Genomic DNA, 72089 nt, shown 5'->3' with positions numbered 1-72089 from the left:
GTAAGAAATACTTATGCATACATCTGGCAAAATATAAAATCTTTAATGTCAAAACTGCAAATCATAGTTGAGAGATCTAACTCAGTGCTTAGGTATACTATATCCCTGTTGGAAATTTGATATCCTTTGTAGGTAACACTTTCCAAAGTGATTTTGACATTCAGCACAATAATTAATCAGCAAAATTTTTTGTATTTAAAAGTCAATATTCTAATTTTTTATTTAAAAATACATAGAGTAATCAAACTAACGTGAAAAAAAAATTAGGACACTATCAATACTATCAATACCCAATTTCTTTCTTCCTTTTTTATTTTAAATAGAGTAAGATTAAACATAACAAAGCAGAACAAAACAGATCATAAGTAAACAATTTTAAGAAACACGGTTTTCAAAGCAAGTCCACTGGAGATCTTCACTGTCTATCATGTTTTCTCTAGTTTTCTTCCAAATAGTTGTCCCATCTTCACACACAGTGAATATATACTGAACATTTTAGTACTAATCTAATCAGAACAGGATGTTGAAGGCATTTTAGGTGTTCAAGACCTGACATAGTGAAGTCAACAATGACTACCATAATGTCTCTCATTCTCTTCTAAGTAATTGTCCATATCTTTACATATGGCAAAATTAAACATAAGAGACTAGACGAATAACACTTTGAACAGTAAATAATAGTATTGCTAGATTTTATATCATAATGCTGCAGAATTAGCACTGGGTATCTTAGCGTACTCTTCTTCTTCAGAGTATCCATTCATGGTATCATGGGTTATATAATATGTTTGATCTGTCCCACGGATCAGTCCATGGGCCTCGCCTGGAGAAGGGACAGGGATGAAGGGCTGGGCAAGAGAAAAGAGAGATGGAGACAAGGAGGGATTCCATTCAAGTCTCATTTATTCTTAAAATGGCTACAACTTATATAGGGTGGAGGTGGGAAAATGGGGCAGGAAGGGGACACGGAGTGTTATCTGATAGGTCATCATCACATCCTGATATATGACATAAGCAGGAGAGGATTATGGAAGATGGTAGGCTGAAGCGGGAAGTTGCTCACATCATGTGTACACTAGGCAAGGGAAGGATCATGGGAAATGTAGGCTGACACACAAAATGCCCTCAAGTGGGTAGGGCAGGGCAGCAGCAGCCATTCTGAGCCTCTCCCTACATATGTTCCCGTAAACTGTTTAGAAATTCTCCATATGTGTGAATCTCTACATGTATACCTATCCTTTCTATATTATAGGGAAAAACAGATCAAAACAACACAATGAAACAAATCAAAATCCTAGAAAAGCATAAAACAAAAAAGGCATATAAAACCACATTATTAGGTGATCTACAGTAGTTACTCTGTTTTTTCTTGTTATTTTCAATAGAATTGTCCACATCATCAGACATAGTATAACTGAACGTAGCAATTCATAGCAATTATAATAAAAATACAACATTGGAGACATTGTAGGACTTCAAAAGCATTTAATAATCAAACCAGAATGAGTATTTTATTACATCTTGTCATCTTCAGAGTAGTTGCCTCTACTCTTATACTTGATACTATCAAACATACCAAATTCAAATAAAATCCGTCAAGACAAAACAGCAGTCTAACAAACCAGCTTCAAATAAGACCAGTCATAGTAAAACAATGTAAGAAATACACGGCTTCAGATTAAGTTAATATGGAATTAAGGATATTTACCATGGTATAAGCTGCTATTTTTGGGATAGCTGTCTGTGCCCTCAAATCTAGTATGAGTAGACAGACCAGAACAAAATAAAATCAAACTAAACAGAGGAAAAAGACTAACGTGGCTTTAAATCCTGATACACTATTTTTTAAAATTTTTATTTAAAAGGAAAAAGAGAAAAAACAAAACAAAACAAAGAGGTGTAAGGGTACAAGTAATATAGAACTACAAAAAAAAAAAAAAACAGTAAGAAATCACCAGTTAATAGATTACATATTATCATCTTAGGGATAGTTGCTCAAATCACAGTACCAAAGCATACAAAGTGGACATTCAAACAGTGAGACTGTAAACAGTTGTGTTCAATGATACAACCAAAAACATTAATATGGTCATCTATTTAACACCTCTGAACACACTTGCTGTTGTATCCTTTAGAGCTCTTTTTTTTTTTCCTCCCTCTCTTTTTTACAACAAAATTTACACATTTTGGGCTTTATTACTCCTTAGTTCTTATTACTTTTTTTGTGGGGGAGAGAATAAAGTCAAATATGGCAAACTAAAGCTGTCAATCAAAACCAAGGATAGACACCGCACATGATGTAAAACAGAGTACAAGGTTATCAACAATGATTATCAACAATGTCTCTTGTTTCCTTAAAAAGAATTGTCTATCTCATTAGATATTATAAAGTTGAACAAAACAGTAGAGAACAAGACCAATAAAACTTTAGCATTGTAAACATTACAGGACTTCCAAAGGAGACAATAGTCAAACCAGAATGGGCATCTTAGTGAATCTTATTGCCTTCAAAGTAGTTGCCTATACCCTCAAACTTGATACTATCATACAGAATGGAACAGAGGCTAATCAGTCAAAACAAGATAGTGGGAGTATTACAGGACTTCAAAACAAGTTAATAGGAAATTAAAAAAAATACTATTATATATCCTGCTGTTTTTAAAAATTTTTCCTCTTAATTAAAAAACATAAGAAATAACTAAATAATTTTTTTAATGAATAAGGGAGAGATTGAGACAAAACAGGACATAACAATATAACAATACAGGTCAAAGTATGACTGTTTCAGCAACCTAGTGCTTCACCACCAAATAACCTGACTTAATAGTAGTTACCATAGTGTCTGTCTTTTTCCTTGAAATATTTGAATAAAACTTCATATACTATAGCTTCAAATATTTCCATATCAAGAAGCCCAGAATAAAGCCTTTCCAATTAATAAGTGAAAACTTTATAAGGCTTCAATGCCACATAATGGGGAATCATGATTACCACATATTTTTATATATTTGAATCATTACTTGCATTAGGGAAACTATTCGGTATTCACACATGCGAGATTGATTTATTTCACTTATGAGTATGGTGTCAAGCTGCGCCCATTTATTGATAAATATCTCAATGTGATCCTTTTTATAGCTGAATAATACTCCATTGTATAGAAATACCACAACTTTTTTAATCTATTCCGAAGTTGATGGACACTTGGGTTGTTTCCAAGATCTGGCGATTACAAATTGTGCTGCTATAAACATAGGTGCGCATATATCACTGTGGTATGATGCTTTCAGTTCTTCTGGGAATATGCTTAGAAGTGGAATAGCTGGAATAAATGGGACTTCCAATCCAAGCTTTCTGAGAAATCTCCAGAGTGACCTCCACAAAGGCTGCACCAGTCTACACTCCCACCAACAGTGTAGGAGAGTTCCTTTTTCCCCACAGCATCTCCAGCATTTATTGTTGTTGGTTTTCTTGATCCTGGCCAGTCTTTCAGGAGGGAGATGGTATCTCAGTGTGGTTTTAATTTGCATTTTTCTAATGGCCAATGATGATGAACATTTTTTCATGTATTTATTTGCCATTTGCATTTCTTCATCTGAGAAGTGCGTATTCATCTCAGATGCCCATTTTTGGATTGGATCTTTGAATTTTGGTGGTCTGAGTTTTTTTTAATTCTTTATATTTTTTGGACAAGAGTCCCTTGTCTGAGAGAGAGTTCACTAAAATCTTTTCCCATTTTGTGGGTTTTCTTTTCACTATGCTGGAGATTTCTTTTGACATGCAGAAACTTTTTAATAAGAAGTGGTCCGAGTTACTGATTCTGGGAAGTATTTCCTGTGTGGTTTGAGTCCTGTTCATGAATGCTCTACCTACTCCTATGTCTTCAAGGTTTCTACCCAATTTGTCTTCCAATAGATTTAGTGTTTCTGTTTTAATATTCAGATCTTTGACCCATTTAGATTTTAATTTAGTACATGGTGATAGACATAGTCTAGCTTTAGTTTTTGTCAAATGGAGAGCCAGTTTTTTCAGCACCATTTATTAAAGAGACTGTCGTTCTTCCTGTGAAACTGCTTGGCTCCTTAATCAAAGATAAGGTGGTTGAGTGTATTTGTAGTTTGGTTCTATTTTCTAATCTATTCCATTGATCTTTGGCTCTGTGTTGATTCCAATACCATGTTGATTTTACTACTGTTGATTTGTAGTATAACTTCAAGTCAGGGATTGTGATGCCTCCTGCTTTGTCTTTGCTGCTTAGAATTGCCTTTGCTATCTAGGTCTCTTCTGGTTCCAGATGAAATTTAGGAGTGATTTCTCTAGATCTATGTTGATGGTATTTTTATTGAGATTGCACTGAATCTGTATAACAGTTTTGGGAGAATGGCCATTTTCACAATGTTTGCTCTTCCTATCCATGAGCAAGGGATGCTTTTCATTTTCTGAGATCATCTTCAATTTCTTTTTTCAGTGTGTTATAATTTTCACTGTATAAGTCTTTCACTTCTTTCATAAGAGTAATTCCTAAATATTTCATTTTTTTGTTTGCTAATGTGAAGGGTGTAGTTTCTCTTATTTCCCTCTCTGTGATTTTGTTGTTTGGGTATAGGAATGCTATTGATTTCTGAGTATTGATTTTGTATCCAGCCACATTACTGAATTTATTTATTGTTTCTAAGAGTCTTTCAATGGAGTTTAGGGGTCTTCTATGTAGAGTATCATGTCATCTGCAAACAATGATAATTTAACTTCTTCTTTTCCTATCTTTACCCCTTTTATTTCTCTTTCTTGCCTAATTGCTCTGGCTAGTACTTCCAGTACTATAAGAAATAGGAGTTGTGATAAAGGACATCCTTGTCTTGTGCCTGATTTTAAAGTAAAGGCTTTCAGTTTTTGGCCATTTAGTATGATGCTGGCTGTTGGTTTGTCATAAATGGCCTTTATTATATTGAGGTAAAGACCATCTATTCCAATTTTCTGTAAAGTTCTTATCATGAATAAATGTTGGACCTTATTGAAGCCTTTCTCTGCATCTATAGAAATGATCATGTGATTCTTACTTTTGGCTTTATTGATATGTTGGATTACATTTATTGATTTACGTATGTTGAACCATCCTTGCATTCCTGGGATGAATCCCACTTGGTCATGGTGTATAATCTTCTTGATGATTTGCCGCATCCTATTTCCCAATATTTTATTGAGGATTTTTGCATCTGTGTTCATTAGGGAGATCGGTCTATAGTTCTCTTTTTTAGTTGGGTCTTTCTCAGGTTCTGGTACTAGAGTAATATTTGCTTCCAGGAATGACTGAGGAAGGATTGATTCCCTTTCAATTTCATTGAATAGTTTGAGGAGTGTTGGCATTAGGTCTTCTTTGTATTTCTTGTAGAATTCTGCAGTGAATCCATCTGGGCCTGGGCTCTTCTTTGTAGGTGAAGACTTAATTACATTTTCAATTTCATTAACATAGATTGGGTTATTCAACAGTTTTATATCCTCTTGATCTAGCTTTTGTATTTCATATGTTTCTAAGAATCTGTCTATTTCTTCTGTGTTATCAAACTTTTAAGAGTAGAGGTTTTCGAAATAGGTGTTGATGATCTTCTGTATTTCTATTGGGTCTGTAGTTATTTCACCTTTTTCATTTCTTATTGCATGAATTTGAGCTTTTTCTTCCCTCAAATAAGGTTGGCTAGGGGCTTATCGATTTTATTTATTGTTTCGAAGAAGCAACTCTTTGATTCATTGATTCTTTGGATTGTTTTCTTAGTCTCTATTGCATTGATTTCTGCTCTGATTTTTATAATTTCCTCTCTTCTTTTGGCTTTGGGCTTGACTTGCTCTTCTTTTTCTAGCTGATTGAGGTGTAGCATCAAGTTATTTATTAGTATTCATTCTGTTTTCCTGATGTGGGAACTCAGTGCAATAAATATTCTTCTGAGGACAGCTTTCATTGCATCCCACAAATTCCAGTAAGTTGTGTTTGCATTTTCATTTTCTTTTAGGTATTGTTTAATTTCTACTTTAATTTCTTCTGTGACCCACTGATTACTCAAGAGTGTGTTATTCATTTTCCATGTGTTTGTGGGATTTTTGCAGTATCTTATATCATTAATTTCTAATTTCAGAATGCTATGATCCGATAACATGCAAGGGATGATTTCAACTGTTTCACATTTGTTGAAATATGTTCTTTTTAAAAAATTTTATTTAAGGAGAAAAAGAAAAGAAAAAAAAGCAGAGAAAGGGTACAAGTTATACAGATTTACAGAAAAAAATAAACAGTAGGAAATCACTAGTTAATGGATTACATTTTGTCATCTCAGAAACAATTGTTCAAGTTACAAAATTAAAGCTTATAAAGTGGACATTCCAACATTAAGACTGCAAACAGTTCTGTTCAATGATCCAACAAAACTCAGTAATATCATTATCTATCTTATACACTTAAATATACATGCAGTTATATCGTTTAGAGCACTTTCTTTTCCTCTCTTTTGTACAATGACAATTACACATTTTGGGTTTTGTTGCTCCCACAGTTCTTATTACTTTTTTGGAAGACAGTAGAACCAAATGTGACATAACAGAAAAGTCAGTCAAATCAAAAGGGTGGACATAATAGATAATGTAAAAGCATAATACTAGGTGATTAACAATGGTTACCATAATGCCTCCCGCTATGTCTAATAGAATTGCCTATATCATTAGTTATAATAAAATTGAACAAAACAGTAAAGAACAAAACCAACAAAACCAAAACTTTGGAGACATAGGTCTTCAAAAGTAGTTAATAGTCAACCAGAATGGGTGTCATAATGAATCCTACTATCTTCACAGCTGTTGCCTTAACTTTCGAACCTGGTACTATCAAGCAAAACAGAATAGAGGAACATCAGTCAAAACAAGATGGTGAGAGCAATACAGGGCTTTCAATCAAGATAATGGAAAGTCAAAGTGAGTTAATATAATATATCCTGCTATTTTTAAATTTATTTTTCCCTTAATTAAAAGGACAAAAAATAAAAAAATAGAATGGAGATTGAGATAAAAGAGGGCACAACAGCAAATCAGCACAGATCAAAACATAACCATTTAAGCAAAATAGTGTTTCACCACAAGATTATCCCGACATAAAAGTAATTACCATATTGTCTCTTTCCTTGAAATTTTTGAGCATAACTTCGTATACTGTAGCATCAAATATATCAAAACAATGTAAAACCATTCAAGAGAATGACAGTATTACAGGGTATTTAGAATCAACTAACAGAAAATAAACAATGGTTTCTGTATAATCTCCTTGTCTATAAAAGGTTTTGCTTATAGTATCATATATAATAAAATCCAATAAGATACCACCTGTTTAGACTAATGGAGACAGAAGAACAAAAGCTTGATGAGACTTCAAAACAAGATGATACTAAATCAGTATTACCTCTTAAGACATCATTTTCTCCAAAATAGCTGTTCCTATCATCCAATCTTCTCTGCCTCATTTCTGTTGAGTTCTTTTTCTGTCATAGTTGTCAGTTTGTCTTCTTCATTTTGTTTTCTGCTCCATTCATTGTGGCCTCTCTGCCACTACTTCTGAATTCTTCATTTTTTCTTTTTTAGAATATCTTGCAGTATTCTCTGTAGAGTTGAATTGGTGGTTGCATATTCCCCTAGTTCCTCTTTATCCTGGAAGCACCTTGTTTTTCCATCAATTTCCAGGGATAGTTGTGCAGGATATAACAATCTTGGCTGGAGATTATTATCTTTCAAAGCTTGAATTATTTCCCCCCGCGCTCTTCGTGATTTGATGGTTTTTGCCGAGAAGTCTGCTGTAATTCTGATGGGTGTTCCCTTGTAAGTGATCTGTTTCTTTTCTCTGACGGCTTTTAGTATTCCGTTCTTATATTGGATTTCTGGAATTTTAATTATTATATGCCTGGGTGTTGCTCTGTTTGGGTTGTAGGTAGCTGTATGCTTCATACAACTGAGTATCTTTACCTTTTGCTAAATTAGGAAAATTCTCCTGGATTATTTCTGTGAGTAGCTTTTGTAGTTCATTTGTTTGTGTCCCTACTTCTTCTTTTATGTTCTTAATTCTTAAGTTATAGACCCTCTTATCATCTTCTAGTCTTTGTATTATTGCTGTTTGTTTCTTTGTTATTTTTAAGAAGTTTTTCATTTCATGCTCCCATATTACCAACTCTGCCCTCCAGTTCAGATAATCTGTCCTTAGTTTCTTTCAAGCTGTTATGCCAGTTTTCAATAGACTTTTTAGTTTCCTGGTATTCTCTTTGAACCTGCTTCACGTATTCTATGCTTTCTCTATTTTCTCCATTAAACAATTCTCCCCTATTTTTCTGTTCTTGCATTCCACCATCTGGTTTTTCTTGGGTGGTGCTTAGCATTTCTCTAACTATTCTGCTTATGTCTAGCTTCAGGTCATTAATAACTTCATTCCTCAACTTGTCTATGAGGCTCTCAAGATAGCGCTTTATGTCTATTCTTGCTGTGTCTGCGGTCGCCTCTTTCTCAGGATTAGGGGCCAAGGACCCCTTCTTGTTGCTGCCTCTTCCCATATTCTTTGTTCCTTATATATGCAAGCGTATATAGGAGGCCCAACTTCCTTCCCTGTCAGCCACAGTCTGATTGGATTGTGCTGGCTAGGTGTTCCCTCCCACCGCAGCGCACCAGGGAGTTACAGACCAGACAGCCTATGTGGGCCCACCCCTGCAGGTCACCTTCAGGAGCTGGGAACTGGGCTGTGCTAGCCTAATGGGTCTCAGCCAGCAGCATCACGTGGGCTAGGCACTGCTCACCAATCCCACTTGAGAGGAAGATTAGTGACTGAAGTCACTGCAGCGCCCTGTTCCCACAAGTCTGCCTGGTCCCAGAATGTCCTCTGTTGGAGTCTCCTAGACCGTGGGGAAGAGACCCAGTTTTCCCTCCCACACTGGAGGTGGATGCACGGCTCCCCATCTGTCCCGCTCTCAACTCCGTTCACCGATTCCCCTTCTCAGAGCTTCCACGAGTCTCTCTCCCTGACTAGCAGATGCAGACACAACCGCCATGCGGCGGGAAACCCAAATCGTGGCTTCCAATGGCACGGGCTCCAGCTTCCATGCGAAGGCTTTATCTGTTCCTGTTATAGCACCAGGATTGCATTCCCAGTTGGTTTCTCTCAGCCCAGTTTATTCTTGGATCACCGGGGCATATCTCCTCTTGCTTATGATTCCTTACTCAGCACCATTCCTGAATTCTAAGCTGGGTGTTTCAGAGAGCCTCCGTAGCTGCTGCTATCTGTCTGCCATGTTCTCCTGGAAGTCTTTGTTCAAATATGTTCTGTGAGCTAATGTACGGTCTATTTTAGAGAATGATCCATGTACTGCTGAGAAGAATGTGTATTCTGATGTTGTTGGGTGGAACATTCTGTATATGTCTATCAAATCCATTTGTTCGCAGGTGTGATTCAGTTCTTTATTTCATTGCTCATTTTCTGTCTGGTTGATCTGTCCCTTGGTATCAATGGCATATTAAGGTCTCCTGTTACAATTGTGTTACTGATAATTTGAGTTTTCATTTCTGTTAATAGTTGTTTTATATAACCGGGTGCTCTGGAGTTTGGTGCATATATATTTAAGATACTTATCTCTTCCTCTTGGAGTTTTCCTCTTACGAGTATGTAGTGACCTTCTTTGTCCTTTATGGTCATTGTTGGTTTAAAGTTCACGTTGTCTGCAAACAGAATGGCTACTCCTGCCTTTTTTTTTGATTCCTGCTGCATGAAGTATTGTTTTCCATCCATTGACTTTCAGTCTGTGAGTATCCTTCTGGGTTAGATGGGTTTCCTGTAAATAGCATATGGTTGGATTTTGTTTCTTGATCCATTCTGCTAGTCTGTTTCTTTTGATTGGTGCATTGAGACCATTTACATTAATGGTTATTACTGTTAAATGTTGGTTTATTGTTGACATGTTATCTCTCTGCTGTTGCATCTTTATCTTTCTGTTTTCTGTTTAATTATCTGCTTTGCTTAGTGTTTTTTTCCTTTGTGTATCTAAACTGTCTTTCACTATTTTTGCAGGGTTGGTTTGGTGTTCATGAAGTTCTTCAGCTGTTCTTTGTCATGGACGTATGGTATTTCACCATCAATTTTGAATGACAATTTTGCAGGATACATCAGTCTAGGTTGGAAATCATTTTGCTTTAGGATCTGGAATACTTCACTCCATACTCTTCTTGACTTTATTGTTTGTGCTGAGAAGTCTGCTGTGATTCTGATAGGTTTTCCATTATAAGTGATCTGTCTTTTCTCTCTGACAGCTTTTAGTAATCTATTCTTGTGTTGGATTTCTGGGATGGTGATTATTATATGTCTGGGTGCAGTTTTATTTTGGTTATGACTATTTGGAGTTCTATATGCTTCACTGATCCTGATGTCGGTTTCTGATCTCATGCTTGGGAAATTTTCAGCTATTACTTCTCTATACATCCTCTTGACATCCTTTATGTTGTCTCCTTCTTTTTCATTAATCCCTATCATTCTTATGTTATTTTTCTTTGCATTGTCTTGCAGTTGTTCAATTGTTGTTTCCTGATTCCTTGTTATTTATAAAAGATCTTTCCTTTCCTGTTCACTAGCTGCAATCTTGTCTTCAAGGTCTGAAATTCTATCTTCACTTTCATTAAGGCGGTTTTTACAACTTTCAGTGGAGTTTTTTATTTGCTGTATATCTCTGTGCATCTGCATTATATATTCTATTTGTTTCTTATATTGCTCGTCTAGGGATTCTATCTTTTTGCGTAGTTCCTCCAATTTTTAATCTGTGTTTTCTTTAGATATATTCAGAATCTCTTTCATTTCTTTTATCATTTCTTCTTTTACCTGGGAGATTATTTCGAGTTTGAATTTCTTTAAAGCTTCCTGGAGTTGTTTGTTAATTTCTGTAGCTATTGTGTCCGATATTTGAGGTGAATGGCATATATTTTCTTCTATATACATTGCTCCTAGGGTTTCTGGAGATGGGCTGGATGTTTGAGGTTGTAATTTGGTCTTTTGTTTTGTCATTTTCCTATATTTCTGTGTTTCAAGTGTTATTTGAAAGCTTCCTCAGGGTCTGTTTTAAATCCCCTTCTATGTTTGCAGCTCCTGAGACTCTGGCACCCCGTTACCCCAAGCCACTGGGCCTGAAGAACCAATGGCCCTCCTCTGCCTGTTCAGAACTCTGCAGTTCCAGATAAGCTGGGCCTCAGGGACACTGTGCACCCACCTGCCCCTTGGAAGCTCCACAGCTCTCCAAGCACAGCCGGGATGAGGAGGTGGATGTAGACACCTCAAGCCTACCTCTCCACTTCACTGCACCCGTAAGCCTGGAGGGTCCTGAACAGTCTGGGCTTTGGGCAGAGTGCGCTGAGCACTCACCACAGGCCACGGTGCCTCTGGAACCTGCGATCCTCCCCTGCTTGCTGAGATATCCACAGTCCTCCAGACACACGGGGAGGCTGATCCTGATACACTATTAACAATGTCCTCTGCCTTCCTTTTTTAGGCATTTCCTCCCCTTTCCCTCTCTCAGGGTGCTTTGTATATTTTGGGTCCCACCAACTCCTTTAGTTTTTAGATTAGGGGGGCAACCCATTATCTAAGTAGCGCTGAACCTTTTTACCCCTGAGCTTGATCCTGAGCTGTATTCCTTTACTTACTAAAACCACAAGATTTTCTTTCCTTATAGCTGAGTAGTTCTCCACTGCACAAAACTGTCATGAATTTCCAACCTTTCTGCAGCTGCTGGACTAGTTGTCCCTATTTCTCTCTATTTTCTGTCACATAGAACATCATTTTCTCTTCTTTGACTTTCATTTTATTAACCCTCTTTCAGGTTGAGTATATTTCTTATTCAGAGCAACTTAATGTATTCTGTCTCCTGATCTATTCTGCCTGTGTTTCTTGTTGTTAGTGTGCCAAGGCTATCTATATTAGAGATTGTAGCCCACCTTCTCTGCCCCATCTTTGCTACTCTATTTTTGTGCTATTATTTGTCCAATTTTCTCCTTCACTCCACTGTCTGTCCCATTCGTTGAGGCCTCTCTGCCACTGTTGCTGGAATCCTGATTTTTTTTCTATTTCCCTCTCGATTGTCCTTCAGTACTTTTTGTAGGGTTGGATTGATGACCATGAACTCCCACCCAATCTCTTCCTCTCTTTTCTTCTTTCCTTTTTCTTTCTTTCTTTCTTTTTCATTCTTCTTACTTTATCTTTCTTTCTTCTTCTTTTTTGTCTTTTTGAGACAGGTCTCACTATGTAGTTCTGGCTGGCTCTGAGCTCACCTGGTAGTACAGGCTGGTCTTGAATTTGCAAAGATTCTCCTGCCTCAGGCTCCCTTTTATGCTCCCTTTTACAAGTCCCACACTACTATGCAAGTTCCAATTTCTAGCTATTATAAAATCGTTGAATCAAGATAGTATCATATTGATGCCAAGACTGAAAAAAATTACAAATGTAATTTAAGACAATACAGAAATACATCCATTTATTTTTGGACAAATTATTTTTTATAAAAGTCGAAGGCAAATCAGTGGGAAAAGTCTTTTCAATAAAATTTAGAGGTAAGTAGACCAAATAAAGCAAAAAATTTTTCCCTAGATACACAATTTGCATGGCATATCATAAGATATCATAAACATAAATACAGAACATGTACCTGTGGAATTTCAAGGATGAGAGTTTTAACATATTTTGGTGACTGGTTTAGACAAAGATGATATAAACTAAAAGCATAATCCATGACAGAAAATGTATTGATACATTATATTTCATTAAAATCCGGAGCTTTTTCCTCTCAAAAGAATGAAAATAATCCACATTTAGAGCTAAAACATTCAAAATTAGTTATCAACTTCTTGATATCCAAAATTTATAAAGATCTTTCAAAGCAGCAGTAAGAAAGAAAAATCTTCAAAAAGAAGCAGAATATGTCAAGAAAAACTGCATGTGTTTTATTTTGTGCCCCTTCATGTGCTTTTGTTATGAAAGTTGTAGAACATTTTTGTCATCAGGGAAAGGAAAACTAAATCACAGCAAAAAATACCACTATATACACATTAGGAGAGATAAATGCGGTAAAAAGAAAGTCACCACAAATGGTGCTGAAGCAACGGAGGAGCTGACATTCTTGAGAACTGTTCAAGAGAACAGAAAATGTGGAGGCATGTTACAAGTCAAGATTTCAGTTTCTAAATAAGTATTCACCCGAAGTACGGCTAGACTTTCCATTCTCATGTGTTTGTCCAAGAGAAATAAAAGTATAAAAGCATAATTCCTCATGAAGACTCATGTCCAAATATTTATTGAACTTCAATTCATTAAACACCTAACTGGTCACAATTTAATGTCCATCACCAGATAAATTGATATACACATTATGACACATTCATACAATAGAATACTACCACAACAATATAAATGAATAGAAACGGCTGTCTAGTGATAGCCAAAACATCATGTGAAAACCAAAAGTTATTATGCTGAGTAAAGCAAGCTCTGTCCAATACATTAATTCCTGCACAGTTTCATTCATATACAAGTCTTAAAAACAAACAAAAAATAACCTAAAAAAAAGAGAACATAAGAGAAAGGTATTATCAAAGGACACAGGGAACACTTGACTTTGGATAGATTTGCTACATTGAGTGTGGTGATTACATCTATCCGTGTGTGTGTGTGTGTGTGTGTGTGTGTGTGTGTGTGTGTGTGTTTGTATAACTTCAGAAAAAGTTAATATCTAGTACCTGGTTTAAAGTGATCAGGATATAAAAAAAAACAGAAAAGTTTGTCTTAAGAAAAAGAAAGGAGCAATTTAACTTTATGACCTTTAGTGGTTCTGACAGTAGCTGAGGTTGAGCCATGGCTCTTCCTCATGACTCTGCTCAGCACCTTCTTAACATCCTTATTCCTCAAACTGTATATTAAGGGATTCATCATGGGGATTATTGTGGTATAGAACATGGAAGCTATTTTCTCCTGGGCCATGTTGTTGCTGCTAGACCCTGGCTTAAAATACATGAATATTATATATCCATACAAGATCCCAACAGCCATGAAATGAGAACCACATGTGCTAAAGCTTTTTGCCTTCAGATGAAGGTATCTGAAGAATGGTACTGAGTACGAAGGCATAAGAGATGGTGATGGGCATCAGTTATGGCCACCATATTGAATCCACCTATGAATTATCACCAGGAGGTTGTTGAGGTAAGTGTCAGAGCAGGCCCGCTTTAGGAGAGGAAGGATGTCACAGAAGTAATGATGGATGACATTGTCCCTACAGAAGGAAATCCTGGCCATAGAGGCAGTGTAGGCCACAGCTCCAAAAGTTGCCGTGACATAGACCCCCACCACCAGTGCCTTGCATACCTTTGGGGACATGGTGACATTGTAGAGCAAAGGCTTACAGATAGCTACATATCTATCACAGGCCATAGCAGTCAGTGTGTAGCACTCAGCAATATCAAAAACAGAAAAGAAAAAAGTTGTGTCATGCACTCAGGATAGGAGATAATATTTTACTCCCACATGAAGTTTCTTAGCAGTTTGGGGGTAACAACTGAGGAATAAAGGAGATCTAAGAGTGACAAATTACTGTGATAAATACACATGGGAGACTGATGGGTAAAATTGAGAGAGATTAGGAGGATCATACCCAGGTTCCCCACTCCAGTGACTCCATAAATAGCTAGAAACAAGAGGAACAGGGGCAGTTGGAGCTCGGGTGGGGTGTCAGTTCCCCCAGGAAAAATTCAGTCATGGTAGAGTAATTGTACCTGGTCATTTCCTTCAGGAAACAGGATATCAAACTAAGCAAAAGAAAAATTGAGAAGTAAAAAACCTATTTTCTTCTGACCAGTAATTCTCTTACTACTGAGGTGAACAGAAGGAAACCTGCTTATCAATGAAAAATAGTTTAATGGTTATCAGTACTAATACAGGGAAATACATTTTTCATGTCAATATTGAGTTTTAGTCAAGGACTTTTGCAATGTATGCAGAAACAAAGAATAATACAATATGGTCATAAGAATAATTGGAAACTAGATCTTGTAATCTGAACAACTACTGTCAAGTTAAAATTATGCAATATATTAACTAGTTTTCATTTCCTATTTTTTGAAATTTGCATAATTTTTATTCTTTTTTGTTTTTAAAATAAAAGATAATATTTGGAAGCTACCTGAACAGGTTCCCAGTACTTTGGTACTTTGAGAAATAACGGTGGTGTCTGAAATAAACAGGAACAGGAACTATACCTGAGAATGCTAGAATCTTAAGTGCTGCTGACATCAAAGTTTTATTAAAAATTAAAAAAGTTATTTGAAGGTGTTTGAATGCATTTATCACAGGAAAAACAAGAGTTGGGGAAAAATGCAAAACTTAGATTTTAGGTTCAGAATCAGACAGTGAGCACAGCAGCCTCCATACTCTGAGTTAAGGGGTTTTTCAACTTCATTCTAAAGTTCTGTGAATCAAAGGAAAGGATATTTCACCATTTTTAAGAATTGTTTTGAATATATTTTGGAGACATTTGAGGAGTCATCAGTGAAGTAAGGCAGGGAAATGCAGCTTTCCTTCTGCTACACATCATAGACAACGGTTCACTTATTTCTTCCAACTTCAACTTACATTGGGTTAACTAAAATCCACTTATTTGTTACAACTAATTTTGAGGGATGTGAATTTACAATTGTCCCTCAGAAATTCCATTTTATAGTAAATGTTTATCATAATGCTGTAATGAGTAGGAGAATTCTTGCTCCTATTTGACTTATATATTTTGTCTTATAAGAGGTGATAAAATTACATAAGTAGTTTCATGGAAAATGTTATCCCCTCAGTACCTTGTTGATATTCTGAGAGTGTGATTTATCAGCACTGAAAAACAAATGGAAAATACTGGAAATTAAGAATAAATAAAGGTCCTCTAATAATCTTTAACATCTGCTTTGTGCTGCATCTAAATCACTGTGTGACTGTGAAAAATTCCTTTATCATTTTCCTAAAGAAAAGATTAGGGCTGATAATTTGGAGAAGAATAGTAGCTCAAAGATTTAAAGAGACTGGATGAGAAACAAAGAAAAATCACTTCCATATTCTGGTGATCCCTTTTTAAAGAAGGAGTACATCACCTCATTGTTTATAGGTCTTTAACCTCCCACATGAAGCTTGGGAGGAAACTAAGGAATTAGAAAGTAAAATATTCCCCAGAGAGTACAAAATTCAGGGGAGACTTTGAGAGACAAAATCTCCTGAGAAAAAGAAGCACCATTAATATTTATGTGTACCAAAAATAATGACACACAAAGAATAGTGAAATGTCCAATGTACAAAGTTAGGCTTTTGGCATTCTTCTTTGGAATAAGAAATTTTTATTCAAAAGATACAGTTTTCTCCCACCCAACATGATTGTAGGATTAATTACAAACAGTTCTCACTAATGTCAGTAAGTAACCTTTTGGTCTCATCTACAAGCTCTGAAAATAACATAGAGACTCCAGTTTTTAAAATTAGCTCTTTATTAAAATTATGGTAAATAATATTTACCATTCTGAAATAGTGAATGAATATGCTAATAGTAGCAAAGGTGATGTATTTATATTCTAATAGGTGTTCTGGAATTTAGATGAGTATTGTATTACGTTTTTATATGTAGGAAGCACTTTGGCATATATTACAGACATATTATGGTTATCTAGCATAATATAGAGGGAAGAAAACCAACAGTAGCTGACTTAAATACAGTTATAAAACTACAGTAATCAATGTAGTGTGGCACTGGCAAATTAATGAAATACATTAAAGATAGAACAGAATAGAGAATCCAGACCACAATCCACAATAATACCATCTAAAAATGTATATAAGATATATAGCTGGTAGGTGACCACATGAAAAGATCTTCAATGTATCTCATGAAATTTTAATTTAAAACAGCAATAGAAAATAATACTACCTATGTTAAAATACCAAATTTCAAAGAATTTACTGCACCAAACATGAGGACGTAAAACAGCAGGGACTCTCCATTGTTGGTGAGAATATAAAAGTATACGCCATTTCTAATGATAACACAGCGAGCTTAACAAAAACAAGCATGGTCTAATGATTTGAATGAACAGTCAAGCTCCTTGGCATCTGTGAAACTAAATTGAAAACTGATGCCTACAGAACAAAATAGACATCTGAACCAGTCTTTTTCTCATCTCATCTACAAGCTCTGAAAATAACATAGAGACAACAGTTTTAAAATTAGCTTTATTATACCAAGACTTAGAAGAAACCAAAGTGAACTTAAATGCTACTGAATGAATAAATGGTAGTACATACATACAAAAATGATTGACTTTTCAAAATAAAGAAAACTTAAAACCATTGTAAAGTAAAAAGGCTACTTTGGGTAGAAAAACATATTATGGGTTCTAATTTTATTACTTTTTGAAAAGAAATTAATGCTGTATCATAATTCTAGGCCAAGCCTGGGAAATTTAGGAAGATCTTGTCTCAAAATAAGTTTTTGAAAAGGCCTGGTGATGTGTCTCAGTGATAAGGCTCTAGGTCCATCCCTAAATACCAGTAAAAAAAAAAAAACAAAAAAACATGAATCGCATTGATAGATTAGCAGTTGCCAGATAATTGGGTGGAGAAAAAGCAGTAAAGACAGATAAGTGGAGCAAAGGGAAATTTTTTTTAGGGCAATGAAGGTATTTTGCATGATAATTTGGATGGTGGATATATTACATTATATACCTATTAATACCAGTAGAATAGGCTGGGAATATAGCTCAGTGGCTTAAGCTCTTGCCTGGTAAACAAAAGATCGTGAGTTTAATCCCCAGTACAAAAAAAAAAAACAAACAAACAAACAAACAAAAAAACACAATAGAATGAATGACACAAAGTGTGTACATTGATTCAAATGAAATATTTCAGTCAAACATAATGTAATAATTCTTGCTCAGTTTTAATGAATATACCACACTAATGGAAGATACTGATAGGGAAACTGCACTAGAGTTTGTAATCCAAAGGGACTTGAGAGAGCTTGTTACTTTCTAATCATTTTCTGTAAACCTTAAACTTTCCTGCAGTAAACAGTTTCTCCCTCTGTTTCTGTCTCTGTCTCTCTGTCTTTGTTTCTGTCTCTCTCTCCCCCATCTGTCTCTGTCTCTTTCTGTCTCTCTCTGTCTGTCTCTGTCTCTGTCTCTGTCTCTCTCTCTCTCTGTCTCTTTCCATCATTGTCTCTTTCTGTGTCTCTCTTTGTCTCTGGTGGGGTGCACCTGAAATTAGATATGAGCTGCTAAAACAAGGCCAGCCTTGAGAACACAGAGTGGCCAAGGTGAGTCATGTGAACAAGTTATTCCAGCTCTGAGAATATGAGGCACTTGAAGAAGGCAGGCAAACAAGTTGGTAGGCAAAGAGGTTTCTAGTTAGGAAAAACTCCTGAGTGTATAAATAAACATCCTGCAGCTGTTGTGCAGTACTTTCTCTGCTGCTGAAAGAGGAGGATCCACTTGACTTTAACTTTGTGCATACTGACTTTTATTTTCTTCATTCTCCACTGTCTTCCCTCTAGAGTTTAAACAGCTGTGCTGAATGTGGCAATTGGCACCTAAAACAGGACTTGGATTAGGAGGAAATGTCATAACAGGTGGGATGACACCTCTGAGAATGCATGTGAAAACAAAACAGACTCACAACAGCAAAAAGAGCAAAACAGGCTCATGAAGAGCATGGAGAAGAGAGGTGTCTTGACATTATCAAGTGGATCAAGCTGCTATCAATGCCTCTCACATCATGGTGAATTTCAGCAGGTGTAAATGTGAGGCAAGCAGGTTCTCTAGAACATCAGAAAGATATACTAGTGGCTGTTTTAATATTGATTCCCACATCTACCTTTTTGTTGTGGACCTGGATCAGGGACTGCCTAAATGATTGTACACCTGTTGAGATAACCACAGAGGGTTTGGCTCAATGCATCATCTTAACACTAAATCCTGAGCAAGAAAAATGATAGTGGAGAAACAGCACCCACTTCCTACTCCAGGAAGACATTGAACTCTCTAGTTCTTCTCAATATGATAAAAAAGTAGCTGTTGACAGGAGAATATACTGTCCCACTAGAGGAGTATTTCTCTGCAACTTCCAATTGACAACAGTCCAAAGTAAAACCACAAACCTTAACTTCACCACAAGAGGCTACTTTCACTTTCTCTGTTCAGAAAAATTGTGCTGCATCATGGACTGAGACTTCCATCCTTACAGAATAGAATCATCCTTTCTTTCTCACTTGCAGTCAGTGCTAAAATAGCAACGAGGACAGAAGAATCGCTAGAGGGTTTTCAACATGCCTATCCTGTTGCTGAACTACAAGATCCAAGTCACATCATATGTCTTCATGAAGGTATGCCTTTTAAGATCTCAAAAGCATTAAAACAAGTGACCACTACCTTTGGCCCTACAGCACCTTTTACTTGTTGATTTTAAGGCTCATAGGACAAAGTATTATGGCTCCAAATTATTGGAGAGGAATAGCTTAACAGGTTTTAAAGGTGGGGGATTATTTATTGTGGAAATGAAATGTTTTTAAATTGTTCATGGATCAAGCCACTATCAATGCCTCTCACAACATAGTCATTGCAAAAGATATGTCAACCCCACCTCTCACCCCCACAAGCAAGCAGGTGATTCAGAGGAACTGAGTTTTGGAGACTGAGATAATAACAACTGAAGTAAAGTAACAACCAAATGATTTTATTGTTTGATTGACTATGCAAGCCTTAACCTGGTAGTCTGAGCAACTATTTAGAGCATAACAATATGCAACATAGTAACTATTTTGGATTTCCTCCTGTATTACCACTTTTTTGTTAGTTTTATTGTTCTACTTTATTTCCCTTAAGATTAAATAAAAGTATAATTCAATTTGATGAAAACATATTTGACTGAACTCTAATTTTATAAATAGATTTATCTTATGAATGTTTGTCAGTCTGTCTAATCCATAGACAGCTGTTTTCTTTGTGCTCAAATTTTTTTTTCTTTTTGTATTACTGAATTTTTGAAGTGTTTGTCTGAAATGCTTCCACCAAAGTTGCCAGATGATGATGTTAAAATTATATTTATAAATGTATTGCATATTTTGTTTAATGTTTATAGTTGTATTATGACTTCAGAGTTTCTCATTGTTCAAAAATAATGTGTTAAGTGTTATGATATGGTTTTCATAAGTAATCAAAATTTTGTTTAGATAATTAAATAAAAAATTCTCTAGGATGGTGTCTTAGTTACTTTTTACTCGTCTCTGAGACAAAATACCTGATGCCCAAATTTGTGAAAGGAAAGGTTTATTTCTTACAGGTTTTGGAGGTTTCACTCCACACTCAGTTGGCTCCAAGACAGGTGGGCATGGCTGGACTACCATTCATGGTGGCTACAAACAGCAAGCTGGAACCAGCAAAGAGCAAGACACTCCTTCTTCCTGCCATTACATCCCATTGTGGCTCACCCCTATGTGGGTGGAACACTGACACCATCAATCCAAGCACTAGACAATGAAACAATCACAAATACACAATGCAAACTCATGAGGCCTGGGGGACACAGACATAAGCCATGACATTCCACCCCTGGACCCCAGGACTCATGTACATCCTGTATACAAAAGACATTTAGTCCACCTCCAAGAGTTGCCAAAGTCCTAAGTTTCAGCATTGCTGAAAAGTCCAAGTCCCAAGTTTCCTCCAACATCTATGGCAAACTCTTAACTGTAAGCCCCTATACAAATGGAAAAAGGTTAAACATTGCTGAAATGCAAAGGCACAAGATAAACATTACCATTCCAAAAGTTACAAACAGGGGAATAGAAAGCATTGGAAACAAAGAAAGTCCAATGTCCAGCAGGGCTAACATTAAATCCTAGAATTTCAAGCTCAGCATCTGAAGCAATCTGGGTGTAAGCTCTAAAAGGCTTGGGTAATTCCAACCCCCAGGGTGCTTCCAGTGATTTCAACTCCCACAGCTTTTCTATTAAATCTTCTCTGCTTGCTTTTTGTGGCTTTCCTTGGATCATCCACATTTCTCACTTTTCTAAACTTCTGGGGTCTCCACTGCACCTTTGGCTTTACATGTATATCTTCACAAATTGCCCTCTCAGGGGCACACTGCTTGGCCTCCAGGCCCTTTGCAATCAAGGTGGAAGCCATCTTACCCTCAGAATTTGTGCATTTTCCTTGCACCTAAATTCAGCACCTTGTGGATGCCACCAAGGTTTGCTGTTAGCTGAAGCAGTAGCCAGGCTTTTCTCTCTCTTGGCTATAGGGGTCAGTTGCCTGGATCACAGGGCTCTGTTTACCTGGTTTTGAGAAAAAGCTTCTCTATGTTGCCGCCATTCTGGAACCTCATGTGGCCACTGTCGCCATTCTGGAACATGGCACTCTGTAGCTTTTCCCCCTGAGCAAATTTTTTCACTTTTGCTGTGAGGCAGCACAGGGTGGGGACCCACTTCCTGGGATGCCCCGGAGCCATCTTTTTTATCTTTCTGTGTCTTTTCAGGAATCAAAGTCTCAACTCTGTCTTTACAATCCACAGCCTCCCTGGAATTTTCCTTCTGGCCAAACTCACAGCATTGTGAATTATCCTGCTGGGCTCTTTGCTCTTGATTTGAAACATAAAGCTGGCTGAAAGCCCCCAATAATAGTCATGCCACAGCCTCAATGTTCGATTGCTTTTGAATTTCTTTTTCAAGATTAATCAGTCCATTGCCCTTTGTCCCAGTCTCAGGCAAAGTCTCTAGGCAGGAGCAAAATGCAGACAAACTTTCTGCCAAGCCATAACACACATCATATGGAGTCCAACGACCAATGGTGTCATTCCCAACAGAAACCCCCCAAGCCTGGTCTTTACCATGAGGCTTTCTATCAGCCTTCTGGTCTCCAGAGCTCTGACCAGAATCTCCTCTACAGAACAGCCTAAGCTGCTCTAGCTCTATGCATACAGGCGACATGTCCGGACCTTTCCAAACTCCGCCATTTCCAAAGCCTCTTGAAAAACATGGCCAGGTATAGTCACAGCAAATGACCGCACTCTCGGTACCAAAATCTGTATTGGTCAGGGTTTTACTATAGAGAACAGATATAACCGGGGATACACAGAAAAAACATGATTGGCTTATGATCGTCAGTCACAGAGTCCAATGAGGAAGCGTGCAGAGGGTGCACGCTATGAACTGGAGGCTGAAGGATTCAATTCAAGATCTGGAGTTCACCCTAGTGTCTTGTGCAAGTCCACAGCAGCAGGCTGATGGGTCTGCGACAGAAGACTAAAGGCTCTGTGATGAAAGGCTAAAGAGTCTATGCTGGGGAGCTGAAGAGTCTATACTGGAAGCCAGGAAGTGAGGTCCAAAACCAAAGGCAAAGACTGGAGCTTCTCCAGAGAATGGCATGGATTTGTCCTTCCTCCTCCCCTTTTATACCTCGAGGTGATAACCCACCCTAGGGTGGGTCTTCTTCTACATCCTTGGGTGTAGAATTGCTAAACCCATTTAGTTAGCCTCTAACTGTCTCAAGCTGACACAATCAACCACTAGAATCCACCCAACTTGGCAACCAGATACATTTCTTTAAACTAGTTCCAGATGCACAAACATGCATAAAATTGCACCTAACATGCTGTAACAGTTCTTCTTACAAATGGAAACACAGTAAGTTCCCTATGAAAATACACAATGTAACTTTTCTTTGGTTGACGCTTAGTCCTATCAGTTTATATGCTTAACATTATAACACAAGTTTAACAATTCCCAAAACACAGCATTACGTCTAACATTATGTTACATGGAAACCGTATTTGGGGAGAAATAGTAATCATAATCCTCTTTTCTGTAACTGATCATGAGGATATAGCTGGTATTTAGAACTTTTTTCTTTAACTACCCATTCTGTATTTTCTTGGCCTTCAGCAAGCACCTCAGCAGGTCACGGTTCTTCCCCCGGTGGAGTGACCCATACCTTCATTCCTGAAGGTTCTGGATCACTTGTCACTTTGTCTGGATTAGGTTTCTGTAATTTTCCATTAACCTTAAAGACCGGGCATGGTAATACTAAAAGGCGCCCTAAGGAATCTCCTGCACTCCATGTATTTTCTTCCTTTACTCCATTGTGGAGTAGTAGTCCAACTTCCCCTTGGTAGTCTGGGTCAATCACCCCTGACAACACTGTGACTCCCTTTTTAGCTTGTTTCCTCAGAGACATGAGGAGATCAAAACCAAATTTCTGCCTTGGTTACTTTTTACTCATCACTGAGACAAAATATCTGATGCCCAAATTTTGGAAAGAAAAGGTTTATTTCTTACAGTTTTTGGAGTTTTCAGTCCACACTCAGTTGTCTCCAAGACAGGTGGGCATGGCTGGGCTGCAGTTCATAGCGGCCGACGACAGCAAACAGGAACTAGCAAAGAGAAAGACACTCCTTCTTCCTGCCATTACATCACATCCTGGCTCCACCCCTATGTGGGTGGAACACTGACACCATCAATCCAAGCACTAGACAATAAAACAATGACAAATACACAATGCAAACTCATGAGGCCTGGGGGACACAGACATAAATCATGATAGATTGTGATAAGTGTTGGACAGGACTCCAGTTGATGTATAAGTTAACAGTTCCCTGGAAATACTATTCAATTCTTGTTCCTTACTAGGAGGTCCCAGTGTTCTCCATAGACTTTATAGGAGACCCACTAATAAATATGATTAAAATATATTATTGTTATATGTCTATATTGGTAATCGTCAAAAAATAAGTTTTCTAAAATTGAGACAATTAGACTTTCAGAAGCAAAGATGCTTTGGTACTAAACTAAATTAAACAATAAAAGGTTTCTTGTGGCTATGTCAATTGGTATTACTCTCATGGTGAATTAAACATATGCCTCCAGATATACAGGTCTTTCAATATGTAAAATAGGGATTGTTTATGTTGTCAGACTTTTTTTTATCTCAGAAATCCTCCTTTAACAAAATCTTTTGTGATGTGTATGCTATGTATGTGCCTTAAAGAAGCCTAGACAATAAACAGACCAGACAGTGTCACAAATTTATTTGGTGGCATTACATTCAAGGTCAACAAGCTAGTTAAAACCTTCTTATGTACAAGATAGATATGACTGACTAAAAAGGCTCTTTGAGGTTGAAATGGAATTTTAGGTGTATTAAAAAAATGTTAACATGGTTGTCATGCTACATTATTATGTATGGGTTTTGATTTCATATTTAATATGTAAAATTGTGTAACTGTTGTCTGTTAACATTCTATAGGGTCTCCACTACTAGAATATCCATGGTAGGTAGGACATAATGTTTCTACATTGTATTTCAAGGTGGTCAATATTCAGATAAAATTATAATATTAAGATCACTGCTCTCATTACAATATAATATCATTAGTCTCTTCTGAATGTTCAACAACTAAGATTTAGAAACCAAAAACTAGAAAGATAGATGGGCTAGGAAGACAGTCAATATTTTGACTCCGGCCCCCTAAGAACAATGAGGAACCAGGACATAAGAGAAAATGTGCTATGACATCATACAGCTTGGAGTGTTTGATATTCTGACCGGAGACTGTTGGACTCCAGAAGGAGATAAATGATGTGCCTAAAGAGAGTCATTAGGAGAGAAAAGTCTCTCAGGTTTTCACAGACAATCACTTGGTCAAGCAATGGCTGGGACTCCTCCAAATGACTGAAACAGACAGAATAAAGAGATGCTGTACATGGTTCCATGGTAATTCCTGAGGAGGCTTAACACTGTACATGGTTCCAAGGTAATTTCTGAGGAGAATTAATGAAACTTAATAGACAGCACAAATATTAATTAATATAGTTACTGCTTTAACATGGTCTTGAACATGAAGCACAAAAGTATAGCCACATGATGTATAAAACAGTGCTACAGTAATATGTTAGCTATAAAACTCAAATCACTAATGCATTCTGATAATTTCCGGTTACATTGGTAAGTGACTGCTGTTATGGGTTAATGTGCTGCATTGGGTTAATTTAATGAATACAGACACTTGAAATCCTTGGACTGAAAACTTTTAGTCTCAACAAGTAAGTTCATTCAGAATGGACAGTGTTCAAAAATCAGAAGTTTTTCTATAGAGTCCTCCAAACACATCTCCTCCAACTTAAACTCATCACTCATTGCTTGAAAATACAAGATAGAAAAGGAGTGAGGAGTAGCTGAAGCTGGAGGTCAATCATACATGCAGGTATAAAGCAAAGCCAGCCTTTGTAACATGTAGTGCCTGAGGTGAGCCACCTGAACAAGCTATTCCAGCAGCAAGAATGCAAGATGCAGGAACCAATCTATGCAAACAAGTTAGGCAGAGGAGTTTCAAAGGACAATAACCACCTGAGTGTATAAATAAAAGTGCTGCAGTCACTGGGCAGTTCTCTCCCACCAGGAGAGTAGGGTGCACCTGACCTTAGCTTTCTGTATTTTGACTCTTGTTTTTCTTCATTCATCCTCCACTATCCCTCAAGAACTGTGTTGCACCCACCAGTCTCTCTAGAAACTGTGTCTGTCCGTGTCTGTGTCTGTGTCTGTGTCTGTGTCTGTGTCTGTGTCTGTGTCTGTGTCTGTGTCTGTGTCTGTGTCTGTGTCTGTCTCTCTCTCTCTCTCTCTTTGTCTCTCTTTCTGTGTGTGTGTGTGTGTGTGTGTGTGTGTGTGTGTGTCTGTGTCTACTTCAATCTCTCTCTCTTCTATTTGCTTTCCTCCGGGGTGTGTCTGTGTGTCCATGGGAATGTCAATCTGTTGGTCTCTGTCACTTTCTGCTTCTCTGCTTTGAATATCTTTTTGATTTGTTTCTCCACACACAAATAAACAACTCAATAGTAAACAATTGTTCATTCAGTTTATCGCTTTTAATTTTTTGCTTTAATTCTTCAGAAATATATACTTGTAGTGGTGGGAATAGAACCCAGGGAACATTAAGCAACATATCCAGTCTTTCACCTGACAGTCTTCTTTTTTATTATTTTGTTTTAATGCTAGGTTTAATTTTCAGTATGATAAAAAATTAAGGAGAAGTTATAGAATTGTATTATATTGCAACTGTGGTTCAACAAACTGAAAAATATAATAAATAACAATACTACCATATAACTTAAAAATTTTGAATTAACATTAGTGAAATAGAAAGAAACTCTGCTAGGCCCTCTTCTCTAAACTTCTGGCATACTTCACAGAGAAATGGTGACTTTTCTACAGCACTTTACTTTGTGTCAAACTTATTTTTAACTTTTAAAACCATAGTATTAAGAACAACAAAATTATGCTAATTTCAAAGACATTTAAACAGGACAAAAATTTAAACTGATGAACAACAAAATCATACCACAGTCTATTGTGTACAGATAGGTATGTAGGAAAAACTATCAAATATAGTGAGTTACCAGAGCTCTATTCAAGAAAGGTGGATAAAAAATTTTAATAAACTTGTGCTACATATGTCTTAATAAATAAATACATGGTCAGCTCTCTCTGAATGTCCATAGGACTTTCACTGTAAACAAAGCCCACAGATCCTCAAATGTTTTTAATGAATGTATAATATTTTGATCTAATACAATTTCTTGTATAATCATGAAATGTCTAGATTCCTTGTGGTATTTAAACAATGTAAATTCTACATAAGAATTTATTACATTTTAGGAAAAATGAGAAGAAAAATCTGTACATGCTTAGTAGAACTACAATTGTTCTTTCAAATATTTTTCATAGATTGTAGATTGAATCTGTGAATACAGAGCTCACAGATATAAAATGTTGCCCGTATCAAATTTTGCCATCCTACCTCTAACCCTCACCCTAACCCCTACCCTCCTCTCATTCTCCTCTGATACAATACAATGTTTGAAGTCACCATGTGACATCTCACTTGCCCATTCATACTGATCACTCTCCTTCACTTTTCATGATGAGATGGCTTGAAATTCACATGACATTCTTCCCAGATTATTGGATAGATCTTTGTACCCCTTTGGTGTTTTATTTTAGGACAGTTATATTTTTGTTCATTTCTTTTAAACCTGCTCATATGAGGCCAGATTTTTGAAACAGTTCTGTGTATATAGCTTATATTTGAGGCATTAGTCCTTTCACTTGTCCTCTGAAATTTTGTTTTATGAGGTAAATCAAGCTTACTCCACCTATTGAAGATCATAATTCATGCTATTTATAATAGATCACCTTGGAATTCACCTCATTTTAAAGTTTAGTATAGAATTTTGTAGTTTTTACTTTTATTTGAGACAAGAATCTTATACTTTATACTATATTATTATTAACTATAGTTTCTTGGTTATTTTTCTGTTGCTGAGACAAAACAGCTCACTCTAAAGATCAGGGAAGGAAAAGTTTATTTAGCTCAGAGTTTGTCCCTGTTTCTGTTCATAATCAGCTGGCTGCAAGGGAGTGTGCACACGGTAAAGGGACAACAGTTCACGGCGGCAGAAAATAGCAAAAGCAGGGGGAAGAGAAAGCCTCTTTTCCTTCCTTGTAGTGTAATAGGCTACCTCCCAGGGTGGGTATAAAACTCACAGCATCTTCTATTCCACGCTCTTGTACAGGAAGAGATGTTTAAAAAGTGAACACCTTGGCTCCCTGCTGAGTCATTTCATTAAACTTGTAAACTTCTCAAGGTGACGCAATGTATCAACCATTACCTATAGTTATCATGCTGGAAGCTAGGTCACTAAAATATACTCCTCCTGTATTTCATATGAGGTCAGGTGTGTTCAGGATGTTATGGTCCTAGATATTGCTCCTATATTTCAAAACTGCTTAGAGAATATATTTAAATTCTTGCAGATTTTTATTTATAATTAATCCAATAAATACTATTTGAAAATCAACACATCACTTTTAGCTCTAGAAATAGGAAACATAGTGGCATGCAAGAATGCTAAAACTAAGACTTTGGCAAGTCTTGCAGATGGATTAAATGCCTTTTGCATAGAGCAATGTGCATGAGCCTTTGGGAGTCCAAGGACAAAAACTTATGTTACTAATGTAGTATAATGTTGATAGACTTAGTGCTGGTTCTTAGGATTGTTAAGATGTGTTATTATGTTCAATCTACTGAATGTTCAAATAAGCATGTCTGTGTATCTGGAGGCTGTTATAGAGAAATATGTCTGGTTGCCAAGTTGTGAAAGGGTGAACTGCTATTGGATAGCCCACTTCTGAAAGTGGCTCACCACCTAAATGTTACCAGGTTTTGGGTTACTGATCTCTCGCTCTGGAGTTAGATTCTGTGTTCTTTTCATGTTGAACAAAGTATTGGACAAAAAGACTGTTCCAACATCTTTGTGGTGGGTGTTGTTTCTTTCATCTCCTCTTGTCTAGAAGAGATACAGGGTCTACTTGCATCTTTAACCAAGTTTTATTTCCTTATCCTTGTTTCAGTGTCTTCATTTTGTTTCAGTCAAGGCACAGGACTTGTGTATGTGTGGCCATGGTCTGTTTTGGACTAGTATGTTTCAGTGGTCAAATACACTACCTTTGAGCCCCAAGATGGGTGTATGGAAACTTATGCTAAGCACTTTCTCTGATCTGTTAAATGGTATGTAGAAATATATTTTTTTAAAAACAATTTTATTGCTTGTTCTATAATAAAACAAGCACTTGTGGGGATAGGGCATACCAGACAGATGTGGCCACTGTTGTCATCATGCTTGCATTCTATGTGAGTAGACAGAAATTATCCAGCTATTGTTAGAATTAAGTGTTAAACTTTAGGTGCAATAAATGCTATTTTGAAGTGTATAGTTTTCTATGAATTCATGTGCCACAAAACTTTATCTATTTTTCCCTAAGAAAATGAAATCAATAAGAGAACTTTGAAACTTAATAAGCTGTATACCAAAGCTATACCAAAAAACGTAAAGTCTTACAGAGCTATTTTGGAGCATGTTTGTTAAGATTTCCTACCCGTTACAATGATTTTCTTCTGATACATTTCAAGGTGAAGAATGAACATCCCAGAAGGAGAACATGTTGCTTCAACTTCATTTCTTTTTATTGTTTGCAACACTGGCCCATCCTTGTGCCTTTCAGCTTAGCTTTAGTCACAATCTAATTGCAACAGGAGGTCATTCTGTTTGATGTGACAATTATACAACTTTCAATTATGGGAGTACAAATGTGACTGTGTTGTGATCCACCCTCTATTTTTGTTACTGTTTACTTAATATTTGATTTATTTTTGAAATCTAGAATATATTGTTCCATTTTTGTACAAAAATTTTTCATGGATATTTTATACCATATAAATGAAATCACATGAGTAGTGCATTGGAAATTCTTTAGTACAGGAGAGATAACCATTGTAATTGGGTTAAACATATCCTTGCCCAAACTGGTCCCTCTCACAATTTTCTATATGTTTGGACATTGCAACCCAAACTTTCTAGTTGCTGAGTCTAGAATATTGGAGTAATCTTCAATTACATTTTATTTTATTTATAATCCCCATCTAAACCATCACTCACTAAGTCAAGGGTTAATCTTCAAGATACCTCCAGAATTCTGTCATTGCCTTTTCCATATCCATCCTGGCCTGTGTCACTTTTCATTCTTTCATTTAATAGGTTCCTAACTGATCTGCCTGCTTCCAGTCCTACAACATTTATTGGTTGCAGAGCACACTGGGTGACTATTTATTGTGTCTTTTATTTCAATGCATAACCTAGGGGAAGTTCCAAGAATATACCAGCCATGGTAGCACACACCTGTAATCCCAGCACTCGGGAGGCTGATGCAGGAGAATCATTGTAAATTTGAAATCATCTTGGGCTACATACTGAGCTCAAGGGCAGCCTGAACTGCATAATGAGACCCTTTCCAGAAAGACAAAAAATAAAACAAAACAAAAAAAGCAGTTCCAAGAGTATAACAGTGTGCTGTTTCTTCGTTAACATCTAGTCACATTGATTTCAGTGTTCTCTTTTCCTGGGTCATACTATATACATGTGCACTCACACACACTTATGCAAACATGTGCTGTGCCATTTGAGAAATGACTACACAGAAGGACATTGCATTCTTAAATATTCCAGCATGCATCTTCTACAAGTGGCAACATTTGTTTACGTAAACACAGTACAACTATCATACTCTGGAAATTTAATATCACCATGATTGTATAATTGACTGTATTTGAATAAATAATCCACATTTAAACATTACTTGCTCCAATGTTTGTTACAGGTTTTTTTTCTTTAATACAACATCTAACTTACAGAACAGTTGTCACTTTCCTATGGTATACATTAATCTAGAATTATTTTTCTATCATTTTCAGCCTTTATATTTAGAACAAAAACATGGTGATCTTGTAAATATTACTCCAAGTTGGGTTTGCTTTGTTTCTTCTTCAAGATTAGATATAGGTACTGTGACATAACAGGGGCCTAAAGCAATAAGAAAATAGACTGGGGACATTGAAAAGGTGAGCTAGGTGTTGATAATAAGGTGACTAAAAGAAGAAAATAAATCCCTCAGCTGTTTTAGTTTAAAACAGCCCTGAAATGCGATACTAGATACTAGGACAACCAACAAAAATAAAAGACAAAATGTATGTTTAAATATGTTTTCATTTTTTTAATATGTCATTTTCTATGCAGACCTGGAGAGCATCCTACAATTCAGAACGGTTGTTAGGGCTTCTTTGACTTCCTTGTTTCTCAGGCTGTAGATCAGGGGGTTAAGCATGGGAACCACTGTGGTGTAAAACACAGAAGCCACTTTCTCCTGGGTTGTATCATTGGTAGCTGGTTTAAAATACATGAAAGTGATGGAGCCATAGAAAATCCCAACAGCTGCAAGATGGGAGCTGCAGGTACTGAAGGCTTTGGACCTGCCTCCAGCTGAGCGCACATGCAGAATGCTGGACATGATGAAGGCGTAAGAGATGAAGATGGCTGCAGCGCAGGTGAGCACATTAAACCCAACCAGCATCATCACCAACAGCTCCTTGGTGTAGTCTCTTGAACAACATATATTCAGAAGAGGAAGGATGTCGCAGAAGTAATGGTGGATGCTTTTAGTTCCACAGAAGGAGCGAGTGGACACATAGCTAGTGTGGGTTAATGCCCCCAAAACCCCCACTGCATACACAATGGTGATCAGCAGCAAACAGACTCTGTGGGACATGGTGACATGATAGAGCAAAGGATTGCAGATGGCAACATAGCGATCATATGCCATGGCTGCCAGCATGTAGGAATCATCAATACCAAAGAAGCAGAACAAAAAGAGTTGAGTCATGCACTCTAGAAAGGATGTGAAGTTCTTCTCTAACACAAAGCTCTCTAACATCTTTGGGATTATGACAGAGGAGTAGCAGAGGTCTATGAAGGACAAGTGACTGAGAAAATAATACATGGGAGTGTGAAGCCGAGGGCTGGTCCTGATTAAACAGAGTAGACACAAGTTTCCCACCAAGGAGACCAAGTAAATAAACAGGAACAGAAAGAAGAGAGGGAGCTGGAGCCCTGGATGGTCCGTTAATGCCTCCAGGAAAAATATGGTTACTGAGGAATGGTTTCCTGTCTCCATACCTTGCCCACTTGTGATAGATGAGTGTATCAAGGGAGAGCACCTTGTTAGACAGGTACTGTCATCCAGTAGGACTTAGTGACCTAGGATCTGAGGAATGACATACTTTTTAACAACTCAGAATTTTGTAGGATACAACAACTGAAATCACATCTTTTTAATTATATTTTTATCAAGGTGGTGATACTTCCTTTGATGCCTGTTTTTACTCACATTTAGAAGTGAAACTCATTTTACCTCCCAAAATCCAAATTTAGCTTTTCCTAGAAGAGAAAAATGATCTTTATGTTAGTCAGTCATCTACAAAAAAGTCCTGTCCAGAGCTCTTGTTCTTTAGTTGGCTTTCTATCTGAAGTGATTTGTATTTTTTTCTCTGATGACTTGAAGCTTGACCACTTCTTTACTGATGCCACTTGGGTCTCCCCTCTGACTTCAACATATTTATATAGTTTATTGAGTTCTGGACTGTAATACCAGAGGACTCTGCCCACACCTAGGATTTCTGCTGCCTGCTCCCTCAGTTCCTGATCCTGAGAATTTCTTTCCTCCTTCTCTTCTTCTATTATGTCATCATGAGGAAACAAGGGGAATGGAGTCCGGCTGAAAATAGAAGGAGTAAAGTGACACTGGGATGCTGGAAAGCAACTCCTGTCATGTGCTGAGGGAAACTGGGGTGGAAAAGGAAAGGATCCAGTTGCAGTAGAAGAAGCATTGCATTAATGATGTTACCAACCTTCAAAGTAACTTCAAACTTCATATAATGTTCTCAATTATATGAATGGGCTGAGAAAGAGATTAAGTACTTACAGTAAATCTCAGAGCTTTAAGATAATTTTTTTCACAATTTTACAAATTCACGAAGACATTCCAAGATCATTTACTAAGTGTTAGACTCAGGACTTATCAGTTTTAATTAAAGCTCAATGTGCTCTGTAAATCACAGATTTTCCCTAATCCTGACAAATTCAGTAACTTCTGCACAGCTCTAGTTACTATGTCTCTCATAATTTTACTTCTAAATAATCTCCTCTGATGTTTTCTTCCTTTTGCTAGAGAAATAATAGGGTAGTCTGTTTTCCATTTTCATAAGCACTGAAAGCATTTTGACCTCATGTTCAAGCAGGATTCCTGTCCTTTCAGCAGCCTTAAGGGAGAAAAAAGAACTGGAAACTAAACCTGTGCCCGCTACATACACAAAGTTCCCGTGTAAACGTGCCTTGGTTTCTAAGTATAAGTGAGTTATCAGATGAAAATGAAGCAAGCGAGCAGACAGTGCTTCCACTAAGAAAACAAGCCTGTGCCTGCATGAATGTGATGCACCAGGCTCTGCGGCTGTTCCCAAAGATTTGCTCAGCTTACAATTTATCTGATTTCATCTAATTTATTTTCCTTTTGACTTCTATCCTCTAAAGCCATTTTTAAATTTTAGTAATATATATCTTACAATTTCTTGTATCACATGTGTACTTTAGTTATCGGGGGGTGTTAAAGATGTCAGTGTTTGAAAGGGAAATGGAACCACATGGATTTTCAGGCATGATCACATAACAATTGCAATATGTTGAAGAGGGTTCCCCTCTTGTATGAGTTACAGTTTGTTCACAAATAAAAGAAAACAGCTTCTATCATATGTAGCTTTTACAGCGTGATGCTGTCTTTTATTCTCCAGGACTCTACTGAGAATTTTTTGGGTTCTGAAGGTTCATTATGAGAAAAAAATTCCTACACTCTTAATCATGGCATTCTAGTGGAGAATCCTAATAAACAAAGACATAGAGAATTTGGAGTCAAGCAGTGAGAACTATTTTGCAAGAAATGAAGCAATGCAAGGGGCAGAGTTCTGTGATTAGGCAGGGAGTTGAGGGAAGGTCCTGGAGCTGAGTACAGACTGTAGTGAAAGAGGCATCAGTAGAGTGTCTGGTGGAAAGATCATTTCAAAAGATGGAGTAACAAAGTTTAAGGGAGAGAGAGAGAGAGAGAGAGAGAGAGAGAGAGAGAGAGAGAGAGAGAGAGAGAAAGGAGTGTTAGGTTGGCATGTTTGAGGGAAAGCTAGGAACAGAAAGAAAGAAAATGATAGTAGTAGGAGGAGGTGCTTTAGGAGAATTTAGATTCTAATAGACAATGTTGGTTAGAACTTTTATTCGAGGTGTGATGGGACACACCTGGACAGTCTGAAGTATGTAGAGCATTATGTGCTCTGACTCATATTTTTAAAAGGATCCCTTAAGATCTGGTTATAATATCAGGAATATTCGTTAAGAAGTCAAGCAGAAATGCATTTAGAGAATCACATGGACAGAATATAATTCAGTTAAAAGAAATGCACAATCTGGACTGGTAATGAGAGAAGTGACAAAATGAAGTCAGAAAAACTTTGTATGGATGGCACCTGCTGAATGTGGTACCTGAGAAGCGGAACATTTTTGGTACCAAGGAAGGTGGTATCAGACAGGTCAATGGTGATGGTAAATGACCAGGATTGGGAGTATTTTTTCTGTTTGCATATAGTAAGTCTCATGTCTGTTTTATGGCCAGCAGATATGTTGAGTGGGAAATAGGATGCAGAGTCAGGGATTTAGGTAAAAGTTCTAGCTAAGACATAATTATTTGAGTCATCAGAGCACACATAATATTTTAAAGAAGGAAATCAGATGAGATTTTCAAAGTATGCTATATGGAAAGACTTCACAACAGTGACAGACACACAAAAAGTCAATAACATTTTTGCATTGCCATCTGGCATTGTTATTTTTTTTACCAGATATTGTACTGGACAATAGGAAATTTTAGAACCCATTCAGTTTTCTTTTTTCTGTTCCCTTTTATTTCTTTGCCTTCTTAAATCATTTCCCATTGCTGTGTATCTGTAGTGATTGTCCAATGAAAAATGTAACCTGATGAATCAGAAGCACCTAGCACCGTATCTGGGACCTGGTGGAGATTCCAAATATCTCTGTTTTCTTTTATCTTCCTTCAGCTTCTACCACCAAAGTGATTTGTGAATACTTATTGACTTTTAATATTTTATACTGCTCCAGTATTAACAATCAAAAATACAATAGATTGCCTCATATTTTATTTTACTTAAATTATTTGCTTTGCCTTAAACTTCTTCACAATTGTATCTTTTCTTAGAAGTGTTCAAGTAATGAGTACTCTAAATTAAGATCAGTTTTGAGATAAATACCCCAGTTCCAGCTTGATACATTTCTTATAAACATTAAATATGCATTCTGGGTGGATTATGCAGTTAATATGATCTGATTTTTGTTGCTTGTCAAGATATTAGAAACAAAGATTCTTGGTCATTTATTAATACAAAAAGCCACCTGAATGAGGGGATCTCAGAAGAGTATTGATGTTTGCAGAAGTAGGATTTTTGTTGGGACCATCTGACCTAATGAATGCTGTAGAAATTCATACTGGAATTATAAACAGAGGAGAGAGGAACAGGCAGAAAAATTATCTGAAATTAGTAAGTCAGAGACAATGCCAGTAGTATTTTCCTTTTATTCTTAGGGCTAAGTTTAGGGACTCCTCCAAATTCACTTTTGCAAAAACATAAAGTAGGGAAGGACATCATTTTATACCCTGAATATAGTAGTTTATCAGCTGGCTAGAAGACAGGAACTTGGGTTTTTATTTATAGGTTTAAACATTTCTTACTAAGAGAGATTGGATAAACAGGTTAATTTCAGTGTCTTTTTTAGTGAGAGGAATTTATGACCTGACTAAGCATTGTGATTGTGAGAGTTATTTTATGCATCTGATTATATTCTGTGAATTTCAAAGTTCAATACAAATGAGGGGCCTCATGATGAGGAGACTGAAAACAGGCAAGAGAATTGAGAGGTAGAGATCAGGACAGATGCAGAGTAAGGGAAAGAAACAGACTCCATGCACTGCACTCTGCTGTGGAGCAGAGAGTGTCCTCTGATCAATGATGTCTGTCCTGTACAAAACAATAGCTCTATTCACAAAGATAATAAGATTTTTGGATGAGTTTCCAAATTATAATTTTAATTACAATACGTTATCAAAGCGTGGTAGAACTAAGTGACTTACCGTAATATCATCACCAGGGAAAATGCTGCTGGTCTCAAATGAAATATTAACTTTAGTTCCATTATTAGATATATGTGAGTATGCACAATTCCCAGATAAACTTATTACTGAATATTATCAGCCCTGTGTTTCGAAGATCCTATAAATAGTGGAGTCGAGTCTGCACAAGAAAGTAAGGAGTACTGAAAAATGCCAGTTTAAGATCCAGCCAAGCAGAGTAAGGAAAGTAATCCCACAGATCCTGAATTTCTCTTGTTAAAGGAAATGTTCATTTGAATCTCTCTGGACCTGAAATGATTATGAGTAGATGTTTCCCTTAGTAATTTGTCATCCAAGCACCATGGGAGAAAGAAAGTTCATGTTTGCTACATTTTCATTAATCCCTGGGGTATTTTTCCTTGAAAATGATCATTTCTCCCCTTTTCACGTGATACGCATATGCATAAACATAGACTTTATGATCACTTTGGGTCAGATCATGTCAGATCCCTGTAGAGCCATAGTGGAGACAGGCAAGTATTTCTGATTTGTTCTATTTTCTCAGATTATAGCAGATCTGATCTATGATTCACAATCAAAATAAGGGATCCTTTAGATTATTCTCGTGTTAAGCTGATGTGGGCCTAACTGGGAGTTTAAGAAAATTGGCCTCATCTTTGATTTGCCGAATTCCCAGCCCAGGCTCTCAAGCTACAAGTGGCTGGTGGCTGTTGCCAATGTAGCTGCAATTTTCGTGCTAAAACTGTGTATTATTTATATACAGTAATGTGTAGAAGAGTTTTGTAGCCTTAACCTTATAATTTGTATTTATAAATACAAACCTTTCAAATAAATATTCTCCCCATATTTATGTTTGCTCATTTTCTCATAATTTTAAAGAAACAATGATACCAAGTCTTAAGCTAACCATTTAAGGAAATCATAAGGAACTTCTGCCACTTCAATTTGTGAGAATGTATTACCAGATTCAGAACTAGACAAGGTTATTGCAATGAAAAGTATAGTAAAAATGTAAATATGAAAACCTTTAATAAACTAAGCAAACTGAATCCAGCAATATTAAAAAATGATATTCATGAAATGATCAAAATATATGACAAGCATATACATTTTTTGAAAAGGATTACATTAAAAAACCAAGTCCTAGCATTATACTCAGTGGAAACACTGAGTATATTTTCATGAAAATCAAGAACAATAAAAGGGTTATTATTGTTTCAACTCATTAAGTAATGTACTGGGATTCATGTCTAATGAAACAAAAAGAAAAAACCACAGAAATATGTACCAGAAAATAAAGGGAAAAATTGTCTTTTTCCAACTGTCATAAATGTCTATCCCAAACTAAAGTACCTCTCTCCAAAAGTTATTTAAGCTAATGAATGTGTTCATGAATCACTGAGTATAAAAATCAATATGAATATAAACTAATTTCCTAAATATTTTCTACAAATAATGGGGAAAAACTAAATTTCAACATAATAGCATCAATACAATAAGAGAACTCAAATTTTAAAAATGTTTACAGAAATTCTTTCACTAAAACATATAGCACATCACTGAGAAAAACTAAACATATAAGTGAAAAAGAATATGCCATGCTCACAGTGTAAAACTCACTTTTTTAAGACGTAACATCTGTGGGCTTGAAAATTCAATGAAATATTTCCCTGAAACTTTGCTATTTTTCTAGCAAGCTGATCCTAAAGTTTATGGATAAACAAAAGTGTCTAGAATAGGTAAGACAATTTCAAAAAGGAAAACTTGGAAAATTTAGATGACCTTAATTTATTACTTACTGCCATGTTTATGACAGTATTTTACTCCAATAAGGCAAAAAAATCTGTCAGTTAAACATAATGAAATGTGTACAAGTAGACAGAGGTGTTGACAAGAGTAATTTTTGACATAGGCACCAATGGATTCAATGAGAACAAGAAAATCTTTTCAACAAATTGGTGCTGATTAAATGAATAAACATCAAGATGTAAAGCTGGAATCTGTTTACATACCCCATAAAATTTACACACTCTAGTCATTGCTGTGTATCACCTTGACTTGAGTAAGAACTACCTAGCAGATTAGGAAAGCTTTGGGTAAATCTGTGAGTGATTGATATATAGGCTACAGACTGAGGAGGAAAGACTCACCTGGAAGTGGGTGGAATCAATAGGTAAGTTTAGAATAAAAAGAATAAAGTAAGTGGGTAGAATAAAAAGAGAAAAAAAAGAGGAAGTCTTATTCTTTGTTTTTGTTGGAAGAGCTCGGGCCTTTGCCATTGCTTCTAGATGTTGATCATTTTGGAGACGCTTTAGCTTTCTGGCTGTAGATTCTTCAGTCTCTCAGTCCAGACTTTTCAGCCTTCTGAGACTGACACTCACCTGTGACTATGGTGAGTTTCCAGGTCTTTGACCGTAAACTGCTAATGGACCCTCCAATACTGCAGTGTGCAGATGGTCATTTTGGATTCTTTCTCCCATGAATGCTCAGAAAACCACTGGGATTTTTCCTGCTTTGATCTTGTAAACCTACTATATCAATCCCTTGCATAATTATAGAAAATTTTGCATTCTTTCCTCTTCCTTAAGTGAACCTCAATTACACAGATTTTAATACCAGAAGAGGGCTAGTTGCTATGACAGTACTCACCGTGTGGTATAGAAGCTTTGAAACTGGTTTGTATGAGTGGTATGGAAAAGTATGGAGATGCTGTCTAGAGAAGCCCTAGAATGCTATAAGCCATGGTCAATGAGCTTTCTGCTCAGGGCTCAAAAAAGAATGGTTAGAAGTTCAGACAGTAAAGACCAATCTCTGGAGGTTTCAGGTTGAAACAAAGGCTTGATGGCAGGTGGACTTTAAGCAAGGTGTATTAAAATGTAGCAGAAAATTTGTCTACATTTTGCTCACTGTCTGGGGCTGTGCAAGAGTCTGAGGTTAAGAATGATGGACTAATTAATCTCACAGAGTAAATTTAAGGCATCCCAATGTTAAAGTTATGCCATGGGTGCTTCCGGTACCCATGTATTAACTAAATGTGCCAAGAAAACCAGGATCAAAGAGGACAGCTGAATAACTTGAAAAACCTAGCCAGGAGTTAGAAAAGTAACTTTTAAGTTGGGAGCTATAAAATTGGCATTTGTAAAATTGGGACCTGTAAACATCTAGCTGAGGAAAGCATTTTTGCTGGAAAGACTGGGGCTGAAAGAAACCAAGTACTTTACATAATATGCTTGTAGGCATCTCAGGACTCAGCAGTACCTCACTTACATTGGCTAAGAGGTGAAAAAGTGAAATACTTTTCTTTAAGAAGAGAACCCATGTGTAATGCTGGTGAAGAGATGCCTAGTGCATTAGCTACCTAGGTCTTATGCTCAACCATCCAGATCCCCAGAGATCTCTTCATTCCTGATGCAAAGGAGCCTGTTTACTACTCAATCATCCATGTGGTATTGTTTTATAGACATACAGAATCCAAAAGTTATGAGGTCAGGGAGACTTTCAATCATATTGCAGAAGAAATGAGATGAGTGTGTGAAGTTTTGAGAGTGAAACTGCAAGTCACAGGGACTCCTGAATCTCGAGAAGCCAGCAATGTGGAAAGTCTGGTGACAGAAGCTGCAGGCAGTGAGCACAGCAACTGAGAGGAAGCCACAAGAACTGAAGCCAATAGTAGAGGGGAGGACAACCAAAGCACTTGGGTGCACTTCTCACCACAAATTACCACTGGGCCTTAACTTGGAGCTACAGGATAAAATCTTGGCCCTGCTAGGTTTTAGTCTTTCTGGTTCCATTCCTTTCTATCCTGTTCTCAATGCTGGAGATGGGATGCTTAACCTAGGTCATTCATGTGACCAGTGTTTCTCTTTTTTCTACTTTTCACAGAGGCTCACAGCTGTGTTTTCCTTTGTACTTAGAGGAGATTTGGGAGTTGGACTTCTCAGCAACGTTATAACTGCTAAAATGTTGGTAATTCTTAGAGATAGGCTAAGTGTATTTGGCATATAGATGTACAAATGAATATTTTCAAGGATCAGAATATTATGACTTATATTGAGAGTATCCTCCAAAGACCAGATGCACTCATTAAGTGTGGTCTCAGGAATGTAAATGAATGATTGGGATCCCACTTGCTTTGGAGGGAGGTGCACCGATTCTAGTCAGAACAGGTGATTCATTGGGCATGTTACACAGAATGATATACCTCTTTCCTTTTGTCTTCCCTTCTCTTTCTGTTTCCTGGTCACCATGACATGTGCGGGTTTTCTCTGCAGAAGGCCCTTCATCATTTTGTTTCTGTATGGGAGTCAACTGATCAGGCACTACACCCATGAGCCCAAATAAATCTATTATCATTTACTCTGAGGATGTTACATATTTAGTACCAATGAGAAGGAACATGACTAAGATACACACTAAGTGGAGATCAGTTACAGAAGAAACTGTAAGAGAATATCTTTGTGATTCATAGAAATACAAACATTACTGAAATAAAACATCAAGAAAAATGATAAATACCATTATATTCAGTACAAAACTTATGATTACCAAATGTCATCATTTTTTTGGTCTTTTTTGAGACAGAGTCTCACTATGCAGTTCAGGCTGGCCTTGAGCTCACTTTGTAGCATAGGCTGATCTTCAACTCCCAACTATCCACCTGCCTCAGCCTCCCTGATGCTAGAATTACAGGCATGAGCTACCATGCCCAGCTAAAGTGGCATCATTTTAACAGGAAAGAAATTGCAACCCACAAGCTACAAGAAAATTATTTTCACACATGCCTGCATACACACACATACACACACACACACACACACACATACACACACACACACACACAAATGGAGAACAATAGCATCTCTCTAGGAGGGTAAAACCTTTCAAATATTGTGGAAATAAAAATATAGTACAATTTCTAATACAGCTTTATTTAGAATAACTATTTTAAAACAATTCAGTGAAATGCGTATCATATAATGAATTATTAAACTATAGCACTTATACATGTAACATTACTTCATAACACAAAGGAAAAGTTTGTTGCTACATATAACAAAAAAGATCAGAATTATAGGCATTACGTCAGTAAAGTAAGCCACACATAGAATACAGGTGGCCATAGACTTAACAGTATTTGGAAGTTAAGCATTGTTACTTTGATTTTCTTACCTCAACTTTTCATGCAAGTTCAGAATAGAGTGATATTTATCAGGGTCTTTAATTACAGCTTCACTGTATATCTCAAAAAAACAGAAGAGAGTACTTAAAAGTTTTCTCTAGAAAGAAGTATCAGATTAAAGAAATAGATATGTTTAGCCTGATTTAACCATAATGCAATGTATGCATTTATTAAAACATCATATGGTACTCCACTATCACACACACACACACACACACGATATATATATATATATATATATATATATATATATATATACATATATATATATATATAATTTTATGTTTTATACACAAGTACAATGAACATAATTTAAAATTTTGAAATATAAAAGTTAAAATATAAAAGTTAAAAATCTATTGGAAAGTATAATATAATATAAAAGTCTTTCAAAAAGCAAACTCAATCTGTATTTCACTCACTTTCACAAATATTTTCTCAGCATCTGTTTTGAAATTTTCTTTAATGAATAAATCTAAGAATTATCAAAAGGACATAGAGTGGGGTGGGAATTTATCTCAGTGGCACAAATGTCTGCCTGACAAGTGTAAGGTGGTGAGTTCAATCCTCAATAACGAAACAAATAAACAAAAACTTCTCAAAACATGTACTTCAGAAACATGTATTGAAAACATGGTTCCAGCACAAAAAATAGTTTTAATTTCCAAATCTTCTACAGAGATAATTTCAACAAAATTTTGTAATACAGTATGCATAGTTCATCAGAAGGTCTGGAAGGTTGCTCCAAAATACTTTATAAGATGGCATTCAAATCTTAAGAGCTAATCATACTGTAGAACGTGTTCTCAGCTCTGTGACACTGAAAATCTTTTGTCTGTATGAATAGGAAGTGTACTTATGTAGTGGATTTTGCGATAGCATAGCACAACACATCAATGTGTACAGCAGAATGTCAGCTTTAAAAACATAACAACAAAATTATCCACTTTCTAATATAGTTAAGCTAAGTGAGAGATTGATTCATATTCTGCAGACTAATACATTAATTTAAAAGAAGAAACTTGTTACAGGATTTTGCATAATGCAAACTGCATGACTCATTCTTTCTCTGTGGAAGCTGAATCTGAAGCCAAGTATGTAAAATTAATTAGGTTGGAAAATGGGGCAAAGTGGGGCAAAAATCTAATCTCAATCTATCACTTTGGGAAGAGTTATGTACCTTCCCAGGTTAGCGTCACTGAGAAGTGATTACCATAGTACTGAGCATGCTGGCATTCTTGTTTCATCTCCACCATCACACATGCCACAGCTTTCCATTTCATTACTTCTGCAATGTAGTATTTTTAAAATAAACTTTACATATGACAAAATACATAAATATTTGGCTTCCCAGATATTGGTACAAATATAAATCACAACCCTATTACAGTACAGGTGTTTACATTTCCCAAGAAGTTTCCCTCAGAAATTTTCAATCAGTTCTCAAACCCCAAATCACCTCTTTTGATTTTTCACATTACATTAGCTTTGTCCTTTCAGCCTTTCAATGCAAATGTATATACCTACACATGTTACTTTGGGCTCAGATTCATAAGCTCAGCATAATTTGTGTGAGATGCATCTACTTTTCTGTATGAACCATTAATTCACTTTTCATTATTTGATAAGATGTTATGACAGGATATATCATTTTTTATGCATTCACCAAATGATTTATATACAATTCAACTAACACTCTTCAGCTATTCTACATAAGCTATTGTAAACATTTTTGTGTTATTGCTCTGTGAATATGTTTTAATTTCTCCTGTGAGAAAAACCAAGGAGTGAAGTTGTTGAGCAAAATCCAGGCACATGTATTGCTTTATTGAAAACAAAATAAAGCTTCCAATGTGAATCTACTGGATATGGTTTTACATTCCCATCAGCAATGCATGAACTTTCCTCCTGTCTCACATTATGCTTAATGTTGTGGCCAAATTTTATGTTTTTTTCTGAGCCTCACAGTTGTTTTATATTAGCCCAATATTACTGAGGGCTGGGGATATAGCTCAGTGGTACAGTGCCTGGCTAGCAAGCACAAGGTCCTGAGTTCGATTCCCAATACTAAAATAACTATAACAAAGACATTGCTAGTTTGTGTCTTTGAACACGTATTTCTTTTGCTCATTTTGAAATTCATCTTTGGCCGCTGGAATGCTCACAATGCTTTGTCTCCTCTCTGATATATGACAGCCAGGTTGGAACATGGTGAGTGTTCTGAGAATACAGTAAACCTTTCTTTTTTCAAATGATCTCTCTATTGGCTACTTCAGCTTCCTTACTTAAAATTTCTAAATTGCATGGAATTTTAATTCCCCAGAGAATATTTTCAAGGGAAAGAAATGATAGATGCCAAAAAATGTGTTTGAAAACCAGCTTGGTATTAGTTCTCCGTGTTTTGTTGGTGATGTCTGCCCTAAAGTTCACACAGATTCAAAGAAGGGTGTAAACCCTCCTAGAGGTGGAAGGGGAACTCACAAATACTAGAGCACACTCTGGGGCTGAGGGGGCCTCAGACCGATCCAGCAGTTTCCCTGTAAGATTCACATGCAAAGATTAACCCAGGGATTCTCTGCAAGGTTGCCAAGGTCTTCCAACCCAGAGGCCCATTTTGGGGTGTGCCAACCATTCCAGCTGAATCCCTGCTTAAATGCCATGTCAGACACTGGATTAATTTCCCCGGCATGGGCTACCCCTTTAGAAACCATCATAATCAGAGAGCTCCAGGAGATAAAGACAAACTCCTAGCCTCACCCCATACTGAGTCTAAATCTTCTTACCACAATGCTTCAGACTTAGGACACTCAGCATCTAAGCCTGCTGCCACTTGAGCTCCTTAAAGAATGGGAGGCATAATAGTACCATCCAGGTTCAAGACCCTTTTTCAATCTTGGGTATTCAATGATGCAAAGAGAAACTGAGCAAAACTTTTGAGGAACCTGGAAAGTTTGCTGATGGATGACATACCATGACAATGGTTTTTGATCTGACCTGTAATGATTTCATGTCATTAAAATCTTAGTTAATGATCCTCCATCACTTCTCAGGAAGGAAAGCCACTTGCTGAATCACCTTCCTCAGGGAAGATTTTACTTCCCTACTTGTCAAGCTGTAGATCACAGGATTCAGCATGGAAGTGACCAGATTGTTCAGGACCTGCGCAGTTGCATTAAGCCAAGGGTTTGGAGTTGGCTGCAGATAGATGAAGACCACTGGCATAAAGGAAAGCAGGATGGCCATGAGGTGGGCACTGCAAGTGGAGAAGGCACGACATTGGCCTTCTGCAGAGTGGATCTTCAGAATGGAGCAGACAATGCAGCTGTAGGAGGTCAGGATGAGAAGGAAGCAGCTGAGGAACATGAGGCCAACACTTATGAATCCCACCATCTCCAAGGCCAAGGTGACTGCACAAGCCAGCTTCAGTATCACTGCAATATCACAGAAGTAATACTGCACCTCACTGGGGCCACAGTAGGGCAACTGGAAGGTGAGAGTGGTGAGAAAAGTGGCCTGAATGCAGCCAAAGAATGAGGTCCCTGAGGCCAAGATGGCACAAACTTTGTGGCTCATGATTATCATATAGCTTGGAGGGTGACAGATGGCAATGAAGTGGTCATAGGCCATCACTGTGTACAGGAAGCACTTGGTGCAGCCCAGGAAGTGGTAGAAGAAGAGCTGGGATGCACATCCTGCATAGGAGATGGCTCAACTGTTCCCTGCAAGGTATAACAGTATCTTGGGGGAACTCACAGAAGGGAAAAAAATGTCACATACTGATAATTGCACAGAAAAAAGTTCATGGGAGTGTGGAGCTGAGGGGAGGAGATGATGACCAGTAGAATGAGCAGGGTGAAAATGTAGAAGTACAGAAACAAGGCAAGGAGGATGGTCTGCCGACCCTCTGTGTGCAGGATGCCCAGCAGGATGAACTCAAGTCACCGCTGAGAGATTCCTCATCCTCCCTAAAATGCGCTTCACAGTGCACCATCTGACTCCAAAGTGTACATCCCTCTCTCACATGAAGAGGCTCCCTGATAGAGGTTTTGGTTTTATTTTTATCAATCCACAATCATGATGTTCTGATGTTGGAAGATATCTACATAAAAACCCAAGATCAACATGTGATTTACTTTTTGTTCTGGTTCCTTTGGACTAAAATCACTGTAGTTTGTATTTTCACTAATTGCATAGCAACTTCAGATAATAAAAATTACATTCTAAAGAACTCTGAGCAGTAATCAGAAAGAGACAAACTGGGAAAGGAAATAAAATCTGGAAAAGATACCTGAGCAAATGTGAGTTTGTGTTGTTTCCTATCTTTCCTCTTTTAGATAAAGTAGGGCTAAAAGTACAGAATTTTGTGTGGTGGTTATGAGAAATAATGGAAATATAATAATTTACTCATCTTTTGACAAGAGAACCTGACAAAAGACCTTCTGAGAGCAAAATATGTGAAGGAATACCTGTTACTTCATCTCTCTGTGTATCTCAGTTTTCCTCTTCTCCTTTCTTTTCTTCTGTTTCTCCATTTCTTCATGCTCAGTTGTACCCCAAGAAGTACTATCATTTTGGGAGCAACATACCAATAGTGCAAAAAGTCAAAACTTGTAGAGAAACTTTAGTGAGTGGATAGTAGATTTCTGAAGGATAGCATGTGTGTGCATGTGTGTGTGTGTGTGTGTGTGTGTGTGTGTGTGTGTGTGTGTGTGTTTGTTGGTGGGGTATACAGTTCTTTAGAAAAAGGTACTGAGGAAGAGAACATAAGCAAATCTTACTCCAAGCTACAAATACATTTCCAGTGAAAGACTCAGAGCATTAAACAAAAACTTGAAATATACCTAAGTGTCATATTGCCCTGGAAGGGCAAAATCTCAAGCTAGTCAGTGATACATTTGAAGGACAAACACAATGCAGCAAATTAAAGGCTTTCAAAGAGAAACTGACATCAGAAACATTGCTTACAGAAGACAAGAGGAAATACCTCTCTGAGTATAAGGACAATGACAACCCACTAAAAACAAATAAACAAAGTAATGATTCATAAAGAATTTTAACAGAATTGAATCTAAGAAGCATAATAGAAAAGTTTCCAGAAAGCAATATGAAATTGTTTAACATTTAAAAATGAAAAAACAAGAATATATCACCAATTTTTAAAAGAGATTACCCACACATTGAAATTATCAAAGATAAATGTTCCAGGAAGCACAGACAAGCCTATGAAAAATGAATGAAAAGGTAGACATTTTGTAGGAGTGTAAGAATTATTAAAAACCATACAGAGATAAACTATGGTGTTGAAAATTATAGTTGATGCTTTAAGTATCAGAAACGTTTAAATTGTAACCATTGTTACAAGGAAGAAAAGCAAAATGCAAGAGAATGAAAAGAATAAAAACTTTTCAATAACAATGTGTTTATTCTTTAAATAAATCTCAAAAACTATAATAAATAGTTATGAAATTAATAAGCAAATTTATCAAGGTAACTGAATATATTAACACACAAAATTTGCATCACTTTCTTATACCACTGACGGCAAGCTTGTTAGAAACGAATTTCCAAACTGCAACCCAAAATCCACTTATTTCTCACAAAGTACCAAGGCTGCAATTAAACCTAAACATTCATATTTTAGTTAGAAAAAAAATTCATAGATTAACATTTTCTGATTTAAGGTAAAATAAATAGCACATGTGCCATAGGGCCACTACCACTTCTAGAAACTAAAATTAAAACTGATAGTGCACTAGTCACAACACCAAAGTACACAGTTTAAAAGCTAGCAAGATATTTCAAACCATTAATAAAAGCATTACTCAAAGCCTGTATAAAAAAGGAAACAAAATGCATTTACAATCAGAAGACTCAGTGTTCATGAAGTGAGTCCCAAACTAACCTATGTAATCAGTATAGCCAGAATTTGCATCTCGATCACTATTTTCTTGGTATTACAATGCTTATTGCAAAGTTTAAATTGAAAACAAAATGTATTAGAAAAGCAAATTTGAAAAATGGTAAGCTGGAAAGCTTGCATCACTAGATATTAAAATCTAATATTAACTAAGATCACATATTTAAGAAGATCATTAAAACCCAAATAGAGAACCCAAGAAGATATACAAATACATAGTAAACCGATTTTTAACAAACTATTTGAAGCCTAACAAAATAGTCTTTTCATTTTTGATCCTCCACTGATTTATGGAACAATAGATCCTACACATACAAAAGTAAAATAAAACAAAAATCAGCAAATTACAATAATACTGTGCAAAAGTATACTTTGCATAAATCATAGATTGAAATGAAAAACCTGAAACTACAATAGCTTTGGAAACAGATAGAATATGCTTTTGACCCTAGTTTAGGCAAGGGTATCCAATACACTTAAAGAATAACCCATATTTTTTAAATGATCACTAAGAATTCCTTGAAAATTACACCTTTCTCTGTTGAGGCAAGGAGGATAGTTCAAAAATAAAGCATTGTTGTGAACTAAAAGAGTCTAAAGAAATAGAGTAATTGAAAAAAATTAATAGAGTAATTGAAGGCAATGAGAAACCCTCACTAGGATCCTGTCACCAAAAATTAAAAAAAAATTAGTAACAATAAAAAGACTTGACTGATGAATTAGTCAATTTAAAATAAATCTTAGTAATTACAATAGTGTAAATGTTAAGGATTACAAATACTAAATTCCTATAAAGTGTAACTATTAAGGGATTATGGGTAACAGATATATGGAAAGTCTAGATATTATTTCTGATTGATTCAGAATAAAAAGTTAAAAACTTGAAAATTTGTGGTTGGGGATTTAGCTCAGGGACAAAAGAACCTACCCGGCAAGTGTGAGGTCATGAGTTCAGTTCCCCGTAGAAAATAAACAAAAAGAAATTTGCAAACTTCTGTGAGAATCACTTACGGGAGAATTAAAAAAAAAATAACTGAGACTGACAAATTTATTACAAATCACACATTCAACAAAGAAATAGCATCCAGGATGTATTTATAAACCATTTCCCTCCCAGAAGAAAAAAGGGCAAATTACTTAAGCAGACATTTCATTTAAAAATATATAGATGCAAAAAAGAACATTAAAAAGATATTCAGTATCATTAATCAACAGAAATACAGATTAAAACACATCTACTAGGATGAGCTGGAAAGTAGCGTGACAGAACCAACTCTCATGAGAATACAGACTAACTACACTTCTCTTTCATGAATTTAATTTAAGGGAAGTGAAAACTTGTTATTACAGGGAAACTTGTCTGTAAGGTAGTGAATTTGTAATCCTCTTCATTTCTGAATCTTTTCCACGAAATTATCCTAAAGAAACTAAAACTCCAGTCGCTTCCAACATTGGAATGCTAGTAAAAAATCTGTCAAATAAAGGTAAAGAAAAAAAATACAAGCATATACATTTTGCACAGGAACAATGGTGGTACTTTCTACTGTGCTGTAAAAGACAACCTAGGTCATATTCTCTGGTCCTCAGGAGACCACAGGAGCCCAGGCTTAGGAATTGATACTCAGTATTTCTATAAGGCGTCATGGGCACCTGCTGTGGGAACTTGAATAGATTTGCTCCCTTTGGGTCAACCCTTTCCAAACTCCTGTGAGACTTTCTCATGACTCACTCATTGGTTGCTTAGAGGGAGAAATTAAAATTAACCATATTCATCATTCAAGTGCAATAGTAGGGAGACACTTTGAATTGCAAAGTGCCTGCACCCCTTTCTGTTCTGTTCCCTTGAAGAATGGACTCCCATCTAGATTACAGGCTTCATGCTAAGTGTATCTTCTATTGCCTGTCCCTTACACGCTTAAGCCCTTGTATATGATAATACTGCCCCATCTCCACACTTCAATTATACCAACATTTCGGGGATTACAGCGATATCTACAGTGAGCCTCAGTATTTAAGACAGGACTGAATAAATCATGAACAATTACTAAGTCATCTGTTGTATTCTAACAAATACATGTTGCGAGCAATGTTAATAAACTAAGTGCACTCAAACAAAGATGATAATTTGTAAACTGTTTATAAACAATTCATTTTTAAATTATTTTTATGAATAGCAATTAATATTGATTGAGCATTTCCATGAAATTGGGGTTGTATTATTTTCCTTGTGCTCAGTAGCTCCTTTAGAGTAAAAAATTGACATTGGTAAGTAGGACAGGAAACTAAAGCATCAAGAGGTTTCCTCATGGTTGGAACATGGTTAATACCTTGATCATACAACTAGACAATGACTTAACCTTAAATCCCTCTGACTTCCAAGTCAATGTTGCCATAGCTATTTTTCCACTAAGAGCAGTAGACGTGATAGCTGTCCATAATGTCACTTGTGTGTGTATGCTTAGGTTCATTTGTTCATTGCTGAACAAATCAAGTAAAGCCATATATTTTGGTTGACTGCAAAAAAAGAAATTATTCTAAGCTGACTCTGAAGAGGTGGAGGGGCCTGTTTGCTTCCAATCACAATTTCCCTCACATAGGTGGGTAAGAGTCCTTCATGTGGGAGCACAGAGGGATAACGTAGATCCCCGTACCTGCTGTATCACTTCCTGCCTTCTTTAATTCACTCCTCTTTCTCATGGGAAGAAACCTGGGCTCTGTCCTTCTGGGTCTATATCTCTTTATTCTGTCACTTTTGGGGAAGCTGAGAAGAGATGGGATGTGGCGATGACTATGTGCTCAGCAGAAGGAGGCTAGGAGAGTTTGATTATCTTTACAAGGAAGATTCTGACATTTGCAGTTGTGTTTTGCAGGGCCAGTTTGATGCTTCCTAGGTGTATTTTATACTTTTCCAGTGACCGCTAAAAGACCATTAAACTAAAAAAAGCTTACTTTTCATTTTAGTATGCAAAGAAACAAGAGAAGAGAAACTTAGTAAAACGCATTCCCTTGAGAAAGAGTGAATTCACCATCAGTGTAAATAACTAGATATGGATTAAAAGACATTCTTTCATGCACATGATGCAGGACATTTCTGATTAGAAAGTGAGGTCATCCTTACATCTGCCCTCTGTATCTCATGACTTTGAGACTCCTTGATTTTATTATAATGTGTTTTTGAATATATGTAAGTAGAGAAAATGTTCTGATTTAAGTATGACAGGCCTTAGCTACTTCTAAAACAAGAAGAACTATTACTATAGCTATATCAGTAGTAGCAATAATAACAACAGTTTGATGCCATTTGGATGCATTCTAAGAAGCATAGAGACACAAACCAGAGAGAAGGGCAGAATGCTGATGAAGATCAGTCCCTGAAGATTTGGCAACTCCTGTACATACTTTTTTGTAAGAACCACAGTTAAAAAGCAAACTGAAAACTAAATTAGATTTAAAAAATATCTCCAGGCATTATAACAATTGCTTTAGGTTACATAAAATACTTCTATACCTACTTTAAATCTAAGAGACAAATAATATACATTCCCATTCATTTGGGAAAGTGAAACACAGAGAATTTAAGTAATTTTTTTTAAAATTTCTACACCTATAAATGAAAAGAGTTGAGATGTACACACAGAACAGTGAGAATGGCTTTTAGAGTAGTTGCTAATTCTGACTTCCTAAAATTCACTAATAAAAAATGTTAGCTTTAAATTATACTTGCTCTTTATAATGCAATTTTGTGCTCCTCTGAATCCCACAAAATCACTTTAAAGTTGTAGCAAAGAGCACCAATTTGCAGATAAAGACACTGGAGCTTAAGCTTTTCTGGAAAGCAACTCCTACCCAGATCGCCTGACTCCAAGTGTAGTGTTTTTTTTTTTTTTTGTTTGTTTGTATTTTACTATACCACTCCCAGCTCTGAAAAAAAAATGTATACAAAATTTGCCACTGGGTGAAGAAGAAAATCATTCAGCTTTATTCTGCAGATTTGAGGAAGTCTTCCCAGTACGCTTGCGACCATTAAACATCTTTACCTACAATTCTCTAAGTGGTTATAGCACCAGGTAACAGTTCAGGAATGTAAATCTCTTAAGATTACACAATTTTAGGTAAATAGCTCCCAATGTACAGGGATATGTCACATTCTGAAGATGATTCCCAAATGTGCACATTAGATTATGGTGTAATTTAAGCACAATTTCCATCATATTTGTTCTGTTCAGAAATAGCAGCTTGTTTTGTGTGTGGTGGCACAGGCCTGTAATCCCAGTACTCGAGAGACTGAGGCAGGAGGATTGTTGCAAGTTCAACACCAGCCTGGGGTACAAAGTGAGCTCAAAGTCAGCTTGAATTGCATAGTGAGACCCTGTTTAAGAAAGAAAGAAAGAAAGAAAGAAAGAAAGAAAGAAAGAAAGAAAGAAAAAAAAAAGAAAGAAAGAGAGGGCCTGAATTCTTGTTCAACTCCTATTTCTGAGTCTCTATATTTATTAAACCTGCAGACTTTCTTGCTTCATATATATAGCATGATATTATCTTGCCTGTGAAAGTAAATCTCTTTAAATGGTGCTTAAGTTTACTATTTCAAGTCTTCACAATTTTAGTACATTTATATTAACACAAAAGCATTCGTGTAAAATAAGTATCCATACACTATTGAAGTGTATTTTGGGATGCAGAAGTAGATCATAAAAAGAACTAAAAGAGGAAATTATCAACTCTGGTTCCTTCAATATTTTGAAGATTCATTAATGTAGCATATATTAAAAAGGAAAAGTAATTTTTCATATGATTCAGGATATCCAAGTGAAAAACTGTCTAATCAGAATTTGATAGGAAAATCTAAAGTTAAAACTAGATACAGTTAGTGGTGTAAATTTCTAAATTATCTTGCAGAAATTAGCCTTTGCCAAAAAAAAAAACCTCTATGATATTGAATTTATGTCATATTTCTTTTTCCCTTAGGTTTATGGATACAAAAGATTTCTGAGTAACAAAAGATGGGAGAGACAAACCTGGCTTAATCATCTTACTAGATAGTATTTCCCTATGATTTCAAGCAAAATAGTTAGATTGGTTAGGTATCTGTCGATTGCAGACTTCAGAAAGGAGAAAATTCCAAAAATTATGCATAAATACTCTGTTAATCATTACAATACAAACCTTTCAGAAACATCTCCGATTTTCATTCTAATAAAACATCTCTGTCTTAGTCACTTTTTACTCATCACTGAGACAAAATACCTGAAGCCCAAGTTGGGAAAAGAAAGATTTATTTCTTTCAGTTTTTGGAGGTTTCAGTCCATACTCAGTTGGCTCCAAGGCAGGCAGGCATGGCTCATGGTGGCTGCAAACAGCAGGCAGGAACCAGCAAAGGACAAGGCACACCTTCTTCCTGCCATTACATCACATCCTGGCTCCACCCCTGTGTGGGTGGAGCACTGACACCATCAATCCAAGCACTAGACAATGAGCCATCACAAATGAACAATGCAAACTCATGAGGCCTGGGGGACACAACATAAACCATGACAGCCTCTTACAATAAATACCTATCCTTAAAGACAAAAACAGGCTCAGGGAACTGCTGGTATTTTTTCCATTGAAAGCAATCTTTTCACATTTCCTGATTCAAAATACCTCAAAATTTACCAACATTTCCAAAAGTATCGGACTCATCAGTTATCCATAAATTTAAGTCACGTTGATACTCTGACAGTACTGTCTTTATGTATGGCCTTCCTATCAACAGGGCACAAGTCCGCAGGCAGAGAAAAGCTTTGTGCTCATATCAACTGTTTTATTTTCTTAAGTGGATCTTTTTATAGCAAAGAAAAATCATCTGACCTGTGAGACCTCATTTTCCAAATTTACTGACATCCTAAATTTCCTTCAGTGTTAGGCTTTTAAATAAACAGTTCTTCTTATTTATTAAGGACAGGTGGTACTTAGGAATTCACAGTGTACATTTTTCTCTTTATTTTTAGTGGTTATCCAGAGTTTACGATTTACATTTACATCCCCTCTAAGTCCAAATTTCAGCCATACTATATCATTTAATAGGTAGTGCAAACTTCTAAATTATCAAGAGTAATTTATCCAACTTGTGTTACTGCTGTTACTCATTTTATTTCCACATAAACATAGAGAGGTAGTTAAACACATCATCTTGATTATTAATCTGAACAGTGAAATCAATTAAGAGTATGAAATGCACCTTCTCTACTCCTCTTTACTTCTTTATATAAGTCCTGGTTTCTTATCTACATTTTTCATTCAAGAAACGAGAAAGTAAGGAGGGAGAGACAGGAAAGTAAAAAGAATTAAGATGTCTTATGTGCATGTGTGTGTCCCCACAATACATGTAATAGTTACATAATGCAAACACATACTAATCAAGAATTTCTAAAAAGAAATACTTTAAAATGAATGATAATAACTAGAAACCTTCTGAAATTTAAGAAATTTTCTACTCTGTCATTTTCTAGTTCACAGTCAGATATATGTAGAGCATAATTTGAAGACCTTTTGAGAACTAAATGGATGCTGTTCTCCTAAAAATGTACAGTAAATCAAAATATCCCTGAAAAGACATTTTTAATAATAATATTGGAGGGAAATCTAAATTAGATAAATTTTTCTACATAGAATTATGCATGAAAACTAGGCAGAAAAGAAAGACATAGACAGAAAGAGAAAGAAAAATAAAGAGTAAAGGAAAGAAAAATTTAGGTGAATTAGTGATTGAGTATAGACAATATGCTATGATAGAATATAAATGATGAATGTATTTTAATTTTTTCAATTTTTATTTAAGGTTTCATAACCTGTATTATGACACAGTTGACGTAAAATTATCTCTCTATACTTAAATACACAGCTTAGTAAGGATTTTTCTCCTTGTCCACATCCATAGAAAATTACATGTACATGTATACACGTGACATAAAGCCATCATCATTTACATATGTGCAAATATATATATATATATATATATATATATATATATATATATATATTTCAGCATCCTCAACATTTTTCCCTTCACCTGTCCCAGGTAAATAACTATTTGCCTCAGTGAGTCCATGCTTTTCAGTGAGATATATGCACTCTAGAGATTTTTCATTCAAAAGTTATCACACCTGATGTTTGATTTACTACAGGAGTAAACCCATGCAGATATTTCAAGATATGTTTAAAAATCAGTTAAAAATAAGTTCTCAGGCTGATTGTTGAAGAATTCTCCAAATTGAGACATAATTTGTTTGAATTAAAAATGAGCAAGTTGTGTGTAGCAGTGGAGTGGAATAATGAGAGGCCGCTATGTTGAGTGTGCAGGTTTCACACAATCACTGTACAGGCCACATAAATATTAAATAAATGAAGGGCTTATTTCATAGTGGTGCTCTCCAGGGACTGGGGACTGTGACTGAAAGATAGATGTGGAGGCTGCAGTACATGCAGAACTCAGAAACAACCAGTCTTTTATAAAGCTACAATAATAAAAGATAAATGGGGACCCATTAGACTGGGCATATCACAGCATGTACATGGGTCGGTAACAGATTTTACACTGTGCTTAGTTTTATTAAGTCAGACAAACAGCAAATAATCTTAAAGAAGACAAGGGATGGATTATGGTGGGGAAATACTTGTCTAGCCTAGAGCCAGTCAAAGCTAACGATTACAGGTATAGAGTTGATTTGAGTCATGTGATTTTTGGAGTGGGTAGATGAAGAGTGAGCACCAGTCACTGCTGGAAGTTAGTGTTTTCACTGTGCTAAGGACTATGGAATGAGCACATGAAGAAAATGGAGAAAGTGATGGAGATGGCCTTAGGAGAATGCAAGATCATGTGATACTCTGTTTCTTTTTTTAGTCTGTGTCTTAGTTATACCTTTGAGATAATCTAGAGAGAAATAGCATTAAAGGGAACATGATAACAAAGAAGTAATGTCAGCAGAATCCCAACAAGTGAAAAACATTTTTGCAGACTAAAAATGACACACATCAATCCATATAGTAGAATATTCAAAGTCTTGGATCTCATGATGTGTATGAAAGATGTCCTCCATAGTACTTTGTTCACAGGAATATTCTTCTCTCTAACATCTTCTTCAGAGCAACATTGACATCTTTATTCCTCAGGCTATAGATAAGGGGGTTCAGCATGGGGACAACGATAGTATAAAACACTGAGGACGCTTTCCCCTGGTCCATGGAACTGACTGATGATGGATTCAGATACATAAATGCAGCAGAACCGAAGAACACAGCAACAGCTGAGAGGTGAGAGCTGCAGGTGCTGAAGGCTTTGGACCTGCCCGCAGTGGAGCGAATGCGGAGGATGCTGGCTATGATGACGATGTAGGAGCTGAGAATGGTCAGACTGGGGACAAGGATATTAATTCCACTAAAGACTAGTATCAATAACTCATTGATGTAAATACTGGAACAAGAGAGCTTTAGGATAGAAATAAGATCACAGAAATAGTGGTTGATCACATTCAGCTTGCAGAAATAAACCCTAACCAGGCAGCCTGTGTGAACTGATGCACAAACCACACCTATTGCATACACTGCTGAAATCAGAGAAATGCAAGCCTGCTGAGACATGGTGACACTGTAAAGCAAGGGGCTACAGATGGCAACATAGCGGTCATAGGCCATTGTAGCCAACATGTGACACTCTGAGATAGCAAAAACCAAGAAGAAGTAGAGTTGTGTCATGCACTCGGGGTGGGAGATGATGTTCTGCTTTGTCACAAAGCTGATCAGCATTTTGGGGGTGATGAGAGTGGAATGGCAGAGGTCAATGAAGGACAGACTGCTGAGGAGATAGTACATGGGGGTATGCAGGTGAGGACTGAGCCCGATCAGGGTGATCATGCCCAGGTTCCCCACCACTGTGAACACGTAGATTCCCAGGAAGAGGAGGAAGAGGGGCAGCTGGAGCTCTGGCTGCTCTGAGATCCCAGTCAGGATGAATTCAGTGACTGTGGAAAGGTTTCTGGATTCCATATCTTCTGCGCTGTTTCTAAAGAGGAGAAAGAGGAGAAAGGTTGGTTTTTGAGGTACTCCATTAATATAAATGTTCTCCTTATTTCTCGTTTATTTCATTGGTCTCAGATTATTTAACATGGCTGATTTACATGAATAACTTTTTCCTAGTTTAATATTTATTAAGCCTTATTTCTCCATTTGTAAATTTTTTCAGCACTGAGTTGAAGTCAACCTCTTTTCGTGGACCTGCACCTCCAAATTTTTTCTTTGCTTTTCAGCGTTTATTTATTTATTTATTTATTTGGCCCTGGAGATCGACCATGCGCATGCCAGACAGTTGCTTTTGCTGTTGGGCTAAATCCCCAGCCCAAATTCCTTTCTTTTTTAAGATGGGGTCTCTCTGTACTACGTAGATCGGCCTCAAACTGGCAGTACTCTTGCCTCAGCTGGGACTGCAGGTGTCTGCTGGGACACATACGCTGTCTTAGCAATGTTTATAATCACTGAGTTATTTGAAATGTCTCTACCTTATTCGGAGCTCTTTTGGAGTGCCTCTCTCTTACACTGCTTTATGACCAACGTTTCTAAATCGAGATTTGCAAGCTCACATATTCAGAGAAGCCAAGGTCAAAGAGTAAAACAGACTTGAACCAGAACCTAAGGGAAAGCAAGCCCTTTCTATGGGAATTAACCTTTAATAAAATGAACTTAATTTCTTGCAGGGATGAATGAAGATACTATCTTCAGACATTTCAATACATCATGAAATCTAAGGCCCATAAAATGCTCAGGTATTCAGATATTACAATGCAATGACATCTCTAAGCCCCTTTAAACATTACACTGGGTAGACTGATTCTCAGTTGTTCCAGCTTGTGGTCTCCAGATCAATGTTTGAGAGGAGTGGGATCAGGAGAGGTTACACACCCAGGCCTTAAATGCCTGGGTTCATACTCAGACCCTCCCTTGTAACAACTGACACCCTGGGACTGGTAAACTAGTGTTTATTTAACTTTCTAACTGTATGTGAGAAGTGAAAGTAAATCCTAATTCACAATAAAATTTGCAGAGACTCAATAATGAGATAATGACCTATGTGGTTGTTGTGTTTTAATCAATTAACATTCTATCAATTGGAAAGCAAGAGACAGAGACTGTTTCAAAATACACTAAAGAACATCCCAATTATTCATCGGGATCATTTATCTGTTATAAAAGGAGGCAGTGCAAAGAAAAACACATACTGGGGAAACAGAGTAGTGTACGTCTTATCACCTATTGTTTTAAACTGTGAAAGATAATTTAATCATGACATACATAAGTGAAATCACAAATGGATTAGAGTTGAATTATTAAAAATGAAAAATATAAAGCAAATCTAAAAAGCTATACCTTCCTTGTATTTGAAAATAAACCTAAATACATAGACATAAGCAAAAAGTCTAAAACACGAACATCAGGAAGAAAATACTAAAGAAAAATCTTTGACATGTTGGAGAAGCTTAAGATTTCTTAAAAGGGACATTTTCACCCACATAAAATACTAATAAAAACAAACCAAAAGAAAAAGCTTAACTATAAATATAGGGAATTCATATTTGAATAAAATTAAGAACTGTTTTTCAAAAGGCATCAAGGAAATGCAGCTCAAGCCAAGCTGGGCATGGTGATGCACTCACATAATCCCAGCACTTCAAAAGCTCAAGCAGGACAATCATTGCAAATTTGAGCCCAGCTTGGGCTACAAAGTGAGCCAGCTTGTACTGAGTAGTGAGACCCTGTTTCAAAAAAGATCAAAAAACAGAAGCGCAAAACGAATGCACAAAGGACATTCTTCAAAATAAAAAATAGATTCATAAATGATAGTACAATGATGAAAAATTTTAATAAGCAAAATATCAGAAATATTGATTTGCTTTAAAACAGGCAAACTCTGTGAGAAATAGTCAAAAAATGCATGTCATATTCAACAGTAAAGAAAACATGATAGTTCTATGCACTTACACAGAAATGGGTTTTTAGAAAAAAACACAATTTCTCAATATGAATTGAGAAAAATTTGAAAGCTGATTAATAAGTGTACAATAAAGTTTTGAAAGTATTTTATAAGTTACTCAAATATATACAACAAACACAAATTCCTTTGTTTAATATATGTCTCTGAATCCTACACCACACTTTTATTTTATTTTTGAAAGCATTTCATAAATTACTAAAATATTTACAACAAACAGATTCCTTTTTTTTAATATATGTCTCTAAATCCTACACCAGAGTTTATGAGTGACAATCTCTTATGGTAGGGCTTAGAGATTTATCCTTAAAATCATTGAGATAGAACAAAAAATTACCCCTAATACTATTAATGCAGTTCTTGTGATCAGCTAGACATGAGAGTGACTGGATTAAGAAAGTAAAATCTGTCTAGTGCAATGGTGGTGAAACTATGGTATTCATGCCGCCGCTGGCTGTTCACTATCAATGAGTACTGAAATGTTTGCCATCACTGGTCTAGTGGGGGGCTTGAAGGGAAGCTTTCCTCTCTTCTACTGTTTCCACCTTCTCTCCCATCTCCTCTCCTCCCTTCTCCTCCCATATTCTCCTCTCCTCTCCTCTCCTTTCCTCTTCTTTCCTCTCCTCTCCTCTCCTCTCCCCTCCCCTCCCCTCCCCTCCCCTCCCCTCCCCTCCCCTCTCCTCTCCTCTCCTCTCCTCTCCTCTCCTCTCCTCTCCTCTCCCTTTCCCTTCCCTCCCCTCCCTCCTCTCTTCTTGCTCTATATGTTTCTCTCAAAGCAAATATTTATAAGATAAAAAGAGATAAGGCACTAACCTCAGACCTACAGATACCAAAGATGAAATGAAACCTATTCTGTTGTATTAGAACACATAATATAATTCTTTCCTGCTTCAGCATTTTAGTTTCACTTAAGATGCATGATCACCAAATTCACACATGGAATAAAACTGGAAGGTACAGGCAGTAAACTTGATAGCTGAGTTGTTTATTAATTCATGCCAATTAACTTGTGCTAAGAAATAGAGAAATATTTTATTAACATTCACTAAAATGATGTGTAATATGGCAGTAAAACTGGGATGAAGTCAGATAGGTGTAAAACATTGTAGTATTTCCCCTGATTCAAAGCTGTGAGGATAAATATATCTGTGTATAGCCTTTACAAATATAATTTCTATTATTTAGTCCTTCTAAAACCCTAGGATTAATAGAAGGTTGTGAAAAATACCTTTGGTGGTGAACCAAGTCATGGTCCTCTATACTCACAAGAACAGATGCAGAACACAGGACTGCTTGTCTGTTACACTCAATCATGCTATTAAACATGAACGGCTAAAGTCAGTAAAGGGTACACTAGGTAACACCCAGGAATAAGGTAGTGTAATGAACACCATGATTAGTAAAGGCTTTGTATCACACACTCTGACTTACTCTTGATTATCTGAGTTACAGTGAGGAAGAGAGTTGGTGTGGTTGGAAAGAGATCTGTGGAGTTAAAATTTATGAATGTGTGTGTGTGTGTGTGTGTGTGTGTGTGAGAGAGAGAGAGAGAGAGAGAGAGAGAGAGAGGAGAGAGAGAGGAGAGAGAGACTTACCTTGAGTTAGCTGTTGCTCATTCCCTTGGAATGAGACACTCCCTGTACTCAAAGCTACACTCTAGTTGCTGCCTCTTCATTCTGAAAGCACTAGGACAATCAAAAGTTGTTTGCAGACAATGAAAATAGTTAAAACAAAATTTACTAAGAAAAACAAGTATCAACTTCTAATCTTAGTTAAAAAATAGATTTTTCACGTACAAATATTTGATTCTATATTATTAATATAAAACAAATGCATAATTCCTCATCAACTTAATGATGTTCCTAGAGCTCTTGATGGAAATTAAGCAATAGGAGATTAACATTCCCAATGTAAAGATACACTGGTTAGACTATGATGAATCACAATGCAGATAAGATGTGTAACAGTCCAACCACAGGGCCATAAATCAGAATAGAAAATTACCAACTACTACGTGTTCATGAGGTCAGGAAACACTGCTCTACACTTGTAGTGTTACATCTGGAGCCTGGTACTCAGTTGTAGGTGCGCATTTTAGAGAGGGACATTGACAAGGCCCAAGGCAGGCTTAAGCAGTAATACCAAGGGAGATATTTGAAGACAATTGACAGGCACTTTTATATACCCTAATAGAACAAAACAGAAAGTTTTAGCTTGTATATGTTGTTTGAAGTAATTAATGACACATCCTTTAATTAGTATAAAAGCTATGTTGACATTAAGAGTCCTTTGAAATGAATGAGCTACTTACTTCTGGACATAAGGTGTAGTCTACCTGAAGAAGATGACGGTCCATCTTCTGGGACACTGCAAAATATTCTGTGACTGCTTTAAAGATAAAGCCCACACATTACCACATCTCTTGTCTCTCTTTGTCTGTTTAGTTCTGGTTTTCACTCTTGGTTACAGGAATATTTCAGTTCCTGGATTATGTCACACTCACTCCGATGTGCATCCTTTTATTCTCTATTTCCTCTATATGAAATAATATTAACAAAACTTTTTCCCATGCTTGATAAATATTTAATTCTTTACAAATCTCACTTAGAATTGAAAACATTACCTAAATACTCTCCAACTTAGTGTAACTGAGTGATTTCTAAAAAGTGCTTTTCAAAAATTTGAAACATGCTATAATTTCAGTGATGGACCAATCTATTCTTTGAACCCTCAGTAACTGACAAAACAGCTCTCGCATTGTCAGACATTTAAACAGAACATTTGTGAATGACTGAATAAATTATTGAAAACTATTTTCCTGAATCTTTTCAACAATTAACATCAGATCTCCTAATTTCACAAGTGTGAGATGAAAATACTCACAGTTCTTCAGCCTGAGCACCTGAGTGCCGGATTTGACTTTCCACTTTGCAAGTGACTCTGAGTTGTGAGTCACAGGTCCTAAGCATTTGACTATCTCAAATGCTGAGAGGGTGGGGCTCTTCTCAATCTGTTGCTTTTGAACTTGGTAAGCACCACTGTTCAGGAATTCCAATGCTTACTTTATTCTCTATGCGTCCCCAATTTCAGGGTGACAAACATCCTCACTTTCATACTCACCTAAGTAGCTCTGGTTTCTGTGTTCAAAAGGACTTTTTAAGTTGTACATGCCCACCGGGCAGCAAGTAGCACGGAGCACTCCCCAAGGAGTGCTTTTTAGGGACCAGGGACTTGTAGGGACCAGCAAGTCCCTCTGCTTTTTAGGGACCAGGGACTTGTAGAAAGGAACAAGTTATTACTGACAGTTTTCCCCAGCTGCTTCTGTGTCAGCTCTAAACTTGCTGGTGGTAATAAAGATTTGCACACAGGGACTGTTTGTCTTAAAATGAATACTGTAAGCCACCAGAACTGAGTATGGATTGAGATTCTGCCTATTGAAAAGCTCCTTGTTAGTGTCATCAGATCACAGACTACACTGTGATAAGTAAATTTTAGAGGACAAGGAAACATTTTGTCAAATTATATATTTATGATTTTAGGTTTAGAGAATTTGAAACAATAAGCCATTCATTTCTTGCACACAAATGCTTTATATCATGCATAAATGAATAGTTTACATATTTTCTTGAAAAAATCTCCAAATTACATTATATTTTAGGAATCATACAGTTAATTAACATTGGGGAAATTGGTATCATATTTAATTATTGGAGCTTCTTGTTGATCTAAGTACAGCTTCAAGGTTTTTATAATCCAAAGAATTATTTACTAATTACACAGTTAATATATCCCACATTCTTATACTTTTCATTCATTTTAAATAAATTTATTTGATTAAATATTAACTGAGGAATTGAATAAATCCAAGAAAGTCATATTATGAGCTCTAAAGAATAGTATAAACCAATAACTTGTCTATCTTTAAAGAGAATGAAGTAGTTCAATAGTTACATGTTCATGCTAAGCAATACATAACTAAACCAAAATCTATATGTCCAGGGGTAGATATAAATGTTTGGTAAAAATAAAGAAGTGCTCTATTTGACTAAATTCTCTCCCCCTCAAAAGAGTAATAAGAACTAAGGAGTAATAAAATCCAAAATGTGTAAATTTTGTTGTAAAAAAGAGAGGGGGAAAAAAAGAGCTCTAACGGATATAACAGCAAGTGTGTTTAGAGGTGTTAAATAGCTGACTATATCAATGTTTTTGGATCATTGAACACAGCTGTTTGCAGTCTCCCTGTTTGAATGTCCACTTTGTATTCTTAGATACTGTGATTTGAGCAACTATTTTCAAGATGATAATATGTAATCTATTAACAGGTGATTTCTTACTATTATGTTTTTTTTTGTAGTTCTGTATTACATGTACCCTTACACCGCTTTGTTTTGTTTTGTGTTTTTCTCTTTTTCCTCTTAAATAAAATTTAAAAAAAAGAAGTGCTTCTTAAATTCAATTGTAAGAGAATCATTTAAGGATCTGATTAATACCGTACTTGAATTCAGTGACAGGTCTGTCATGTGTGAGATTATATTTTGTAAGCACACTATGAATTTTTGCTTACACTGCTCACTTGTAGAACCTCTCTCTTTGAGAGTAACATGTTGGATATTCTCTAGATTTGCCATATGATTAGTGTATAACATTTTCATATTCTAGCAAGTTCTAGCACACCAAAGCTTCGGAAAGACACATTTGGAGTTGTAGTGCAGGCAGGATTCTGGGCTTCCTTTAAGAGAATACCTTTAGTCACCCATACTGCTTCATGAGGTAGACTCTGGATGATTCAGCAGCCTACCTGAGGTTGCTGAATGAATGAGAATTGGGAGGTCAGTGGAGGATGAATGTCTATTAGCATCTGTGGAGGACCCCGTGTCACTGTCTCCCAGACTCAGGGTGATTGTGCTTACCAGTGAACAGGATGCATATAAGTGACTTCCCTAAGCTGGCTTTCAGTTTAACCAGGGAGTCTGACCGGGGCTTTGCAAGCATCTTCAGGAAAGCAAGCAGGTGGCGAAGACTTACTGTTTGCCAACTGTCATGATGGACCTCAGATAAGATACTATGGGGCTAAGACATGAAATAATGTCTCTGTTAGAGCTACAAGAGTCCAGAGAATGCACCCTCCAAGAATTGGCTACAAAGCAGATTACTTGTTCAGCACAACGTAAATGTGGCTGCTTTGTTCTTTCTACAAAAACACTTCATTCCCTCTGTTACAAGCCTTGCCTGCCTGGCCACCTGTCCAGCACATCCAGCTGCAATTCCTGACCATTTTCCTCAATGCAAATTCAATCAATAAATATCAAGATTCTAGTTGCCTTATGGCCTTTTGTTCCCCCTGAACAACTGATCATTTCTGGTCTCCTATACTTTGCATTGCTATTTTTCCCTTGCTGTTTGTTTTCCTCTCACCCTGTATTGGAACACCTTAAAGAAGGTCGGGAACCCACTTCAGGGATCTAACAACCCATCCTAACATTATGAGAATGGATAATTTATTTTCTAGTTCCCCATAGTCATAGATGGAGAAGAACTTTTTACCATAGGATGGAACTTACTTAAATTTTTATCCATTGTATTCAAATAATCTAAATGATGGTATCTGGCATTTTTAATCTGAAGAAGTTTAGATGAGATTTGGAAGTGAAGTTCATATGACAATAGGCTGAAACTTTTAGGACCATGCAAAAAGATGAAAGCATTTTACAGGTTAGATTGAACTTCACTTGGGGAACCAGAGCCCAGTTAGAAGTAAGCTGAATAAGCCGTCCAGAAGTGGTCAGGCATCAACCTTAATCTGTGAACAAGTTAGAAAATAGTAAGAGGGACTTTGGGGTGTGGTGGTTTAAAATCTTGGGATAGAGAAGCTCGTTATCTGGGTGGGCCTCATGTTTCCTAGGAGTTCCAGTAAAAGGGAGGCCGGATGAACAAGGTGTGAGATACACTGACTACAGCACGTGGCTGCAATGTGGCAGAGCTCAGGGGATTTCCAGCTTTTCTGGAAGCTGATGAAGGCACAGAGACAACACCTTCATCGAGGTCCCAAAGAACCAGCTCTGACAATTTGATTTTTATCTCTGACAATTTGATTGTCAGGCTGGATTTGGATTTCCCAACTGCCCAGCTACATGGTAATAATAGCGAGCTGCTCTGACTCACTGCATTCACTGTTAGATTTTCTCTATGGAAGATTCAAAAGGTTTAATGTTTATTGACTTCAACTACCTCAGATAAATGTGATTTATGTATAAAACAGGAATGATAAAAGGAGAGCACACAAGTTGTATCTCAGGTAAGTAATATCAAAGGTGTCCAATGAAGATTGATCTGACAGTGACATGTAAGATACTCAAATTTGAAAGACATGCTACCCAAGTCCTTAGGATGTCCTTTACAGTCACAGATTTCACACACTAGGGAAATTACTTACTAGTTTTTCAGTTTTTGTGGATTTCACTTAGCATAATGCCTGTCAGGTACACAATACGTAGTTAAAATTTCAGTGTCGTTTCCTTTAACTAACACTCCATACCAGGTATGAGTGGGGACCAATAAACAGGAAGACAGAGAATGATGGCTGTGGTTAGCATTGTGATATGATGGAAATTTGTCAAGAGGGAATAGTAAAGTGATTTAATTAACCAAAATAAATAACTTTAACAATTAATGTGTTAATCTGCTTAATTGTAGTCATTTCACTTCTTGAATTTATATAGAATCATTTCACTATTCATATTTACATCAAAACATCATTTGGTTCATCTGAAATGTATCACAGGTTATCTAATACCCAAAGGCATACAGGAAACAGAATGAGAAGAGAAAGCACATCTTGAACATAAAACTAGTCTAAAAGGTAAAACTGAGACAAACCCCAACTGTTAATAATTTGCTCTCTTTTAGCTGGTTCTAAATACCTTGTAATACTATGATCCTCTTGAATGGTTTCACACTGTCTTAATATGCTTGATGCTATAGTGTATGAAGTTATACTCAAATATTTTTTTTTATCAGTACTGGGGATCAAACTCACGACCACTTGCTTGCAAGGTAGGTGCTTATGCCGCTGAGCTAAATCCCCAGCCCCTATACTCAAATATTTCAAGGAAAAAGACACTATGGTAACTGCTGTAGTCTGGTTATCTTGTGGTGAAACACTATGTTGCTTAAATTGTTCTGTTTTTACCTGTATTGTTATGTTGTTATGTCCTCTTTTATCTCAATTTCCCTTCTTTTTAAAAGTTTATTTCATTATTTTTTTTAATTAAAGAAAAAATTTAAAAAATTTTTCAGGATATATTATAGTAACTTTTTTGATTTTCTGTTAACTTTATTTGAAGCCCTGTATTACTCTCACCACCTTGTTTTGACTGATTTTACTCTATTGTTTTGTTTGAGAGTATCAATTTGAGGGTATAGGCGTACTTTGAAGGCAATAAGATTGACAATGATGCCCATCCTGGTTTGACTATTATGTTCTTTTGAAGTCCACTAATGTCACCAATGTTTAAGTTTTATTGGTTTTGTTCTGTACTGTTTTGTTCAATTTTATTATACCTGATGATACAGGCAATTCTTTTTAAGGTACCAAGAGGCATTATGTTAACCACTATATTGATTACCTTGTATTCTGTTTTTACAACATATACTATGCCCATTCTTTGTTTTGATTGACTGCTTTGTTTTGTGACATTTGGTTTTATTCTCTTCTAAAAAAATTAATAAGAACTGTGGGAGTAATAAAACCCCAAATATGTAAATGTTTTAGTAAAAAAGAGAGGAAAAAAAGTGCTCTAAAGGATACTATTGCAAGTGTGTTTAGACGTGTAGGATAGATGAACATATTACTAAGTTTTTATTAAATCATTGAACACAACTGTTTGCAGTCCCATTGTTTGAATGTCCACTTTGTATTCTTTAATTTTGTAACTTGAACAACTATTTCTAAGCTGACAATATGTAATCTATTAACTAGTGGTTTCTTACTGTTTACTTTTTGAAATTCTATATTACTTGTACCCTTTAACTGTTTTTTCTTTAAATAAAATTAAAAAAATATATTTGCTGTCCAGGTGGATCAGTATATGTTTATAAAATTTGTTTTCAACATTTCCTCATAGTAATCATGGGATGAAACAATCTCTTTTCAGATATTTTTAATAGATGGTTAATGTAATGAAAAATGTCTTTGTTCTGTATGATTTTGCTTTGATCAGAACAGATATGAAAGATTTTTATTAAGTCTGAAAATAAAATTGAAAATAGTATTAAAGACACTTAGAACATAGCAACACAGTCCTATTGGGAAGTGACTAAGCTCACCACATGGAAGGGAATGCTCTGAGATCCTAAAATCTACTCACATTTCACACTGTCAAAGTCACAGTGTGAATAATTTCATGGTTACTAAAGCCAATCTTCCTGAATGTAAGACCTGGTCATTTATTGTGTTTAGAATTTTATATAGATTGTAAAATCTCTTTTAAGTTTTGATTTCTTGAAAGTATAGTTAAGTAATTGTTCTTTAAGGGGTTTAGTAAAATATTATACATTTTATACTTATGATAAGGACTTTTACCTTATTTTATTTATAGTAATGAAGATATTCACAACATAAAGTAATAATATAAATATTGCATTACATAAGGCAAAGTCACTTGCTTCATATTTCAAACGTTGTTACTATATCATCATTCTTATTTTCTGTATTGTTACTGAAAGACAGAATTTTTGTAAACTGCTTCAAACCCTTACTGACACTTTGATTTCTGATTGCTAGCCTTGAGCACTACAAAACAAAGCAAAGTTTAGTTGTATAAAGTCAGTCAGCGTGTTGAAGTGTGTTACCACAGCCCTAAGAACCAGTCTACTATGGAGCATTGGAAAATTTTACTTTTCATTTGCTTGTGAACTACTGAGGCTGGATTTGGGCTTCCATCAAGTCTATTAAATACCCTGATTTGTCATATAACCGAAATGCAAGTGTTGAGGATGTAGCTCAGTATCTTTATCCAGCACGTGTGAATTGTAGGTTTTACCCAGAGCCTGGAAGAGAAAGAAATATAGAGGCAAAGAGAGAGACAGAGAGAAAGAGAGACAGAGACACAGAGACACAGAGGCAGAGACAGAGACAGAGACTGAGAGAGAAATGCTTGGAATAGTGGCTATTGAATGAGAGCTGTGGTAGTCATTGCCTATGGTCCTTAAAGCAGAGATCAGAGTGATGATGGCTTCCTTTTCTTCTAGAAACAAAAGAGGGGGACCAGGGATTTAGCTCAAGTTGGCCTGCCTGGCCAAACTGAAGTCATGTATTCAATTTGTCGGTACCAAAATAAATAAATAAATAAATAAATAAATAACGAACGTCGAGGTAGAATGGAAAGGTGTTCTTTATAAAGTTTATTTAGGTTCTGAAAGATTATTTGTTTAGAAATAAAAATTGCTTTTAAAGTTCTTAAGGAAAACATTGACAAAATACAATTTTTGATAATAATTGCAGTACTTGTAATTGAATTTACTTAAAAATTGCTTTATAGTATGAGATGCAAAGCTTTAATCCTTTGATTTCGAGTAGGTTTTACAGATTTAGTAAGTGAGAAAAGCCAACATAGGAATGTGGTGTGGAGTTGTTACTATGGGAACAGGAACTCAGTTTTGCCCAAAACTCCTGAAACAGGGACAGGAAGCTAAATTGTTGATATAGTCTGTGGTTCTCCTGGGTAAGATTAAGCACAAAGACAAGAACTTCATGGACTGACTTGTTCAAAGGCTACCTGGGTACTGGAATTGTGGAAACGTTTTGGAATGAAAGACAAAGGCTTATCCTTTTAATTTGCAATGAAATACTGTTTATATAGCAGTAGTTATTTGTCTCATATTTTTTGAATGGAAGGCAGTCTGAGAAAAACAGGGAAACCAGAAAAGTCTGCTGTAACCATCAATACATATTTAGTGTTTATCTATTCCACTGGAGATTACAGTCCAGTGAGGTGGGAAAAACGCAAAGGATGTTTAAGTCTTACATCCTTATCATAAGCAGCCCAGCAAAAACTTATAGTCATTTCCTCATAGTTTATTTGGGTGAAATGTCAAAGAGAAGTCTCCTGGGGATGTAAGTTTAAGTTGCTATATTCTTGAGAAGTCCATTTTCCAATGTAGATTTTGGCACCTTGCTCACTCAATGTCCTGGGTGTAACAGCCATAGTGCAAAAATCCATTACATAGATAAGTCATTTAATTTAACAGTGAGGGACAGATATAGACTAATGGTGGGAGGTTCACAAACTGTGAATTTCCTGTGGCAAATAGATGTAGCCTACATAGAATTCTCAGTTTAATGACATGTACAAGAATGAGAAAGCTTGAGGAAAGGAGTAAGATCACAGAAAAAAAAGATGGTTAATCACATGAACTCACCAGAATTAAATTCTAAACATGCAACCTGTGGGAGCTGATACACAAATCAGACCACCCCTATATTTAACAATTCTAACAGAAAAAATCAGGCCTGATGGAACCGATGACAAGTAGAACACAGAGGGAGAGATGGCAACAGAAAAACATAGTCATTATTTTGCTCTATTATTTTCCTTAAGTGTAAATTTTTGGTCATTTTTATGGTATTGGGTGAAGTAACAATGAAAATGTGAAATTTATCCAGCAACACAGTCATGTAGGAAACTGTAGATGTTCAATGTGTACAAGGGGATTTTCAAGATACTTTACAGTTCTCCAGAATTAACTCCGCCAAGAATCACCTTGAATCATATCAGCTCCTGGAGACAATCTTCGTACATTTAATGTCTTCTTATGTTGAAGACCCTGGGCAGACACTCAAATAAACTTTAATTATTTAATGTTTTAAATAACAATCCCTGAGGGATAATGTAAGTATTAATTGAAGGGGCCCATTCAAAGTTCTAAGCACAGTTCTTGATATTTCATGAAATCTCAACAATATCTTATTTCTATCATGATCATCTTATCTTTATCCTTGGTTTGTTATTGCTGAAGTATAAAACCACATATTCTTTGATAATCAAGTAACTTTACTTTTATTCTTTGTATTTACCCGGATACAATAATTGCAATAGAAATTTAAGGAAATATGAGCGGATTATGGAGTTGTGTAAATAGGCAAGCATTTCCAATATTTAAAACCTCAAAAAATGAACATAAGTTAAATATCTGGAAAAACAGTGGCTCATGTCTAATATGGCAATGTAGCATTTATTCTATTAATGGGTCTGTTCTACTGTCCAGAATTTTATTCAGGTCACATTTGACGTCCTTATCTCTCTGGCTATAGGTGACTGGGTTCCGCATAGGTACAAAAGCTGCATGAAACACAGAGAATACTTTTTGTCAGTGCATGGAACTGATTTATGAGCCTTTCAGGTACATGAATGCACAAGAATCAAAGAAGACAGAAACAGCTGAGATATGATAGCTGCAAGTGCTGAAGGCTTTGGACCTGCTGACAGTGGAGTAAATGATGGCTATGATGTTGGTGTAGGAGGTAAGGATGGGTAATGTGGCCATCAGGGTGTTAGATGCACTAAAGAACAAAACCAGTAATTCACTGATGCAGACACTCGAGAAATATAGCTCTAAGAGTGAAAAAAGATCACAGAAACAGCAGTTAATCATATTGGTTTTGCACAAAGTGAGTTTCAACATAAAGCCTCTGTGAATTGTAGATCCAGTGATACTCCAGATGTAAACACCTGCTAGAGTCAGAAGCACAGGATAAGATATGATGGCACTGAAAAGCAAGGGGTTAAATAGTAACAAAGCGTCACGTGATTTTGGAACCAACATGTGAGGCTGAAGTAACAAACACAGAGAAGTAGAGTTGTTACTTGCGTTCAGGGTAGGACATAGCACTCTTTTTTCACAGAAAATTCACCATCATTTTGGGGGTGAAGACCATGGAATGGCAGAGGTCAGTGAAGGGCAGACTGCTGAGGAGATAGTACTTGGGGTGTGCAGGAGAGAGCTGAGTCTGATGAGGGTGATCATGCCCTGGTTCCTCACCACTGCAAGTACACCGTTTTTAAAAAATTGACTTTTGTATTTATCCCTGTGTGTGCATATGATGTGTGCTGATTGGGATGACTGCATGGAAATTAATTTATCTTTAAGATGAGACAATCACTGGGAAAATCTCATGCAATTTTCCTGCAATCATGGGGCATTTGATGGTTCTGCTCACTCACACCAGGAAATACACCATCAAGGTTACAATGCCCTCTTTTGCCATCCTGGAAATTCATTCCAAAAATAAGATACAATTTGAGATATTTTATAAAATTTTATAAAATTTTAAAAGAAAGTGTTAACTTTTTGAATTTTTATCTCAGCAAAGAAAGGATATTTTGAGTACTCTGATCTGACTCTGATCTGTTTCATTTGTTAGTATCATACACATCATGGCACATTAATTTTTTTTTTTTTTTGATACAGAGAAAGGAAGAGCAGCACATTTTAACACAGGATTCATTAGTTTTAAAATTACTGTAGGAGGGCTAGGGATATGCCTCAGTGTCATAGTGACTACCTGGAGAGAGTGAGGCCATGAGTTTAATTTCTGGTGCTGAAAAGAAAAAAAAAAAAGTCTAAAACTACTGTAGTAGTTGTGAGCCTTAACTACCGTGCTTCCTAGGGTTCCAGCTACAAAAAGTTGAGAAATTGGGTAACTGTGAAGTGCGTTATATCCCCATGTAGAACTCTGCTCTTCCTGCCCTGACTTTCTTCACTCAAGTTGCTACCCGATAACACAGGGACCTTACAGCTTTACAGATTGTGCTTTTCCAAGAGTAAAGGACAATGAACTGATTAAATTTTCTATGTTTTCCCATTACCTCAAGTAAAGCTCAAGTGAATATCTATGCAATTAAAAGAATGCAATCAACTAAAAACAGCATAGAAAAAAGAAAATAAAGATATATTAGAAAGCAGACAAGAGCTATTGTAATTTTAAAATTATATTTTCAAGAAAACTGTACCTTCTGGACAAAAGCACAGCCGACTAAGGTTACAATGCCCTCTTTTGCCATCCTGGAAATTCATTCCAAAAATAAGATACAATAAATAAAATAAAATGGAATAAAAGTTTCCTGAAAATTTTAAAGATGTAATTAGGACCTTTTATTTTTTTCCTGCCCATAATCCTAACACACTGAAGGCTGAGGCACAAGGATTGCCATGAGACTAACGCCACATTGAGTTAGTAGTGAGTTGAAGTCCTGCCTGATTTACAGAGCTAGGCTCTGTCTCAAATAAAAAGAAAAGAAAAGAAAAAAGAATGAACGCAAATTATGTGAATTAGTCAACATTTGTTGAGACACTATAGAGACTAACTTTATTCAGCACAATATGTACTTTTCTGGTGAATCTTATCAGTTAACAAAATATTACACATTTCTTCTATGTGTCAAACATTTTATCTTAAATCACAATGAACACTGTTCTTCTTCTTAGATGCTACTCAAAAATCAAGTGCTAATCTTCAAGAATAAAAGGACAAAGTTGTCTCTCTAAACATTGGAAAATATTTGCATTAAAAATTTTAATTGGAAGTTTTTCAAATTTCTGAAAGATGGGAAATTCAAGTGAAATTATCCTCACCAATCTTTATTCTCCCTCCCTAAATAAAAATTTCCTACATCTGTATTGACACCCTGCACTTGGTTATCCTCTCAATCCCTCTTTCATGTGGGTTAATCTAGGTTCTTATTAAAGGGATAAAAGTGGAAGGACCTTTTATTACCACCAGGCAGGGTTCTTGCAGTTAAAAATAATCCTTCCTCCTTCCATGTTTTCTGGCTGATGGCAGAGTGGAGATGACGGATAATCCTGGAACCATTCTTTGAGATCTATTTGGAATCTGTGATGTCACAAGAGAGCAGCAAGAAGTTTGATTCTGAGCGCAGCCACAGAACAGCCCAGATTAACTAATTTAAGGAGGTGTATGTAAGTGTGTATATGTTTGTTATTGTGTGCTGTGTGGAAACACATGTGTGTGATCCATATTCAAATCTAATCATAATAAAATGTGGCAAAAGTGATTATAAATCTACCTATATAACATACTTTGGTCCATGAAAATGCTGATTATAAGTTAGAAACTATTTTCTTTGAGAAATAATGCATGTTTTCATGAGAAATGTGATGTAAGCTCTGAGAACATTACATTAATCAGACAGCTTGATGTTATAATAAGTATATTTACTCAA

General features: G+C 36.3%; 3 protein-coding genes and 2 pseudogenes across 3 annotated transcripts in view; all 5 read right to left on the bottom strand.

Annotated features, from left to right (window-relative positions):
* Window positions 1–13828: 13828 nt before the first annotated feature.
* LOC111757656 (olfactory receptor 8D1-like) lies at window positions 13829–23292 on the bottom strand (annotated as a pseudogene).
* A 7437-nt stretch (window positions 23293–30729) lies between these two features.
* LOC100729822 (olfactory receptor 8D1-like) lies at window positions 30730–31671 on the bottom strand. The gene has a single exon (XM_003472583.2). The coding sequence runs from the start codon at window positions 31669–31671 to the stop codon at window positions 30730–30732; it is 942 nt and encodes a 313-aa protein (XP_003472631.2).
* Window positions 31672–43954: 12283 nt separating this feature from the next.
* On the bottom strand, window positions 43955–44875 carry LOC100730095 (olfactory receptor 10D1B-like; annotated as a pseudogene).
* A 10042-nt stretch (window positions 44876–54917) lies between these two features.
* LOC100731578 (olfactory receptor 8G5-like) lies at window positions 54918–55853 on the bottom strand. Its single transcript, XM_023566250.2, has one exon. It carries the CDS (start codon window positions 55851–55853, stop codon window positions 54918–54920), a length of 936 nt encoding a protein of 311 aa, XP_023422018.2.
* A 13381-nt stretch (window positions 55854–69234) lies between these two features.
* Window positions 69235–72089, bottom strand: part of LOC134477485 (olfactory receptor 8G50-like) — a 6087-nt gene continuing 3232 nt past the window's right edge. Inside the window, exon 3 of the mRNA XM_063255597.1 lies at window positions 69235–69461. Within this exon, the coding sequence (XP_063111667.1) occupies window positions 69235–69461 (227 nt within the window). The remainder of the gene's footprint in view (window positions 69462–72089) is intronic.

Source organism: Cavia porcellus, unplaced genomic scaffold (assembly GCF_034190915.1).
Source record: "Cavia porcellus strain 051 isolate PalLab524CR breed Dunkin Hartley unplaced genomic scaffold, mCavPor4.1 scaffold_9, whole genome shotgun sequence".
Taxonomy (NCBI): Eukaryota; Metazoa; Chordata; class Mammalia; order Rodentia; family Caviidae; genus Cavia; species Cavia porcellus.
Note: the sequence above shows the minus strand (reverse complement) of the source record. Positions and strands in the feature narration are given on the sequence as shown.

Bases quoted from the DNA above. Each gene is read 5' to 3' on its own strand.
- LOC100731578 (XM_023566250.2), bottom strand. From the start codon at position 55,853: ATGGAATCCAGAAACCTTTCCACAGTCACTGAATTCATCCTGACTGGG.
- LOC100729822 (XM_003472583.2), bottom strand. From the start codon at position 31,671: ATGGAGACAGGAAACCATTCCTCAGTAACCATATTTTTCCTGGAGGCA.